This window comes from Ictalurus punctatus, chromosome 2, assembly GCF_001660625.3.
Source record: "Ictalurus punctatus breed USDA103 chromosome 2, Coco_2.0, whole genome shotgun sequence".
Classification (NCBI taxonomy): domain Eukaryota; kingdom Metazoa; phylum Chordata; class Actinopteri; order Siluriformes; family Ictaluridae; genus Ictalurus; species Ictalurus punctatus.
The window spans coordinates 4,374,722-4,441,621 of NC_030417.2; the positions used below are offsets into that span (position 1 = coordinate 4,374,722).

The following is a 66,900-nucleotide window of genomic DNA, read 5'->3' on the forward strand; positions in this document are numbered from 1 at the left end:
TCACTCCTTTGTGATCAAGACGTGTAATAGTCCACGAGGTCACGAAGGAACTCTAGGCCTCTCGCACATTGGCTAATGTTCATGAGTCCACTGAACAACACTGGTGTGCGTGGCAGGACTGCAAGGAGAAAAGCCACTGCCCTCTAAAAAGAACATTGCTGCACATCTGCAGTTTGCTAAAGATCACGTGGACAAGCCAGAACGCTATCGGAAAAAAATGTTTTGTGGATGGATGGGAAGCGTTATGTTTGGAGAAAGGAAATCACTGCATTCCAGTATAAGAACCTTATCCCATCTGTGAAACATGGTGGTGGTAGTATCATGGTTTCGGGCTGTGTTGCTGCATCTGGTCCAGGACGACTTGCAATCATTGCTGGAACAATGAATTCTGAATTATACCAGCGGATTCTACAGGAAAATGTCAGGACATCTCCATGAACTGAATCTCAAGAGAAAGTAAGACAACGATCCTAAACACACGAGTCCTTCTACCAAAGAACGGTTAAAGAAGAATAAAGTGAATGTTTTAGAACGGCCAAGTCAGAGTCCTGACCTTAATCCAATAGAAATGTTGTGGAAGGGCCTGAAGCGAGCAGTTCATGTGAGGAAACCCACCAACATCCCAGAGCTGAAGCTGTTCTGTACTGAGGAACGGGCTAAAATTCCTCCAAGCCGATGTGCAGGACTGATCAACAGTTACTGCAAACGTTTATCTGCAGTTATTGCTGCTCAAGGGGGTCACACCACATACTGAAAACAAAGGTTCACATCCTTTTTCCACTCACAGATATGTAATATTGGATCATTTTCATCAATAAATAAATGACCAAGCATAATAATTTTGTCTCATTTATTTAAACGGGTTCTCTTTAACTACTTTTAGAACTTCTGTGAAAATCTGATGATTTATGCAGAAATATAGAAAATTCTAAAGGGTTCACAAACTTTCAAGCAGCACTGTTTTTAATTCATATTTACTTTTTTTCCCCCCCTACTACTACACCTAGACTTTTAGAACGCATACTTATTTTTTTTTAAATTCAGTATGAAAAGGGATTAAATTTTTCCATCTGGCCGAAAAAACGTTTTCAGTCGATTTACGCTCAAATGCTAAAACACGCACAACGAAGAACTAAAGCGCAAAGAATTGACGGTGTTGTATTACCGTAGTGAACTCGTCGTAACGTTATTATTTCAGGAGATCAGGTTTTCACATGTTTTTCTTGAGACATGTTTAAGGTGACGTATAAAACGTGTGAATATTTGGTTTGATTTTTGCATTTTCTCGTGAACTACAACGCCTTTGACTGATCTTCACTGCCGTTTTAGTCCGAGTAAGATCGACTGAAATTAATAAATATGACATGACCAAATATTGACTGAATTTGATGGATATATATATATATAATATATATGTAACTTTTAAAAATGAAAAGTTTGTTGGTTTTTGAAAGGGTGTACTTGCATTATTACGTCATCATTATATCAGTGGCATAAAATGGTCTTTAAACGACAGTAGTATCGTTTGCCGCAATTATTTCTGGGACGATATATCGTCCAACAAAATCATGGTCATCATGACAGGCCTAGTTAACATTCTGTGCCGAATAAACGGATTTATTTATTTATTTTAAACGTCGAATTTCTGCCATTTTTTTCCTTTGGTGTTAACGTTAAAGACAGAAATAACAGACAGAGGGTCGTGTGTCGGTATTCATTTTTTTTTCCTTCGACAGCAAGCTGTAAGTGTCTTATTACTTATTTTAATTATTGGTCGTTCTTTGATGGAGATTTTGGTTTGAAATAAACGAATAATACGGATTAGTTAGTCTGCAAACCACCTGAATAAGCACTTTATCCGCAGGCGCTGTAATCCAAGCAAACATGCCTTTCTGAATCCTTCTGTGAAGCAAAATGAAAGCCATGCTGTCCCTCCTCGAACAGCTCTGAAACTACTCTCGCCCTCCGGCACGCAGAAGCCACAGCAATCGGCGAAGCCATCTCTAGCATGTATGTGATGCGCTGTGGGACTGTGATAACGCACCTTCTGCTCCTGCATCCATTACCACCCATCATGAAACCATTAGAAGCCCATTACACACCTGGTGCTCCTTGAACTCTAAACCTACTAATCAGGTCCCCAGGGAATAGAGCAGGGACTGTAACTCATAGACGTGGACATAGTATATCCAGAGAGATAAAGAGCATAGGCATATGGACACACAGACACACCCACATAATGGCTTATTGCCCGAGAAAGGCTACAGACGCGGTTTTTACTCGATTACGGGAACTTGAGCAGGATGGAAATCAAAGCACAAACTCCACAAATTAGCATTGATCTAATTCACATCTGTGTGACATCACCACTTAAAAGCCGAGGCCTGAAATAACCGAATCCGGTCACGCAGCTTAAGCGGCTCGGCCCCCGACGTTACTGACTACGGCCGGGTTATTTCCAACTCTGATACTATTCGTTCTAGATTTTCCTTCTTCAAAAAACATTAACGCATTATTAATATCTTGCGTGTCATTCTGTCAACAGCATCTTTTAATTCAAAATCCATGCTAGTGCTTGCTACACGTCTTAAATTCGAACGCACACCGTTTTTTTGCATTCGAACGTGCGTTTTTGTCTTAAATCCGACGAATTTTCGAATAAGTCCCGGAGCAGACGAGAGGACGGGAGCAGAGCGGACGGCTGAAAAACGCTGGCGAAATTGACTCTTATGTAAACAGACGGCAGAAACGATCGAAGTCACGTCTGTATATCGTACAGCCGATGACGTAATTATCGTAACAGGAATAATGTCGACGTTAACTGTTCGTGTAGAAAGCTTTCAGTGCCGCAAAACTTAGTGTCGTGATAGCATTTAACAAATGATATATTGTTCACCTTGACTCTACGGCTGGCTGAACAAGCCAACATTTCTGTCTGGAGTTTTCGTACTGTTAGAGAAAAGCCTGGTTGCCTAGCTGCACACAAGAGCCTGCTTGCTATTGTATGAAGCAGTGTTTAGGGGGACCAGAGAGGGACGACGTCTCCTCCTTAAGACTTACTCATTTTTCTTCCGGTCAGGAGAGGGTCTTTTCAGTCTGTTACCATGGTGCTTTTTTGGTCTGATATGAATGGTTCCTGAAAATGTGATAAAAGAGAACCTGTCTCCGAGCTTCTTTGAATTCCGGGGTGGTCTAGATGATCAAACCGACGGCTCAGTTTTGTTTTCGAGATTTTATCCCCGCTGCTATCCCAGAAACGAACATCCCTGCTAGTCTTTGTTTTGAACAGGACGTTGGTTTTAGGAATCTGAGAGTGTCTTGTGCAATCTTGCTTGGCACAGAGGAGAGCCCTCTTCTGGGATTTCACTCGAAGCCGGTCCAAAGTCCGAAACCGCTGAAAACGTTCTAGAAAGCTTCAACGCTACAGGTTTGGGAAAAAAAAAAAAGAAAAAAAAAGAAAAAGGATTCCGTAAGTGATCTAGTAAGCTATTCGGAATGAATCCGAATTGAATTCAAATTCAGTTTTGTTTCTCTAGTGCTTTTACTAACGCGTAGATATCGCCACTAAAGACAGCTGGATGTAAATTCCGACCCTTAATTCTACAGTAGTTAGTTTCCTTCTCAGAAAAAAAAAAAATAGGTTCCATGAATTGTGAACTACGTACTCTTTAAAGCTTGAGAACCATCCAGAGAAGCATTGAGGAGCGAGTGTACAGTTGCATGAAATCTCCAACTCATTGATCGGTTACTCAAAGAGACACCTAGGGCTTTCTCTCGCCTGAGCTTTTACCCAGACCGGAGGTTGTGTGCTTGTAAAAGCCGGAAATAAATCCCAGATCCATGAGGAAAAGCCAGGCATTTACATTTACAGCAATTGGCAGACTCCCTTATCCAGAGTGACTTACGGAAGTGTTTTGTAGTCGCTATCAAAACCATATCCTCATGCTAGTTCACTAGATCAGGGCCTAAGAATTCCATCCACCTAAAAATTTTTTAAAATGTGAACAGATTCAAGTGCTTGATGAAGCAGTCTTAGTTTAAAGACGGACAGCTTTCACACCTGGCTCGTTTCGAGCGTTTGTTTGGGAACCTGGTGCGTTTTCTCCCTTGGTTCAGTTCGTATCGATACGTACGAACACGGCGATCGCGCTCGAAACAAACGGCCCGATGGCAATCGAACTCTGGAGCGGTTCGCCTGCGGTGAGAAAGCGATCCGACCCGACGGTCCGACAACCCGACCTGTATAGCAATGCATCACGTGCGTGTGGACTGCGTTACGTAAAAAGCGCGTTTGTTCTGCTGATGGCTCTCAACGTGGACGGAGGTTTAACGTGGACCAAAGACGAGGTAAAAAAAAAATGCCTCACTGAAATTTGATCTGGCGAACAGATTACTGAACAACTTTCAAAAAGCGCATAAGGTGTTCAGCGCGTGTCCCAAGATGATATGGCTTCGATTGCTCGGTGGAACGTATAAATTAGATCGATTATAATAACTACGGCTAAAAAGAAAGCCACACTAAGCGCGCGGAGCTGCTGTCTGTCCATCTTGACGGATGAGCGCTATGAGCCTGGAATGTAAAGAGGTGACCAATGAGAGGACGGATTACTCACATGTGACTTGCATAAACACATTCTGCTACGCTTTGAAACGCCGCGTTGTGAAAGTGAACCGAGCCAAGGAGAAAATTCAACGTCGTAACAATTCAAGTCCCGGTTTCGGGGGGAAAAAAGCACAGATCTGCAGGTCTGAAAACGCCCTTACAGCTTATCTGCAGATCACGTCAGGTGAACTCAGGGTACCACATATGAAAGATATTCACTTTCAGGACTGGGTGTCAGATAACCTGACTCGTTCATCTTGTCACTGCAATCTGTGCACCTTCCTGGAAGAGTGTTCACACTGAGAGCATTAGATAAACACACACATTGTGAAATCCTACAAAAATTTCATGCAAGAACGGCCCGTGATTGGACACGTCCTGCACCGAGCACTCAGCACGTGACAACACGGACAACAACAATGCGATATTAATCCGATTAAGACGCTACCCTGATTAAGAAACTAGCATGTAAACGCGATTATTGATGACCTTAATCTGACTAAAGTCATACTCGAAGTAAACACGAATGGAATTAAGACGTGTGGAGTATTCCCGTTTTAGTCGCATTATCGACGTGCGTTACAGACACGTACACGCCTTAATCACACTATTAACGTCGTGTGAGAGTTTTCACCGCATTGTGCGACAGGACACGATCACACACGGCAGCGCTCGACCGTTTGACGGTAAACAAGACAGCACGGCTGCGCCCCAAACCGCGTACTTGCCTGCTATATAGTAGGCGAAATACATGTATATCAGCTTTGGGACGCAGCCCACGGCTTCAAGCGGTCGTCTGTTTGCACGTACAGCACGACAAATGATTAACCGCACTTGAAGCGTTCGTGAAATTAAAAATGAAACACCCAAAACTGTATACGGTCCCATGACGAAGACGGACTGTATGTCGATACGTGAAATTCTGAAGGGAACGTCGGACGACGTAGCATGGGGACGTGATGACGTGTGACGTTAATCGATCTATGTTCTGTAACACGTACAACAGGAACATGAAAGGAATATTCTAAAGGCGACTCACCTCAATCAGAATATTGTCTTATTCAGTATAAGGTCAATAACTAGATTATTGCTGTCCATGTAAACGTAGTCACTGATAGTAACAGGACCAAATGGACATCAGTTTTTTCAGTCGGCAAAAAGTGGGCTGAAACAGTATTTTGCAGGGAATTCTTTTGTGGGAAAACAAAGTGGCATCGATGATACCTGTCCGAACCGAACCTAGAATCTGTCCTGGGTGTGAACACAAGATTCAGGTCCAAGGTTCCATTTAATTTACTTTATAAAGCGCTTTAAAAAAAAAAAAAATCAGTTTTACAGAAATAATATATAGATTTTTCAAGTGTTGTTGTGAAACGTTAAATGGTCGTGAGTTACCATTTATGGCATTCATTGCTTACGTCTCTTGTACCTCTCTGTACAAACCTCCATTAAAATGGGGCCAGAATTTTGACATTCATTCTTCTGATTGTTTTGTCGTGAAAGCTTCGAATAACGATCCATTCACTAGTTAGCAACAGACTAACTAAAATCCTGAACTGTATCTCCTTGGTACTGCATGTTCCCCTTCTTCTCACACTTCAGATGGTTTAGCACAGAAAACACCCCCACCAAACTGTGAGGAAAATGCAGGACTTGAACAACATGGCCTCTGGGGTTAAAAGATAAACGGTGTAGGAGTGTCGTGGAATGGTTTTGCCAAGTCAAAGCTTAAATTATGTAAAGAATTCGCATCAGAGAGAGACGTTCAGGCTTCCTTAGAGCAAGCAATAGCAGTACATGTATGCCTGGAGATTAAGGAGGTATGCGAGGCTTTAAACACGTCGAAAGCCTTATCATCGTAGAGGTGATTTACTTCCATGCGTGACAGAAGGGCGACAAAATCAGATATGTAGGTGAGCCTCTAAAAACATGTCTCACTCGTAGCACTGCTGCCTCCTATTGGCATGGAAATCGATGTGAAACTGTGAGCCTTACGACGTCAAGGGCGGTATATTCAGGCTTAAGCTATATGCCGTAATTACAGCTCTTTACGTGCAGCCTTAGACTCCATAAACAGAAAATTAAGGGATTAAGCACACCGGGGTTTGGGAGGTGCCGGTTACGAATTGCACATGAAAGACACTAAACTCTGATGGCAATTTATTTGTAGCATGTAGCTGTGTAATACTAAGAACAGCTATGTTTATAAGTGGTATGACAGGGAAAATGGTGATTACAGTTATCTTGCTCGATTTTTTTTATTTTATCAGGGGTACGGAGTAGACTTGATGCACGTTACGCCACAGCGTTCTGTCAGTTGCTGTGGTAAAAGATGAATAAAACACATTGGGACAGCAGTTACAGGAAAATAATCAACCTTGGGGTGGTGACAGTAACTCCCCCTCGTGCTGTTATACACCGATCGGCCATAACGTTAAAACCAGGTAGGTCCCGCTTGTGCTGCCAAAACAGCTCGGACTTCACCTTCAGCAGCACCACGCGCTGACGCTCGATGGGATTGAGATCTAGGGGGAATTTTGCAGCCAAGTCAACACCTTGAACGCTTTGTCATGTTCCTCAAAACGTTCCTGAACGTTTAGGGGACAGCGTGGGAATTCTGACCGGTCTGCGGCTACGCTGTGCGTCCTGACACCCTCTCCGTCATATCCTGCATGAACCTCCACTATACTCCCTCACACACTCTTCATACATCCTTCCTGTTTTCCACCTCTTTTCACACACTCTCACATTTTCTCTCACATTGTGTTTCCTGTCCATCCGCAGGCCCCGGTTGAGGACATGGCTGCTTCCATTGCTCTAACATCTCTAGTGCGTCTCTGCTCTATCGTGACTCTTTGAAGATGAGTTAGATCGGTCACGGCTCACCTCTGCTTCATGAGCCAGCAGGATGCGGCATCGGTGCGTGCACTCTCCGAGCGTCTCCTGGTAGCGGCGCACAAGGGCCAGGCCGACAATGTGGTGCAGCTGATCAACAAGGGCGCCAAGGTTGCCGTCACCAAGGTGAGTCGAATTGACGGGCTCTGGTATGCTTCCACAAAGAGCTTTGCTCAGTGGGGACTTTGTTCTGAACGATGGGTTTTGTAACAGGCGTTGCTCAGTGTGTTCACTGAGTGGAAAGCCTGTTGGATTCGGCTATAGCTGAATTCTGGCCTTTATTCTAGATTTTTCTGCCTATGACATATCTGACACCTCGACTTTAAGAAGCGGTAAATATCTCTCACCAGCACGCTGTAGCTAACTGTGATTTGCTCACACGGTAAATGTCGCTCTTTAAGCAAGTTTTTGCATAGCTACCTTCCTTTTCTGAGAAGCTTACCGTGAGATCATCATCTGAGAAACGGTATTTAGCGGGTCAGGAGATTTCACAACTCTGACTGAAGGCAGGCCCGAAGCAGAATCCGAATCAGAGCCATACCCTTAACCAGCCTTCGTTTTAATGGGGTACGAGCAACGAGGCATAAAGCAAAGCAGTTCATCATAGAACCGCTGCTCATCTATTCAGCACCAGGCACGCCAGGTAAACATATTACACACCTGCTCCAAGCTCCAGGTGATACTGGAGCCAGGATATAAATCACACATACTATATAAAAAATGCACACTTGATTCATTTCTCTTAGCAGGTTAGTTATAAATCACCTAAATGAGCTTACTGTATGATTTTTTTTTTTTTTTATTTTAATGAATTTAGTTTGAAATGAAGTAAGAGGGAATGTGTGTAGAGGAAAAGAGAGGAAAAAGGTGTGTGTGGATGCAGGACGAGTACAGGACGGACTGGGATAATGTTCAGTGTCTCAGTGTTGGGGGTCACCCCGGGTCACATTGCTGTAGCTATGGTGCCTTTGTCCTTGGAACCCGCCAGGGGCCTCCACCTGAAATACGACAGGTGAAAATGGCAGCCCTCCAAAGCCAGGTCAAGGAAAACCAAACACAGGAGACCAAATTGCTCTTGCCACGCCTCGAAACCCCACACAGTACGGCCTATAACGTGAAAAAAAGAACCAGCTTTTCTGTTCGTACAAAGCTAGGATGGGAATTTCACCAGTGTTTCTAATAGGAAATCCTAGTTAATAGGTGTTGACTGGCAGAGGTGCCAAACGGTCTGAAGTTCTGAACGTAAAAGTGCGATTTAATATACTCGACAACAAAATAAATCAGTACTCCGGTAAAAGCTGAAGTACAGCTTTAAACTCTTCAATCGGTTTAAAGTAGGAAATTCTAAACTCAGTAAAAATCGACAGTAAAAGTACAAGGAAGTTTCACGAAAGGAAAAAAAAAACTGTTTGCCTCAATTCAAATCACATACGGATTTTAATGACTCATAAGTTTGTGCCCCTTTCGTGAAGAAATCAACACTCAGGCTAACTAACAATAGCTTTATTCTTATTGGCTAGAATGATATAACTGACGGTACTAATTTAGCTGAATGCAAATAGCTAGCTGTCTGTAGCATACATAGCGGCAGGTAGATTTTTCGCGATGGGCGTTTGACAGCATTCACATCGTCATCTGTTAAATCCGTTAGGAATTTGGACTCCTTGAAGATATCCGATGCTAAAAAGTGGCTTTATGAATACAAATCTACCATTATAGAGAAATGTAGTGATGTGGAGTTTGGAACTGTAACGAGTAGAAAGTAGAAATTCCTCTTTTGAAATGTGAAGTAGTATAAAAGAAGGTCAATCGTATAAGAACAGAATATCTGAAGTACAACCCCAGTTCTGAAAAAGTTGGGACAGTATGGAAAGTGTAAAAAACAAACAAACAAACACCCAAAAGGAGTCATTTGAAAAATCAGTTCAAACTGTACTATATTGAAAACACATTATTAAGACATTGTTTGATGTTTTACTTTGTGAATTTGATTTATTTTTGAAAAAATACATTCATTTCAAATCTGATGACTGCAACACACGCCAAAAAAAGTACCGCGGTGTAACATCAGCTTTTCTTTTAATAACACTTATTAAGAGTTTGGACGCTGAGTGAAGATACCGACTAGTTAAGTTTAGCAAGCGGAATTTTCCCCCATTCATCCATTAGGCATTTTTTAAGCTCGCACGACTGTACGGGGCCTTCGTCGCCTTATTTTGCGCTTCACAATGCGGCACACGTTCTCAATGGGAGACGGGTCAGGACTGCAGCAGGCCATGCTAGCACCCGCACTCCCTGCTTACGCAATCATGCGCTTGTAGTCCGGGCAAAATGTGGTTTGGCGTCGTCCTGCTCTGGATGAGAGCATATGTTGCTCCAAAATGTGTACATATCTTTCTGCATTAATGCTGCCCTCACAGATGTGCAAGCTACCCATGCCATGGGCACTGACACACCCCTGTACCATGACAGACGCTGGCTTTTGGAGAACACAACGGCTGTTTTGTCCAAAAATTATTTGAAATGTCGACTCGTCGGACCACAAAACACGTCTCCACTGTGCTACTGTACATCTCAGATGAGACCGAGCACAGAGAAGTGGGCGGAGCTTCTGGACAGTGTTGATGTACGGCTTCTGCTTTGCATAGTAAAGCCTTAACTTGCATCTGTGGATGCAGCGGTGAATGGTTTACTAAAGTATTCCCGAGCCCATGTCAGGATATCCATTACACACTCATGGCGGTTTTTAAGAAAGTGACGTCTGAGCGATCGGAGATCGAGGGGTTTTCGACCTCGCCCTTTACGCACCGAGATTTGAGCGGATTCCTTGAATCTTTTCATTATATCGTGCGCTGTAGAAGGTGAAACGCCCAAAATCCTACCGATTTATATCAGGGGAATGTTGTTCTCAAAGTGTTGGATTATTCGCTGACGCATCTGTCGGCAGATCGGCGAGCCTCGACCCATCCTTCCTCTCGAAGGACTAGGCCTTTTTTTGGAGTCTCCTTATATACTATGATTAGACGATTACCTCACCTGTTTCACATCACCTTCTTATTTCAACTCATCACATCGCTATTAGTCCTAAATTGCCCCGTCCCAACTTTTTTGGAACTTGTTGCATACATCAATTTCAAAATAAACATTTATCTTTAAAAAACAAACAAACAAAAAAAAACTATCCAGTTGATTAGGTAAAACATAAAATACCATGTATTTCTGTTTTTTTGTTGAGATACAAGTCAAAGTACATTTACAAAATCAATCCTCTTTGGTTTTTATTCGCATTTTCCAAACTGTCTCAACTTTTTCAGAATTGGGGTTGTAAGTACAGTAGCAAAAGTACTTCCTGTACTGACTAGCATTCTGTAAAGGACGCCATGCTAACCTGCCCCCGTTTAGCTTTCATTATAATCACAAGAAGGTTAGCATTTTAGAAAAGTGCAGTTTAACCAGCATAGAGAAATCTGAAAAACGTCATTTAGATGAGTAAGAAAGCGCAGTAATAATGAAGATTGTTTTTCCTAAATAGTAAAAAACAAACAAACAAACAAAGTGTCCAGTACATTCTGCTTATGCTAACATTTCCGACAGCAGTTAGCATGAGGGAAAATAGCTAAGAGCTCCTGAAACTGATCAGTGAATGCTAATGCTAAGTTGTTGCTTTTTTTAAACAACCTCAAAGTTATTACAGCACAAATCTGTTTGTGTGCTGTTAAATGTGTGTATATATATATATATATATATATATATATATATATATATATATAGACATTTTGTAAACAATCTCTTTCTCTGTTTGTTTTGACTGAAGCTTCATTAGCATAGCAGCTAATCCTGTGAAAGGTTCGATCTGTCTGTGGTAGGACCACTGGCAGGAATCTGTCCCTTACCGGCCGTGGAACTGATAAGATACTCAGTATTTCTGTCGTCCTCGGGTTAATCGGCGTTTGAAATCTACTACCATGAATCGTAATGTTACTTCACAGAACGTTTTGATTCGGTCATAAGATTGAGAACAACAGTAAAAGGCTTCACTCTTTCAGACTGCGTTGCTTGTTGGTTAGCGTAATCGCACACATTTCTGTCACGGTAGTTCAAGCAGGATCGTAGGCTAGCTAGCGGATTTAAAAAAATAAAAATAAAAAAATTAAATAAATAAAATAAACACTTAAACGTCGTTAAACTCAAACAGACCGTATATGGAACGTTAAATAAAGTTTAAAATCGCTAACTTAAGTAATCACTTGAGAGCTACAACAACGATAACAAGCTACCTTTGTAGACGGAAGTTGGCTGAGAGTTCGTCCGGCTTCCAAAAATATGATGTCGTTTCCAGTAAGGGGGACATAGTGTGCATCGATGCTCCCTGGTTTTCGCGATGTACTGTAAGACTTGTTTAGGAACGAATGTTCGAGTGCACTGGAAGGATTTCGCGATTGAGGCAGCCCTTAAAATGACCGACTCCCTGATCGATCGTTGCCCTGACTACTGAACTAGGGAGCTGATTGAGACGCACCCTTAGACATTTACGGTGTTTGGAAGCCCGTACGTTCCGAGATGGACAAGATATACATTTCTTAACTTGCTTTTGGTCTGATTTTTCCACCACTGATATTACAGTTTTAGTGTTAAGTTTAGACGTTTCGGGGGAAGCATCCCACAGATCTATTAATAAGACCGTGTGTGTGTGTCTGCAGTATGGCCGGACTCCGCTTCATTTGGCCGCTTATAAAAACCACATCGAGGTGGTGAGGATCCTGTTGAGGGCCGGCTGCGAGCTGGACATTCAGGATGACGTGAGTACTCAAACTGCTTGAAAAATCTCTCTGAGCAGTTATCACCACTGACTTAAAGTCTTACACAATTTTTCTTACACAACTTCTGGTGCGATTCATTACTGGGGATTTCACATGAATTTGTTTTATATTCCCTGTCCCGTGTAAGGATAAAACAGACCGATGACGTGAATGTTTCGTGAATGTCTCCTATTTTCTTAGCTTTATTAGCTTTTTTTTTTCTCTCCCCAATATTGTTGTATTGTTCATGATTCAGAAACTCACCTTGCCTCGTAGAGGCCGGATCGAACATTGCTTGTTTTCGCTGTATTCAAAGAGCATGACCTTGTTTTGCGTTTTGTGCTTTGCATGGCCCCTAGCAAGTGTGGCTGGCTGTGGTCTGTACACGTTATGTGGTGAAACCCTGTGCTAACAGTGATTAATGCCTGCAGGTAGGGGTTAACTTAGCGCTGGCTAGTTTATAGTTCATGGTTGGAAGCATGCCTAGCTCTGTATGAAGAACACCGCTGTAGGCAGCGAAAGAGCTAAAAAGCTAAAGCTAGAACCAGAACCTAAGGACTTAACCCCTGGATCGGGCATATCGTTTCCACCCGGTCCATGATCTCGGACGCCAAGTCTGATTCGGATGATCGTTGTAATGTAACACCAGCCTTTGCACATTTGGCTAAAGAACCGAACGTACATATCTAACAAGTTGCTCTATTGATGTAAATATTCAGCACGTTACGTTGAATTGATATAAACGTTGACCTGCTGTTGCCAGGGCGATCAGACAGCATTACACAGAGCAGCTGTGGTGGGAAACAGTGATGTCATCACAGCGCTCATTCAGGAAGGGTGTGCACTGGACAGGCAAGACAAGGTGAAACACACACATATACACACACACACACATTCCAGTTGAGTATGTTCTGCAGACTGATGAGGAAAAAAAACACTGTTGAATAGATCGTATAAAAAGGCTGTAAGATACGTGCCCGCATTGATCCACAACCATAATCGGCGACGAGTACACACATGCACACTGCACAATAAACAACATGATTTTTTTTTTTAACGACCGAAGTATAATAAGCAAGTTTGGAGACATTGATTTGTACTGATGTTTAAAAAAAAAAACACCACCACATCATTACACGGAATCCTTACAGCGTTTTCCTTCTGTTTGAACGGACAGGACGGGAACACGGCGCTGCACGAGGTCGCGTGGCACGGCTTCAGTCAGTCCGCCAAACTGCTGGTTAAAGCCGGGGCCAACATCCACGCTAAAAACAAGGTACTTTCATCTCCATCCAAATCTACTAAAACACTCGGGCCACGATTAAGGTCTTAAAACGTCCGCGGAAATAAAAAAAAAATTCCGAAATCTGAAGCTCATTAACTCACAGGTTTAATATCAAAACGTTATCGTTTCTTGACTGACAGCGCGTCCGTAGAGGCTCGTATGAACGGATCTTAAAACGACATGGTGTATACGAGTCTTCCGTAAGGCGCATGCCTTATTTGTTCATTTAATGAGAATCATTTAGCACACACACACACACACACACACACACACACACACTCATTAACGTAAGTTTCACTTGTATGACGCGCAGGTTTCACTAATATAATGCTTATCAATGCAGTGAATGCATGCTAGTTTTTCTTCAGTGGTGCACTGTTTGTGTCATTGACGTTGTGTATTATTATATTTAAAATAAAAAAATTTTAAAAAGCAGATATTATGCGAAGGCCAAATATACACTGATCAGCCATAACATTAAAACCACTGGCAGGCGAAATGAATAACGTTGATTATTCCAGTATAGTGGCACCTGTGAGGCGGTATGATATATTCATCAGGCAGCGAGTGAACAGTCAGTTCTCAAAGTCGATGTGTTGGAAGCAGGAAAAATGGGCAAGCGGAAGGAATCGAGCGACCTTTATAAGAACCAGATCCAAAACGGCAGGTCTTGTGGGGTGTTTCCAGTACGCGGGGGTTAGTACCTGTTAAAAGTGGTCCGAGGAAGGACAACGGTGAACCGACGACAGGGTCATGGGCGCACAAGGCGCGTTGATGTGCGTGGAGACTGAAGGCTAGCCAATCAGATCCATGGAGGCTCCACTTCACAACTTACAGGACTTAAAGGATCTGCTGCTAACGTCTTGGTGCCGGATACAATACAACAGGACACCGTCAGCGGTCGTGCGGAGTCCGTGCCTCGACGGGTCAGAGCCGATTTAGCACCACGAGCTAGTTAGGCAGGTGGTTTTAATGTTATGGCTGATTGATGTACTGTACATTTAACTCGCGCTACTGTTTGCATGGTCAAACTCAGAGAATCCTTAGCAATGTTTACACGCTATACACATAATTGAAACGTAGTGCTGGTGGATCCCCGACGCCGACTGGTCAGAAAGGCGTTCATTTAGCATCGTCCAGTGTCAGCACTTTGAAACACTCAGAGGTAGACCTGTCTTTTTTTTTTTTTTTTTTTTGGACGGAGGGCTTTTCGCGGTTCCTCAGAAACAAGACAAGCTGCATTTTCGTCTTATTCGTTTCCAGAGAGAGAAATGAAGAGAGGCTGGTGACTTTATAACTGCTAAAACATAAGCGACGTGATCGCAGGAACGAACTTTCTCAGACTTGAAAAGCATCAGAAACATGACCTTGCTCTTGTGAAGTGAATATGAATAAGGAGATTTGTCTGTCTCGATCCATTAATATTGTTTATATTGATGTTATTGAGGGCTCTTTTTGAATACCTCTCTCTCTCTCTCTCTCTCTCTCTCTCGTTCTCCATCTGTGTGTTTTTCAGGCAGGGAACACGGCTCTACACTTGGCGTGTCAGAACGGTCATGCTCAGAGCACTAAAGTCCTGCTGCTAGGAGGAGCTCGTCCCGACTGCAAAAACAATGTGAGTGCCTTCTCATTTTACCCGTCGCTCTCGCTTCCTCTCGCGCCTTTCACTGCCCTGAACACGTTCATGGAAAGTATAACAACCTAACAACATACTCGAGCACGATCGTGATGCGTTGCTTAGCATCACTGGAGTAGAAAATATCATAAAGTAAGTGTGTGTGTGTGTGTGTGTGTCAGGCACAATGAGTGGCCCAATAATAGGTTAGTGCTTGTGGTTGCACACATAGTTGTGTTGAGTGACACATAATGCATCAGTTCCTGTCTGTGCTGGTTGAAAGTTATGGTATGGTACTTACTTGTGTGTGTGTGTTTTGTTTTCCTCAGGTAGGTGACACATGCCTGCATGTCTCCGCCCGCTACAACCATGTGGCTGTTATCCGTGTTCTTCTAGGTGCTTTCTGTTCGGTGGCTGAAAAGAATCAGGTAAGCTTCGTAGCATCCTAGCGAGCGTCCTAGGAGTTCTAGCGTAGGATTCTACATAGTGCCCTTAAGGATTTCAGAGAGGGTTAACCCGGTGATCCTTTTGGGGTTTTTTAAAGACCATGGCTGAACGGAACGGGGGGAAGAAAATCCAATAATGAATTGTAATACAGTATACAACAACAACAACAAAAATCAAAACTGTATCACCTTTCAATAATTGCTCATTATTTCGAAGTTGTCAAATAGAGTATTTCCCCTTATGAAGACTATATCGAAAAGACAGGCCCCTGAGTAGAAAACTCGATGCAACGAAAGTCACACACGAGTTAGAAAACATGTCGTGATCGCTGAAAGTAAATAGAGTGTACCTGTGATTTCAAATTAGTCTAATTGCATGAACATGGTTGTAGAAATGACCCGTGAACACCAGAAACTTCTCGGTTCTGGACCCATGGGCCGTGTCTATCCGCGTCGTGGCTCCACGTGGAAAAGAATTGGCAGAGGAATTGAGAAATCCGATCGTGAGACTTCACAAAGACGGGAAAGGATACACTAGGTAGAAAAGCAATAGGAACACGGTTGCAGCGGTAATCAGGAGGTACGGGACGAGCCGCAGTAGCGGTAATCAGAGCCGCCGTGGCCGTCGTCCGAAAAATGAACCCGCGGATTTACGCGATCTAGCAATGAAAAACAGGCAAGTGCATCAGACTTGGCTCATCGGTGGAGGATAGCTCGAAGGACATTGCATGACGTCAGCCTCTGTGGACGGCGTCCAAGAAAAACACCCTTCGGCACAAAACTGCAAGATTAAACTTTGCTAAAGAACGTGAAAAGAAGGCTGTCGGGTGCGCGTTCTTTAGACGGGCGAGACCAACATGAATTTGTTCGGATCAGATGGGGTCCAGCATGTTCGGCGTGAACCTGGCCCGGACGACCACGGCGAACGCGTAGTCGTGACATCGGCGTGAAGCACGGTGGTGGGAGAGCGATGATACGGCGCTGCATGGCGTGCAAATGGTGTCAGGAAGATGATATGTACACGTCACTACCGAAAAACCGGCCGACGAGCTGACTCCCAGTCTCCAGGAGCTTGGCACAAGAGGAATATTCCAGCACGGTAACGTACGCAAAGATCCAACACACGTTTTCTAAAGAAAGAACGAACGGAACACTACGACCTGGCCAAGTATTCCCTAACTACCTCTGGACATTAATACGAGCTGACCGAGTACAGCATCCTCTGTGACTAAAGAATTGACCGTTTTGGGGGGGAAACTTAAAGGAATAGCTTTACTTCTGACTGTTACAGAATGCTGGCACTGGAGACTCCTTGCATGGATGTTTAAAAAAACCACGTGTGTGTTTGTAGGCAGGAGATACGGCCCTGCACGTGGCGGCCATGCTAAATCATAAGAAGACGGCGCGTGTGCTGCTGGAAGCTGGAGCCGATAGAAACGTCCAGAACAACGTGAGTTCTCTTCCAGCACAAATATACACACGCCCACTCCGTTACTCAGATCACCGCTTTGTGTGACTCGACTCAGCAGCTCATCAGGCATACGGTAGATTTATAACACTTAATCGTTTTCAGTAATACTGCTACAGTACTGTGGACCCACTGCACGTAAACAAACATCACACTATAAACGCTGGCGTATGATAAAGCTAAATACCAAACAACAGCTCTTTCACATAGATGTGTACATACAGTCCGCAAGACACGATAATAACCGAATCTACACAAACGATCCAGTTCAAAAGTTCACACGCGCTCGATTATTAACGCTGTGTGGCGTTACCCGGACGATCCACGACATGGTGTGTTTACGTTTTGGGAGAGTTCTTCACGAGTCCCTTGTTTGTCCTGAGCAGTTAAACTGCCCCACTGTTCTTCAGAAAAATCCTCCAGGTCCGGCACGTTCTTTACATTTCCAGCATCTTCTGCACGTTTGAGCCCTTTACACCAGCGACTATATGATTTTAATATCCATCTTCTCACACCGAGGACGACCGAGGGACTCGTACACGACTGTTACAGAAGGTGCGAACGTTCACTGATGCTCAAGAAGGCGACACGATACGTTAAGAGCCGGGGGGGGGGGGGTGTAAACTTTTGAACAGGATGATAAAATTGTAAATTGCCATTATTTTGTTTGGCATTATTAAGTGCCTTCGTGAGCATCGGTACACGTACGTTTACATGACGCGAATGATTTTAGCAAAGGGAGATGTGTACAGGCTTATCTTTCATACGTGTGTGTGTGTGTGTGTGATATAGGCAGGACAAACTGCACTGGACCAGGCCAGAGAGAACAACAACCCTGAAGTAGCACTGCTTCTGACTAAAGCACCACAGGTGACTAAACAACACACACACACACACACACACTGTTATTTCCTTCAGATATTTATATAGCCTATCTAACCGCTGGCATAATTAATACTATTTGAAATAATATTTACGATACTTTGCAGTTGCATCGGCTTGTACTGTTATCAGGTACGGCTGTTCATCACAACAGGCCAAAGATCACAGTGCAGACAGGAAACTGAAATTTAATACAAGTACAGACAGAGATGGAAGGCACGGTGTGCCAAAAACCACACACACACACACACACACACACAGAAATCACAGTGTGTTAAAAATCTGTCAACGAAAAAAAAAAAAAAAAAGCATGTTTGTGAGTCAGCTCGGTAAAACAGTGGTGTCACGTGATCCTTTGTCGAAATCTTGTGGAAACCGTGGTAATTAGCAGCTTCCCTCAAACTCGTCGTCTTCGGAAAGCTCCGACTTGTCAGGAAATGATGTCACGTTATAAACAGGATTCATTTGGGCATTCACACGCTCGTTCATTCACACCTAGGGGCACCCTTTCCTAAGTGTTACTCATGTAAACATGTGTGTGTGTGTGTGTGTTCAGATTCAGAGCTTCACCCGTGGCAGAAGCGTGAGGAAAAGGAGGGACAAGTTGAGGGCTGAAGGACGAGCGCAGTCGGTTCCACGCGATCAGATGCTGCCGAGTAAGGTAGATAAGACAGGCCACATTTGTGTGTACACACACACACACACACACACACACACACACACTCTTCAGCACTAATTCCGGGATCTATGGACGTTTATACTTGTGAATAATCCTGCAAACTTAGTGTAAATTTATGACCTGCAATCCCGATTGACTCCATTTCAGTCCGAGGTTGTAACGAGGTAATGTGAACACGATGCCTCTCGCGCGCTCGTGCATTTAGATCGGATCGCTATACATCAGTTCCTCCGGAAATGAACGCGAAATCAAAAGAAACTCCGCAGTATTCGGAGGAGCTCGCAGCTTTTCAAAAACGGCCGCCGATTCGGGCCAAGTTCAGACAAATCCGTCTTCCGTTAATGTCCCTCGAACGCGAGGCATGCAGCTAACGGGTCTTATTTACTAACCGACGTCACCGCGAAAGAGCGCGCAAAACAATCTCTCGCAAGTAGTTTTCCACCGGAAAAAAAAAAAAACCTCCACGAAATCCCGTACAGACTGATGTACTGTGCTTAATGTAAGTCATGTAAGCGCAGGCGATGAGTTACACAGGATCTCCAGACTCTATTTGACTTCCAGGAAAGCGTGTCTGCGGCGGAAGAAACTCCCAGCAGCGATCGCTCTGCGCAGAGGAACGAGTCACCGCGTGGCACTCGGCAAAGAAACGGCCGCAGCCGAGTCGGAGAAAAGGTGCAGATCACTCTGTCTGAAAGACGATCCGTTATAAACACTGTTTTTCACTTACAGATGGAAAAACCCTCACCTGCTCTTTTCCCCCCACTCCGTACCCGCAGATTCCTTTCCACCTCAGCGTTCGACTCGGGGGTGCGTTCCGAAACGCTTTTCTGCTCACCACGCCTGTAAAGAGTGCTTATACGAGTTAGCGCAGCCTTCCCGTTAGCTCGAACCTCTGGCACCTCAGCCCCCGAGATGTCGTTTTTCCCCCCCCGTGACTTTATGCGTTGTGGTACTGCCACATGATTGGCTGATCGCTTTACTGCAGCGGTAACACCCTCCCCCCCTCCCCCTGTATAACGGCTACATGATGTTTCTGAACACTATCACTACTTTGAACAAGAGGACTAGGCTGTAATAACGTGGACTATTTCACATGTAAAAACATGTCGCATTTAATTCATCTCGCGTTCTAAAAACATTCACGTACTAATTATGCGAATTGGGACGAAGGGGCGCGTCTCGTCATCTCGTTAGCCACGATGTTTGTCGCCAGGCGCTTTTTTTTGGCAAAAAAGTCGCTTAAGGGGTCTGAAAAGTCGCTAAGTTGGCAGCACTGACAGCTAGATACTGGCAGGCTAAGCTCCGCCTCTCCCCAGCAAATAGACAATACGGACTGAGAGAGAAACGAGGGGGTTTTTGTGCACATTCTGTTTGAAAAGCAATAAAATACACCGAGTCCCCAAAGGATGTTTTTTTCTTTTTTTCTTCTTGAAAACAATTTGCGCCCCCCCTTCCTATCTCTCCGCCCCCAAAGTGTTGAGAACCACTGGCTTCCTGCATTGATGAGCAGGTGTCCCTAATGAAGTTGCTGGTGAGCGTATAAACACTGGTAATAAAACAAACTGACAAAAACGTAAAGATTAAAAATTAAAAAAATAAACTAGGCATCTGTGATTTTGAAAGTATTTTGTTATGCTACATGAGACAAGCGGGTAAACATCGGCCATATTTAGTCATTCTTTAAGCACTGGTGTGTGTGTGTGTGTTGTTGCAGCCTTCTCTATCAGACCCTCTATCCAGTAAAGAGCAGAGAAAGAGGAGTAAAACGAGAGCTTCACCTCCGCGAGCAGTTCCTCCTCCACACAGCTACAAGGCTTATCAGCTGTACACACTGTACAGGGACAAAGACGGCAAGGTCATGCAGGTAAAAGCGCTCTCAAATCCGATTGGTTAGAGGGCGTTGATCCGACAGGTTAGTATTAGTGTGCACGTCCTAATAAGTTATCATTTCTACAGTTACGACTTCCTCGGGGACTTGACCTGATCATATAACCCAAGGAGTCTCCACTGGAGACGGAAGGAGTCTCCAGTGGTAGCGCTTGGTCCAAGTCGATTACGTTTTCCTTAACCTACGCGACGTTTCGAACTGTTCTCGGGCACGATCCGTTAAAAGCGTCATCTGACGTAACGCCATCGCGCCGTTTTCTAAAAGAGCGGCGTCCTGTCTGTCTACAGGCTCCTCTGAACGGCTGCAGGTGCGAACCGCTCATCAACAAACTGGAGAACCAGCTGGAGGCCACCAAAGAGGAGATGAAGTCCGAGATCCACACGGTCCAGGAGCTTATGAACAGCAAGATGGGTCAGCTGGACCGCAAGAGCAAACACCAGGTACACGCGCTATCATTTGTGACGCGTTGCTAGGTTTTCCGGTTTTTTCTTCCGAGCCGTTGTTAAATCGTGACGCGTCTGTAATACTGAGGAAATTCCCTGTGGTCGTCCCTGGTCTCAGATCCGAGCTCTGGACAAGATGACGTTAGAGAGAGTGTCTGCTGAAAGGATGGAGTGTTTACGTCGCGTCGATGAGAGGGCCAAAGAGGAGCGGCTGGAGGGTGAAAAGAGACAGGTAATATTCACGTTACGATGCAGCACTAAGCCATGCTTATATCGTTAAAGATATAAAACTATGAGCTCTTTACTCTCATTGGCTAGTGAGATTTGGATGGACAGCTCCCTGACCTGGAAGTAGCGGCGACTAAAGCGGTTCAGAGGTTTGGGCGGCCTCATACGACGATTTATTTCTCTCGAGATGAGCTCTCAGGAGCGTCTCTACTTCCTGGTCAGGGAGCCGTCAATCCAAATCTAACAGAGTAAATGGCTGTTAAGCCCCGCCCACACGTGAGGTTAAACACGAAACCTCAGGAAGCACGTTCGTAAAGCACGAGTAGTGAAAAGGATGCGAAGCAAACTGTTTATTTGTTGCATCTTTGGCACAGAGTTCATCGTTTTCAGCTTCAGAGTGTTTTTCTTCTCTCGTAGTGCTCGAAAAAAAGTTTCGTTCGGTTACTTTTGTACAAGTCGAATCCCATAGACGTCCACCAGACAATGTGAAAGGAGGAGCGATGCGAGGATTTCATGAATTGTAGCTCTTTCGGGAGCTTAAAAGCTAGCGCTTGGATGGATATAGCGCGTTTTGGGTTCTAGTAGTTGTTGTTTTATTTGCCTCGCACTCAGGCTTCGATGGTGAGCGAACTGAAGAATTGGTGCGTGTCTAAGCTCCAGAGGATGGAGGCGCGTCTGACGGCAGATGCACACGGTGCCCCTCTGCGCCGCTCCTCTTCTCTAGACGGGGGTGACACCCGCTGTCTGGTAACCAGCGACCCAACTGAGCGATGGGAGGGAGGAGCTACGGGAGAAGAGGACATGTTGGATAATCACTACTTTGTGGTTCAGATGGACAGCTCTTCGGGTAGGTTACACACACATTGTTCATCTTACTCACCGTGGTGGACTTACTATTGCCAGAATTCTGAATATTTTGAGCTGAACGGAATTGAAAAGGTTAACCGTATCGCTTCTTTTTAAGATGGCAAACAGAACATCCAAGAGACGTTCTTCCCGGTGGCTCGGGACAAATCGGCCCCGTCCTCTCCTCTTGTAGTACGGCCAAAAGCGCGCACGCTGTTCTCCGCTGACCCCCACAGGCCAGACGGGGAACTGCAAGAGGCCTCAAATTCGGGCCGATCCGACAGCCTGTCGCCGTCCGCACAGCGCCGGAGCGGTGGCCAGAAACAGGACCGGGACGACAAGCACAGCAAGAGTTATAAAAGTAAGCGCCATAAAAGGCATTCTGAAGGGAGGACTCAGAACCAAGATGGGACTAATACCCTAGAGGAGACATTTCCTCAGGAGCAGGCCGACGTACACGCTCTTGAGGTGACGCAGTGCTTCTTCGAGGCAGTGTCCACACAGATGGAGCGCTGGTACGAGCGCAAGGTCCAGGAGGCGAGCTGGCAGGCCGAGCAGCGAGCACGAGCCGATCGCGTCACTCTACTGGAGAGGATCAGCTGCCTGGAAGACGAACTGAGGCTCCTCAGAACCAGCAGACGAGAGGACAGCTAGTACGCTAGAGCACTGGCTTGGTTAGATGAAGATGGTGGAGATTTCAGGAGGACTGGACGACCGAGATCATAACCACCTGTTAAACACTTTTTTTGTCTATATGAAGGTTTTCAGTCATCCGGATCATACAGATAGAACCAGATCGTAGAAGTACTTCAAGGCGTCTGGACTTTTTAGATATTCACCCATTCATCCACTACTCACCGGGGCATTGTCTGAAATGATATTTTAAGTATTAAGTACTTAAGTGTTTTCAGTATAAAATGAAACTTTTGAATTCAGGGGTTTCCTTGTGCCTGTTTCTACCCTTCTTTCATTCCAGCCCATGGCAAACAAGATTTGGGACATTTTCCCGAGGCTTTTACAAAAACAACAACATTTTTTTTTGTTTGATCCAAATCATTCCCGACACGGTAAAGTAACAAATCCTGCGGATTTCTCAGACTAATCCTCCGGCGGTTCTTTGTTCTCACAGAAACGTCAATTCCTTCTGCTTGAGACTTGTGTCCTCCAGTCACTACTCGCCGTGTACCTTGCCGTAAAAACCTTTCAGCTTTAATTCACCGTGAAACATTTGTTTTTTTGCCGTAATCACTTCTAGAGCTGATTTATTCTGGAGTGTTTCTCTATCTCATAAACAAAGCGGCGTTCTCAAGATTTATTACGTTTCCTTTGAGGAAACCTGTGGATGTTCCCCAAGCAGCCATTTTGACCCGCATTTTTCACAATGTAGTTGTCGCCGTGGTTCTTTCCCGCGGACATCTTCTCTACTGCGCGACCAAAAAAAGCTAAATCGGACTCGTCGTCGGTTTGAAATGTTCTTCAGATCCGAACGCGGGTCCAGCCGGCTTTACTATCTATATATCTATCTATCTATCTATATACAGTGCCTTGCATAAGTATTCACTCCCCGTGAACTTTTCCCGCATTTTGTAGTGTTGGACCGGAGTCGATCTCATTGGGATTAAAATGGTGATAGAGTTGGTGTGAAACCTCTAAATCTGGTCCTCTGGTCTGATGAGAAGAAACATTTCCGGGCTACGTTTGGCAGAACTCCAGCCCGGAGAACACCATCCCCACGCTGAAGCATGGTTTGGAAGCGTACCGAGAGTTACCCCATGGTTTCTCGGTTGCGTCTCTGACTTTCCTTTAGATCTCCACTGCAAAATGTGCACACTTATGCAAAGGCAGTGTACGTGATCGACAGTTCTCCTACAGTTTGCGTGTTGCTGGGCGTCGGTTCGTTGCGGATTTTGCGGCACGCACACGTGACGTGACACTGGACGGGCACGGATGTGGTAAATGGCAAACTTATATAGCGCTTTTATCCAAAGCGTGTGTCTCATTCACACACACTCGCACACCAATGGTAGCAGAGCTGCCATGCAAGGCGCTAACTTGCCATCGGGAGCAACTCGGGGTTCAGTGTCTCGCCCAAGGACACTTCGGTATGTGGAGTCACGTGGGCCGGGAATCGATCCGCCAACCCTACGATTAGCGGACAACCCGCTCTACCACCTGATCCACAGCCGCCCCGGATGTGGTTAAAAGCACTGTTTACACTGTAAAAAAAATTCTGTCGATACACTGGCTGTCAATGAAACTTGTTTATCCTATGAGTTTAAAAGCTAATAAGTTGTATAAGCTGTTCGAGAAGTACTCATCACTAGTACAAGCGTCACTAGGAGTCTTCTTCTTCTTCTTCTTAAACATCTACACGGTTCACCGTGTGCTGCTGCCTGGGTCTTGAACTATTCGTCGTTGACTGATTATCGGTGCCAGTACGAGTTAAAATGATGTACGCTCCTGTTTAAACCCGTTTACGTTTCTCGGAGAGGATAGAGTAAGGGAAGAAAAACGTGCATAGAACATGAAACTGAAGGGCTTTGAATGTTTTGCGTCCGACGCGTTTCTCTGTACCGAGGCCACGCCGATTCCTGCTCCGTGTTTGTGTTTTTAATCGAGTTGACCGTTTTGTACAACGTCTCTCTTCTTTTTGTCTGCACTTCCCGGGCTAAATCTGAAATCATCCAAATGATCGAGGAGCTACCCTGACGAACGTCTTAACCCAACGAAACACGATATTTGATTGAGCTGGTATTCGGGTTCCTTTCGTAGCCGGATTAAACTTACCTCGAGAATCGTGTTGTGAGGCTGGTGTCACGAACTACGAAATCGCTCCATTCAAAATGGTCAGGAATCTTGAACCCACGGGCGATCCACATATTCACTCCGTTCTGTTGCGAACACTCCTGAGGGAGATGATCGGGAAGACCTTGATTACTGGGGCTGTGATCCAAAAGGCATACGACGGGGTGTCCGAAAAGTCTCCATACGCAGGGGAGTGTGTTGCCAGCACCACGTCGGTTGTGCCTTCGTCAGCAGACTGTTCGTACACGTCCAGTTCTTCTCGGTCGGTCCGCGACACTTCCGGTCTTTTTGAATTTGTTGATAAGTTTGGCAGCAGTGCCGTGTGTGTGATGTGCTCGCCATGTTATCTGTTAAAGTCCGTCGAACCTTGCGACAGCTTCCCGATCCAGCCGTGAGAACGATTCCAATATGTTCTTCTGTAAAAGGTGTTTTAAAACCCATGTGAAAAAATATCCATCTATAACGCTTTATCCTACACAGGGTCACTGGGAGCCTATCCCAGGGAACACGGGGGACACCCGGGATGGGGTGCCAACACATCGCGGTACACGGTCGCGTACTACAGACGATTTGCGAACGCTCAATCAAACCTGTGGACTGGGGGAGGATCCCGGAGTACCCGGGGTACCCGGGGGAAATGCACGCACACGGAGCGGAGGCGGGAATTGAACCCCGGAGATATTTTGCTTAAAAAAATAAATAAATGTCTTCATTTCCTCTACGTATGGAGACTTTTGTGACCCCCTGTACATCACACGGCATACTAATCATACCAAACCCTCCTCAGATTTCTCCTCAGTCGCTGATGTGGAATAATTAATATTAATGCGTTGAGTTTTTTTTTATGTTCAATAAATATATGATGATTAATTGTGTGTGCTTTTTTTGTTTTGTTTGTTTTTAATGTGCAAAAGTAGTTTACGATGCACTCTTGTCCCAAACGTAAGGCTAAAGTGGCTTACTGCTTTTATTTATTTATTTAGGCTGCATTAACAGCGTTCACTGTGCTTCGTGTGTTTATTTCTTTCTTTATTTTTTTAATCAGTCCGCACAGAGTTTATCGTCATCGTTGCGTCCAGAAATGTTTGAATTCACTGCGGCTTTTTTCCAGAATTTGAGATGCAATTTGCGGAGTTCTTCTTGTGCTTTGTCTGAGGGAGAACTACTTGAAGAGATCGCACTTTCGCGGTGATGTATGTTGGTAAACGAGGGCTTTTAGCTGTACTCGCGTTCGACGCAGATGAACCGAAGAGGGTTTTGACCGAACGCGCGTCGTAGTGATGTCACATGACGCGTCTTGGCCTGAATATGCGTTAATTTTTTTTAAAAAATTTGAATATTTCTTTCATTTCTATTACTTTCATTAACGATTACAGCGAAATGGAGCCAGAGAAAGTCCCCCATCGTCACTAGCCATGTGGGTCTGTCTGTTATCCGCTTACCTTCTATTTCACGTCTCTTTTGTAGCACATTATAGTACAAATTAGTGTCAAAAAGTGTCCCGTCAGTCAGTCATTCATCAGTTTCAGGGTTTATTCTTTAGTGCAAGACATCAACATACTCTCAAGAACGACACAGGAAAGGATGCAGTCGTCATCGTCATGAGAGTGAAATACAACCTACATTTATTGCGCTTGCTTGCTTGCGGTAAAAACCTCACAGCACACTCCGTGTGAGACCGGGAGCGCTCACGTAATTATCGCGAAAACTCGCGCGGCCCAATCGGATGATTTCTCTGCTCGAGCGAGCGATCGGGCGGACGGAGGCGAGGAAATTCGCGACGCTCCTGGCCACCATCGAGCGCTGAAGCCGAGATCGCTCGCACGGGAGCCTGCATCCGCATCCCGTCACCTTCCAGCCAGAGCGAGGGACCTCTTAAGCTCCTCGAGGTGATTGTTGGCCTGCGTGATCATCATCCGGATGGCGTCCTACAGGAAGGAGTAGTGACGCTGATGAACAATTATACTGGAACACTGATGTCTGAACGAGAACGGCGTCCCACAAGTTATATTGGAATAAAATCCAAAAATGTTGGTCTGGTGTTACAAAAACATGACTTCCTGGTTTGTCGCCATCTTGTAAAAATACAGCTAAACTGCACTCTTAGTGAAGTGCGTCAGTTAAAAACATTTTAAAAGATTACTAGATTTAAAAATAAAAGCAAACGAATATCTGATGGATACCGATATCGGCTGATACTCGAGGTTTCGGTATCGGAAGTGAGACGTGATGTATCGTACCATCTCTAAGCGATATTGTAGGGCATGTGCCTTCATGTGCACTCACTTTTCTCCATCTGACCCTCAGCGAGAGACTTTTGGGCACCTTTAATGCTGTATGTTGTTGTTGTTGATGATGATGATGATACATTAGAGATGTTTGCATGGTTCTTCACCTGATCTGTGGCCTCCTTGTTCCTCTTGAACTCCTCTCTTGCCCAGTCCTTCAGATATTTACGATCTGCTTCCTCTGGAACTTGGCGGATTGTCCTTAACATATTACGGTACAAACCTAAAACTTTTTGTCTCTGCAAAAACTAAAAAAAAAGTCCCATGAGGTCAAGTTAACAACAACAACAACAACACACACTGCCCTTTATACTACTCCAGTTCAACAACAACTGACCTCCAATATTTATGTACATCTCTCTGTAGCTAGCAAGTGAACATGAGCTGATTTTAATAATAAATCATTAAATATGAAATTCAAACACGTTACCTGTTTGAGGTTTAATGTAGCCGGTGGGAATCTTGACACGGACATTTCAATCACATTTTGTGAGCCACAGTCAGGGCTGACCAACCAAAGATATGGTGTATTACCGCCACCTACTGGACTGGAGTAACGTAAGTGGAGGCTCATGAATATTCATACAGAAAGCGCCATCTGATTGGCCGGTGAAACCTCCAACACTGAGTCGTCTCTTTCACACCACCACACACACAACGAAAGAAACTGAAAAACTTTTTTTTATTTTTTTATTTGCAGAAATTTAAAACTGATATTCTTGTTAGTTGTTCATTTTGAGATGTTTGTTTTAATTGCTCATTTTTATATATATAAAAAAAAAATTGGCATGGAATGTGTCTTTTTTTTTTTTTTTTTTTTTTTTTTTTTACAAAACATCGAAATAGCCATTTGTTTCCGTTTTGAAAATTAATTGTTCGGCTTCACCAATGTCCCAGCCAATATTATATTACAAATCTTCACAAAAGTCGACGTATTCACGCAGCAAAATGAAACGTCAGAGACCAAAATTTTCACCGGCCAATCAGATAGCGCTCTCGCGAATATTAATTACCTTTTTTGGAGTTCTTCTTCTTCTGCGTCCTTTACTTTGTCTTCTTCGTCTTCGGTTCGCCTCTATCTTAATGATGTATTATTACCGCCACCTACTGAACTGGAGTGTCGGTACACATTTGGGTTATTCTCCACGCCACTGTTTTTCTATATTAGGGGAATGCGCGCAGTGCTGCCATCTGTCGGTGCGGAGGAAAACACCGAGTGTACAGACCAGGGTCTTCTTAATCTTTTTTTTTTTCATTTTATAGACCGCCAACAATCCATATATTAACTCCTTATTTAAATGTGTGTCATATATATATATATATATATATATATATATATATATATATATATATATATATATATATATATATATATATATATATATATCATACATACACATTACTTATAGGCCACTTGTTTTTGAGCTTTAGATTAAACTCGTTTTATTTCCTCATTTTGCACGCACTTTTATCCACCTCTGAGCCGAGCAGATAAGGGTCATGCTCAAGGACCCAACAGTGGCAGCTCGTCAGTACTGGGTTTTGAACTCACAACTTTCAGGTCAGTATTCCAGAACCCTGGTCCCTGCCCCCTATCAAACCTCTTCAACTGACATGAGCAGGCAAACTAGTTAATAACTATAAGAACTCAGATAACAGGGGTTTATGATTTCCACCACAGTAACAACAAAGAAAAAAGATTTAAACAGACACTGTATCCAGTGTTTCTGGGAAGATCTCTTCATGCATCCTGACCTGGATGCGCAGTTCCAGACCATGAAGGACTATACTAACTCTCTTCTGGCAGTTCGTCCCCCACAGTTCTCCCATCACCACCATCCCGCAACTGCCTGTGTCAGCGTTAAACCTCCCCGATAACGCCAAGAACAACCTACCCCCTAAACGAAGCCACACTCGTCTCAGCACCGTGCCGTCTTCAAATTTGATGTGACCATTCACGGCTTGTGGAACAAACTTACCCTGGTTGTCTTCAAACAACGACTGAAGACCCACCACTTTACTAAGCACTTCAATAAAATAAAAAATAAATAAATATAAAAGAAAAAAGAAAGAAAAGTGAACTCGTCCAAACTCCTCTGCAACAGGGTTTGGGCTCGATAGGGTACTGATAGACCCTGCCCTATTTGTTCTAGCATGAGGATGTTTCTGATGGAGACTAGAGAGCACTTCAGTAAGTCCTTCTCCATAACAAATTCTACGCCTGAAAATGTAAAAGAACGACTGAAAGGATACTCATTTCACTCGTAGGTTCAAGATATTCACGATTCCTTCTCTCAGACTGGAGAAAGCACGTAAATGACCATTTAAATCACCGCCAGCTCAGAAGAACGACTGCACTGTTTCTGGCTGGAGTAAAAACGTCGATTTGTCTCTCTTCTCTCAACGCTGGGTTATGAAAAGCTGACACTGCATGTGTGAAGTGATTCGTGTCGCTCATAAATAAGCAATTCAGCTAAAATCACCTCTAGGAGATCGAACTGCTGCAATGTGTAAAATAATCCTCGTTGCTGCACTGACGCTAAACAAGAATTCCTTAAACGTTTAAGAGCGTGAAGTGTGACGTGAGAGGAGTGTCACTCGGTCTGGGTATGTAAAGGTGAAAAACAAAATGAAGTGAGTGAGAGGAAGGGAGATCGCCCCTTGGATTTATTTCCTACACCACAGTTGGGGAAAAAAAAAAAATGTACAAAAATGTACACTACGTAATTTATAAATACATTCGAGTGTATAAATTAGAAAAACACACAAAAGGCTAATAATACAATTCACACAATACTCTATGAAAATAATCTAGTCGTCAGGTCAGTTGACTGGCTTAAGATGCTACTTCCCCTCGTGGTTTTTTTTTTTGTGGTTTTTTTTTTTTTTGGTGAAAGAGAGTGTAAAATAAAAAGGCGCAACAGCGACAGAAAGAGTTAATGGTTCCACCAATCCCCTGGATAGCCCATGTGAGGCCAGATCAGCGAGAGAAAGAGATCTACTCAATCATAAATTAACACGACATTGGTGAAGGAGGCGTAATTGAGATAGTGTTTTGTTTTTTTTGTTGTTTTTTTTTACTACTCGAGTCCTCGTTTTACGAGGGGTTCAATAAATTAAGGCTTTAAACGGCGTCGGAAAAGACGCGTTTCATTTAAATCCTCGTTCGTTCAGACGGCACTGATCAAAGTGCGACGTGGAATAAATTATACACAACCGCAGCCTCGAAATCGTACCTCGACAAACAGGTGGGAGGCTCAACACACACACACACACACACACACACACACACCAACCATCTAAACGATATCCAGTCTGTATAGTCTGTTGAGAATTCTGTACACACACAAAAACACAGACACACACAGGTCCCGTCCCTGCTTTGACACATAGCAGTGTTGCTTATTATTCACGTAGTGTAAATGCTAAACGTAGACGAGGCCCCGCCCCTGTCCATGGGCTTGGCTCTGGAGCTCGTCCCCGTCTTCCTCTCCGTAGTCCTCGTATTCGATGGGTTTGGGGCAGCTGTACGGGTGGCCGTTGTCGTCGAAGAAGCGGCGGAAGGTGAACTCGTAGAAGGCGTGCTCCGGGTGCTTGCCGTTCCTGAACCAGGCGCTCAGCGTGTCGTTGTGGTTGCCGTCGTCGCTCCAGAGCTTGTCGGGGTCCACGGGGTCGAAGTTGGACGTGTCTGTACAGTGGGCGATCTTGGGTACGTGCGGCGGCGGATGCGGCTGCTGCCGCATGTCCACGCTGAAGTCCATGCTCCTGAAAAAGCCGTGCGCTTTGATCTCGTCTGCCCCGTTCTTGCCCAGACGGTCCTCGGGCCCGCGGCACAGCTTCACGATCAGATCGGACGCCTCGGCGCTCAGCTTGACCTGAGGGGGGACGTGCAACGCCGTCTGCCAGTTTATCACCTGAGAGAGGGCGAGACGCGCGAACAAACGTAAAATACATTCAGACACCGTTGTTAATCAGACACCGAGTCGGCGAGAGCCGTCCGTTCTCGAAAGCTTCAAAGTAACCATGGCAACAAGTCTGCAAGCGCAACTCAAACGTGCTCAGAAGCAGGTTCGGAAACCGAATGTACACGAGGACCACACTGGGCATTTAAGAAGCGATTTCAAAAGACAGGACACGGTGTGCGTGTTATATTACAGGGTGTATATCGAAATGAATAAATCGACATCATGTAACCGTTATCGAAAGAAAACGTCATGTTCTCGTCTGACTAACGCTCCCCTTACCCAGTCGGTGACGTCTGATGGACATCCTCTTCTAGGCAGAGCTGCGTTTGCACCACAGACTTTCTATTGATACTTTTCCATAACTTTGTCCTGGACTTGCTTTAATAGCTTTATTGTGTCTCTAACACACTCTGGGCTCTTCCAGGAACAGGAACATTTATAATAAGACCATGTGACACTTTAATTGCAACTATTTATATGCCTTGTTTTTGGCAATTTGAAAATAATTGTAAATAATTTCACATAACTATATTGATATCATGGGATATTTGTGTAGATTCGTGACATAATCTCACTCAGCTTGTAGCACTAAGAATACAAACTGTGGACGTTTAAAAGGGGGCGAATACTTACGCAAGCCTCTGTAGGTCTAAGGATAGACATTTAATGGCTGTTTAAAAGATACAATGTATCTCTTCAACTGTTAAATGAATCATGAAAAACTAATTGCCTAATAATAATAATAATAATAATAATATATGCTACAGTACTCCATTTTGTTTTTTTTTTAAATATCTCACCTTCATTTGAGTCTCCAGAGGAGTCGTAGCCAGGAAAGGAGGCTGGCCAACCAACATCTCGTACAGAATCACGCCCACGCTCCACCAGTCGCACAGCTGTGTGTAGCCTGCCATAGCGCGCGCACACACACACACACACACAAAATTCCACTTCACATGGTATAATGCAACTTGTACAACGATACAAAGTGCGTAAATGTTTATCTAATCAGGAAGAATTTATTGGAGCCCATTCTACACCCCAGACAAACTTGTGACCTGCGTGTACAAGAGTTTTGAGTGCTGTATATAGTGTTTTTACTGCAGTGTGTACGCCGAGATGGCGCTAGTACCTGTGCGCAGGAGCACCTCTGGGGCGATGTAGTTTGGTGTGCCGACTAAGGAGTGTGCCAGGCAGCGCTGGTGTTGTCTCGCTGCTCGCCTCTCCAGCGGTTTGAGCCGATCGCCACAACGGCAGTTCGACGGGTCCTCCCATTCCTTACTGAAATCCATACTGTCTTGCCTCACGTGATCACCTGGGAAGAGAAAGAGAGAGAGAGAGAGAGAGGACAGAGGAAGGCAGACAGACAGACACAGAGAAAGAAAGCGAGAGAGAGGCAGACAAGGAGGTGGGAGAGAGACAGACAGGGAGGTGGGACAGAGGGAGACAAAGGGAGGAGGCACAGAGGGAGAGAAAGAAAGAGAGAGAGAGAGACAGAGAAAGGGGAGACAGAGGCAGAGAGAGAGAAAGAGAGAGGGAAGTGGGAGACAGGGAGACAGAGGGAGGGGGAAGAAACAGACAGAGAGAGACAGAAAGAGACGGAGTGAGTGAGACAGAGAGAGAAAGAGAGACAGAGAGGGGATTATAACCCATAATAATCTGGGTCAGCTACACCTCTTGAACATAAGCATGAATTAAATGGTCTACAGGCCGCTGCATAATTTAAACTTATTGCTGCGTTTACATGGTTTTCGATTCGGTATCTAAATATTTAGAAAATATGAAAGCATGGTTATATAATTGTCCTCTATGTTCCAGTTGATATTAGAATACAGCTCTTCCCACAGGATCAATCTGCATGTAGATTTTCTCCTGTTCTCATGCCACATTTTGCTGTCGGCTCAGTGTGAACGTGGCTAAACACTCACAGTCGCAGCACAACTCCCTTTAATTCACCACTTCCTGTTCAATCACATGAGGAAAATATATTTCTGCTATTTTCCAGTGTCTACCTGCTTGTACACGTACACTCATCTGCCACTTTAATAGGAACACCTGTACGTTCATGCGATTATCTAATCAGCCAATCATGTGGCAACAACGTAACGTAGAAAATCATGTGGCTACGTCAAGAGCTTCGGTTAATGATCACATTTGACATCGGAATGGGGAAGAAATCTCTTTGACCGTGGCGTTATTGCCGGTGCCAGACTGGCTGCTTTGAGTATTTCAGAATCTGCTGATCTTCTGGGATTTTCACACACACACGACAGTCTCTAGAATTATTACAGAACGGTGCGAAAAACTAAAAACATCCTGTTGTGCAGGCAGAAACGCCGTGTTGATCAGAGAGGTCGGAGGAGAACAGACAGACTGATAGTTTGAGCTGACAGGAAGTCTACGGTATCTCAAAACGTCCACTGTTTACAACCGTGCTGAGCAGAAAAGCATCTCAGGACACGCGACACATCGAACCTAGAACAGGAATCTGACGTCACAGTGGGCACGGGCTTACTAAAACTGGACGGTTAAAGGCTTGAATAGATGAGAATGCTTTTCCAGTCTGATGTTTGAAGTAAACATTAACTCTCGACCTGGCGCTTGCATTATTTTATGCACCGTGCTGCCACAACATGATTGGCTGATGGGATAAAATGTATGAACGAGCAGACGTTCCTATTAAAGTGGCCGACGAACGCTTTAAAAATCGCTCGGTCGTTCTCGTCTTACCGCTCTGGTAGTACTTGGAGTCGTGGGTCCAGCGGAAACCCGTGCACAAGCCGAAATCCGTGAGCTTGATGTGGCCGTCCTGGTCGATCAGGATGTTGTCCGGCTTGATGTCGCGGTGGATGAAGCCCATCTTGTGCACGCTCTCGACGGCGCACGTCAACTCGGCGATGTAGAAGCGCGTCAGCTCCTCGCTGAACACGCCTAGCCGGATCAGCAGGCTCATCATATCGCCACCGGGGATGTAGTCCATGACAAAGTACAGGTTGTCCTTGTCCTGGAAGGAGTAATAAAGACGCACCACCCACTCGTTGTCTGCCTCGGCCAGGATGTCCCGCTCGGCCTTGACGTGCGCCACTTGGTTCCTGAGGAGCACGTCCTTCTTGCGCAGCGTCTTCATGGCGTAGAGTGCGCCCGTGTCCACTTTGCGCGCCAGGCACACCTCGCCGAACGCGCCGATGCCCAGCGTCTTGATCTTTTCGAACATGGATTTGTCCATTTTGGCACGCTTCAGTCTGATGTAGTTGGATTCTTTCTGGGACAACATCATGCGCATCTGCTCTTGGGCATCCTCGGACAAACCGACCTGCAGGTTCGATACAACGGATAAACGAATAAACATCTGCACGACCAAAGCACTGGAATATCACAACACACCCTGTTGAAAACAGCTCATATCATAAAAACATCCATCCCTAAGACAACTAACCCTATACTGCGATATATATATATATATAAACACACACACAGCCGGTCAAAAGTTTGTGGACACTCGACTGAAATGTTTCTCATGATCTTAAAAACCTTTTGATCTGAAGGTGTATGATTAAATGTTTAAAATCGATGTCGTGGACAAAAATATAATTGTGCCGACATATTCATTTCTTTCATTACAAAACAAACATTTTATGTACAAAAAGTATTTATCGAAACAGACGACTCGGAGCGAAATATTCAGAAAAGCAGCCGATAAGTGTCCAGCGTAGGTGTGAACTCCTTTAATACTGTTCAAAAATCATCTCAGGGAAATTCCTCAAGAAATCGGTCGAGAAAATGCCAAGAATACATTTCTGGAATTTCAGGAGTTTTTAAATCTATTCGCAAATAAATAAATAAATAAATCCATCCCAGGCATCGGCTACTCGCATTCCACTTACGCAAAGCATGCAGTCATGCGACACACGGTTTCCTGCAACAGTAGTGCGCAAAGATAAGTAAATAAATAAATAAATAAATCTCTTTTTTTTTTCCATGCTGCAAAAGACGTTCGCATGCTTTCAATCTACAGAGCCTTACTTCTTCGGTCGTCTGTGCAGACTATTTAGCTGGCAGGAGAAAGTGTTACGCCCTCAAAACCAGCTGCCATAGAGAGGAAAAGCAAGAGTGCTAAGAGGAAAGAACAAACACCAAGAGAGTGGAGTAGAGCCTCCTGTTTAGAGCATGACTGGAAAAGAGGGAAAAAAAATACTGGAAGATCATAGGGAAGTACATGAGGGTTCTAACCCGCTGCATCTCGCTCTCCAGTTGCTTCTTGCGACGCAGTCTTTGCTGGTGGTTCTTCAGAATGTTCTCCACGTGCTGCTCCATGTAGAACTTGAAGGCCTGCGGCGAGTAAAGCTGCACCCTCCCCTCCCCCCGCCGCTCCTCGTCCCGTTTGTTCTTACGCACAGGCACCGGAGACGTGGTAATCTGCTTGTTTTCTCGCTCTGCGCTGCCTGGGACGGTCTCAGAGACGTCTGCACGCTCGCTGGAGCAAGTGCTGGCGTTGTCCACGTCGTCTTCGGCGCCCTCGTCCTCCTTGGAGTACACCGGGCACGGAGCGGGTGTTTGCTGCTGCTGCAGGAGATGCTTGGGGTATGGTGGCGGGGGACCCTGGTAGCTGGGTACCTCGGAGACCGGCATCTGGGACACCGCCGGTGCAGGCACAGAAGGTTCCTGATACGGAGAGGGCGGCGGTGCTGGTTGCTGCTGCTGCTGAAGCCAAGGTGGGTGCGTCGGCGCCACAGCCGTGTGTAGCTCGGGCTTGGGAACGCGGGTGCTCTTGACCGGCTGTAGCACGGGCGCCTGCGTGATGGCCGTGACGGTGGTAGCGGAGGGCTGCGAGCTGGCTGCCGGCGAGCACTGACGTGTGCCTGGTGCAGCGTTAGCGAACGAGTTCGAGCGTGCTGGCATGTTGTGAGGCCAGGATGGCGGAGGAATATCTTGATTGTTGCCGTTTCCAGAGGAAGACTGAGGCTGCTGTGCTGGAGGTCTGGGCTGGGCCAGGACACCCAGGTTGTACATCTCCAGGTTGTGACTGTTGCGGTTGGACGCCTGCATCTGCTGCGCCGTGGGACTGTGCCCACTAGACTGAGCTAGAGGGTATGGAGGGGGAGGGGCGGGCTGCCTGCCGCTTCCCACCATGCCAATGCCGTAGTCTACCTGCGCAGAGCCGTTCTGGGGCCAGGAGGGCGGGTAGTTGAACTTATTTCCCCCGGATCCCTGCATTATAATGGGCTGGCGCCCCATGGGCACTGGGCTGATGCCCCGCTGCGCCTGGGCAGGAGGGTTCGAGTAGCTCTCGGCCCACGGCCCTTGAGGGATGGGTGAGATGCGGGGCGTGAGGTAGTCCATGTTCCCGGAGTAGCGTTTGGTGGCAGGATTCGAATCCCACGAAGAAGGTAGAGGGTTCACCCGCTGACCACCAACCCCAGCTGCATGACTCTGGTTAAAAGACGATGCTCGAGGCAGGTCAGGCTGAGGGCTGGGGCTGTTCGAGCGGTAAAGACCGCTGTGCCGCTGAGGGGCCAAAGACTCCTTGGAGCCCTTCCAGCTCGGCCGCCGCAGAACCGGCTGCTGAATGTGCGAGGGGCCTGTGTAAGCAACACACACTGTTAATGCCTGAAAATGCTGTTCAGTGTAATCACAGCAAGTCAATTAGCATATTTACACAAATATAAAACGAGCCGTTAGGTGCGTGTGTAAAGAAGGTAGTAAATGACTTTTAGGAGATTGAGAGTGGCTTTATCTCACACTACACTATGTTGTGCATATAGTCCGTGGGAGTCAATTTTTGTACTCCCAAATAATTTTGTACTGGAGATGCGAGTATCTATAAATGTAGCAAGTAACAAGTAACTGAAGCTCAGAGCTAACAGTTTCCATAATCACACACTAGACTAATCAGACGTTCGGTATCTCCGTATGTTCCGTATTTATAACGAGTGGAGTGAATTGGCTCGGCAGTGGACATGTGACCTGCACCCACCAGCTGCTTTGATGGCTGCATTAGTTGTGCGTGCAGCTGTAGCTCCCATCTGGTCCCTCGCCGGGTCCTGGTAGCTCATCTTACTGATGAACTCCACAGCTGCCCCCAAGCTGCGACTGTTGGTCTGCTTCAGAGCCCAGATCACCATCTCCTATACACACACACACACACACACACACACACACACATATACACAAGCTTATAAACAGGTATGCGTTTGGGAGGTCAGACCCTGTTCAGACCTGTCTGATACACAGGTTTATTTCTTCTCTCTCTCTCTCACTCATTTTATATATACCGTAAATTTAATTTTCAATCTACAAAATGTTGTAAAGTCCTCCAGTGACACACACTCTCAGACGGCTAAATGTAAACATTTTGGTCTAGTTTTGGAGTTGGGCTTGAGGGCAACTGACATTGTTGTAATTCACACAGGAACATCCATACTGCTCTGAGGAATTTCCAAAACCAGGGCGTGAACAGAACAACAAAGCTACTTCGTGCAAATATAAACATTTATTCACTGAATGAACCGAGAACACTGCGTGTAGCCTCCAGCGCCACCCGGGCGTTCGACGTGCCGTTAAAATACCATAGCTGTCGAATAGCGTGCGATACTTATTGTGTATTTCAAAACACGAGACGATCTTAAACCGGTTGGAAGATGAACACAAAGAATGAGGAAGGGGAGCAGGACGACGTGGTGGCTGAAAACAAACAATCAGAGATTCTCGAAGCCCTGTACTACAGCTAAAACCCGTCCGTCCGCATACCGATGCCATCATACCTAAAGCATGTCGAACGATCACCTGACGAGGGAACGTTCTTCTCCTGGCCAACATGTGTTTACACAAAATAATAATATTAATAAAAGTATACATGAACACCGTTCTACATCATACCTCTTCAAACCCTGCGGCCAACAGCTCCTGCAGCATCTGAAGGTTGACCTCGGGGGCTTGCCCGGCAGGACCGGGTTCGTTGGCGAAGGGCAAAAGCGACTCGCGTATCTCCTTCAGGGCTTTGTGATGGGGGTTCTTGTGGTTGGTGCTGCGACCTTGCTGCCCTTGGGTCTCCAGCTTGTGAACGGCGTCCGAGGGCCGGGACAGCGAGATGTTCCGCAGGCTCTCCCGGATCTCGTGCAACATCATCTGCTGACTGTTGCCGCTGTAGTTGCTCGCCGGGAACGTCTTGGGCCGCATTTGCCTGTATCCTTCGGGTCTCTCGCCTCTCTTCATGAAAAGCACATGTACTACGCCAGCCAAGGAGGTGAACAGAGAGAGAGGAGGGCTTCCAGATGTGCTGCTAGGGTGTTAGTTAACAACCTGATTCACCTGCGTAAGAAGGTGAAGAAAACAACATCAGACCAGATCAAGGTTTACAGCCTCAAACAGCCAGGTGATCGCAAACCCAGTCTCCAGCATGTCCATTACCTAATCTCAGTAATGACTGGGAAAGAGCCAGGTGAAAGATTTCCACCACATTCCTAAGCGCTGACTTGATCCAATTAACTAGTTAACCACTTCAATGGATAAAATAACAAAACACCAGTAACAACAAACTCCGTTTTAAGTTTTCGCGTCATCTATAACAAGCTGGTGTGGGAATTATTAAATGTCAGCTATGACTGACTTCTAACAGACATGGCCTTGTCTATTCACTCGGCTAATAAATAGGCTACAGCTGTAGCGACGTAGCTAGCTAGCTAGCCTAAATGAACGAAGTGGGTTTATTCCCCCACCCCCGAAAAATAAATACAAGCAAACTCGTTTTGACACGCAACCGCGTCCAAACGTTTGTTTTTAGTTTGTTAGCTACGTAAAGGTAAATAATATCGCTCATATAAACCCGTCGGGCCTAGCTAGCAAGCCACAAACACATTAGCTTAGCTTAGCTTTTAGCTTAGCTAAAACCTCGAAGCTTGTTGGGATAAAAAAAAAAGGAAAAAAAAAAGAATTGTAAGCCACTTACCCTCGACTAAAGAATATCCATTTTGTTTGGGACGAACATTTATAAAGCGGATATATCTTTTCCAGAAATAATAAAATTGTAGAAATATTACCCGGTTAAATTTTTTTTAAGTTAATTAGCGCGTGAGGTGTTTTTTTTTTTTTTTTTAATCGCTTTTGTATTGACACTGTCGCCTTGGTGCTCCGCCGGTGTCTGTCAGTGTGGAGAGGATGAGAATACCCGGATGTACGCGCACTTTACTCTAATTCCCAGAATGCTTTGCTTCATCTGAACCGTCCTGAACACCTCCACAACTGCTTTCAAATCTTGTCTTTTAAAAACAAACCAAGTCTATCTAATCTCAAAGTCTTTATGCTCTGCGGTGCACTAGACATTATTTCACTCATCAGTGCACGTGCACAAAAACTACCAACAACATAGTGTTATTTATTTACTTTTTAATCCAAGAGCATTACACAGTCAGTAAAAACAACAACAACAACAACAACAACAACAAAAAGTTGTTCATTATGATCAAACTCGAACAGTTTAATCCGAACGTCACACAGGGACCCGTCTGTGGATGTAGACTGCCTCGCCGTCTGTCCCGCACACTAAACACTGCCCGAGCACGTCCAGGCTGTTGACGGAGAGCGTCTGGCTGGGGAGCATGTGTGTGGTCTCCAGTCTGCCTTTGCTGGAGTCTCCGTTGAGCCAGGCGCTGATGAGGGACTGGTTTCCTCCAGCCAGAGCCGTAGCGCTGCGTGACATCATGCTGCTGTTGCGTCCTGACCGACAGAAAGAGCAAATCAACCTCACAGAAAAAATAAATATATAATAATTATTTTTTTTAAAAAGGCAGTTGGTGACGATGTGAACTTCTGATCTCAAAAAGGTCACGCTTTTTAAAGTCACAACAGTAATGGAAAACAGTGGAAAGAGACACAGAAGACTCTACACTTACTCCCAAATTCGAGCCTGCGAATGTGTAATATGTACAGCGAGGGGAAGTAAGTTTCGATTTTGTTACTTAATACTACTTCCAGTGCATATATCCATTTACACACAACGTCTTTTCCGTCCTCGAAGAGTTGCAAAACGACCCGAAAGCAGCAGAAACAGCCACAGAGAGAACGATAAGCGAGGAACATTGCGATCATCTCCATTCTTACACCTCATGCAGAAAGATAAATAAATACATGAAACAGAGAACTGCATCTAAAAGCAATTCGAGAAATCAGAATTCTTCTGAAACACTATCCTCTGGTCAGACAAATCAAAAATAGACCTCTCTGGCGGTAATTGAGCTTGTCACGTTTGGAGAAAGAAAGGGTTGTGTGTATGATCCTAAGAACACCGTTATCCACAGTGAAGCACGGTGGTGGGAGCATCATGATATGCCTCAGTTTCTCTGCAAATGGTACTGGACATGGAAGGAAACATGAATGGAGCGATGTACTGGGAAATATTAGAGGAGAAGTTCATCTCATCAGCCAAGAAACTGAATCTAGGCAGAAGATGGACGTTTCAGCAAGACAGCATGTGTGACGTGTGCATATAAATGTGTACCCTGGAGGCATATCAAATAAAAACAGAAGTGTCTGAAAGCTTCTTTCCCCTCAATCACTGTAATTTGGAAGCCCAGGAAAACATTACAGACAGATTCCTCTCACCCTGCAGGAACAAGGGGGCGTCAGACCCCGAGGAGGTCTCCCAGTGCAGCAGAGAGCCGTCTTCCGAGCAGGTGAACAAGTGGTCTGGGTTTGTCGGGTGAAAACGCACCTCCCACACTATAGAGAAAAAGAACGCAATATCATTGTCGAGTTCCAGCGTTACTGCCTGGAAATATATAAATATACACATCTCTGACACTTAAGACACTGGGACTGTGATATCTGGGTGTATTGAATTCACGGGTAAGCAAACGAATTACGAGCACGGCTCACGGACGCACTTTCCGCAGAGTGAGCCTCCATGAGAGAGAAGGGCATGTTGCCCTGCCTCACGTCCCAAATACACAGCATGCCGTCCTGGCCTCCGGTGGCCACGATGTGCTGCTGGTTTGGGTGTCGGTCCACACAGTGCAAGGGAACCCTGTCGCCGGTACTGCGGAGACAAACAGCGGTTACCGTCAACATTTTCGCAGCATGATACGAGTGTAAAAATACCGCAATTTGAAAAACAAGACAGTGGGGACAATAATTTATTACAAAATCAAATCCAAACGGTTGTTTCCATGGAATAAGATTTCCACACGTCTATTAAGTAAGGTTTCCTGAGCGCGTGTGTAGAAATTATTGGTGCAGAACCAGCCATTTCTGCTTATGATATTTTCAGGTGTAAAATCTGGCTGAGCCAGTGTTGTGTCCGTAGAATCTTCTAATCGTTGCCTGTTGTGTTGCTTGGCAACTGTTTATAGATTTCATCACACGCACCCCTCGTGGCTTACTGCTTTAATAAAATCACAGAGATGGGAGTGTCTTCAAGATGTGCACGTGGATGTCGGATACACGTACATCTCACCAAAAGATGATGGAAAAGAGCACTTTTGGAGTGTATCTGGTAATATTATACTGCAATACTTAATATACACATGAACAAACTGAATTTTCACACTATGCCTTATTTTTAAGTGTAATTCTAGGGTAGAAAGAATTTTCCTATCGTCATTGCAAGGACTTTTAATGAAAATTGTATGCTTTTACCTCAAACATGTTTCTAATGCTAGGTGCTGTCGTTCTCTCAACACTAAGTGCCCGTGTGTGTGTGTGTGTGTCGTAGTCTTACAGCGCAAGGATCTGAGCAGGGTCGCTGCCCTGCTGCCTGAAGTCCCAGAGTTTCAGCTGTCCGATGGAGTTCACCGTCAGTACCTCGGTCGTGCGCAGAAACGTCACACCATGGATTGTGCTGCTGTCTGCGTTTTCTGTGCAAAGATTTTGGAAAATATATGGCAAATCATATACAGTATGTGTGTATACACAATCAAGTCCATAAGTATTTGGACAGCAACACACTTTTCATAACAGTCTCTCTGGATGTGAAATGACGCAATCAGCGGGTCATTGGAGTGCAGACTTTCAGCTTTAATTAATAATGACCCAAAACTAAGCACGACCGAAGAACATCTTAAAGCAAAGAAATTTGTAGAAACATTTCCCGACTTTCTTTTGAGCCCATCTTTACTTCTGAAAGGCTCTGCCTCTCTACCAGACTCTTTTTATACGCGATCATGATACTGACCTGTTGCCAATTAACCTCCAGCTGTTTATTTTTAGTAACACTAACTTTTCAAGCCTTCTGTTGCCCCCGTCTGAACTTTGAGACGTGTTGCGGCCATGAAATTAAAAATTACCTCTTTTTTTTTTTTTTTTTTAAACAGTACATTTCCTCAGTTTAAACATTTGATATGTTTTCTATGTTCTATTGTGAATAACATATGGGTTTATGAGATTTGCAAAGCATTGCAATCTGGGTTTTTTTTTTTTGCATTTATTTACATTTAACACAACGTCCCAACTTTTTTGGAATTAGGGTTGTAGTTTCAGAGTAGTTTCCAGGAAATTGGGGGCGGGGAATGTTGTGAAGATTGAATATACCGACCGATGACGCGCACGATGCCCCTCTGATCGGCTTTGTAGAGGACGACTCTCCCGTCCTCGCCCACTGAAACCAGCTCCGGACTGTTACACGCCACTCCAGTGCATGGAGCGTTAGCACTCTGATAATGATGTGCCCGATCCCACACGTGAGCCACAGATAGAGTCTGGATTGCACAGAAAGCACACAAGGAATTATTTTACCTACAGCACGCAGATATTAAGTAAGGAATAAAACACTCGACGAAGTGCTGTTGTAGGAAAATAATCAAAGACGGGGTGGTGTAATGTGGCCTGACGCAAAGAAGAGATACTGTTACTACCCCGAAGTTGACAATTTTCCTCTAACAGGAAGTCCTGAACTGTTTTATTCCTCTTACAGCACAAAGACTCGCCAATGATTACAACTCACCATACAAGTCTCTAATTAAGAAATAGAAATCTATAGAAACCTGCAGCCTATACAGAATATAAGCTTTAATCAACATAAAAATTTTAAAGAATTCTAAGCACTATGTGGTTGTAATATGTAATTAAATAGTTAAAAAAGGAAGAGGTTTTAATACCTGGCTGTCAGGATGGAGTTTGTAGATGGTCACTGCTCCGGTCGACGATGCTGTAATTAGTCTGTCTTGATCTAAGAACTGAAATGGAAACAAAACGCTGGTGTAAGCGCTCAATGGTAAATTAAAAATGAGAAACAATTGACCCAATCTGGCAACCCTGAGTCTCGTGCTCAGAAACTGAAAGAGACATGGAACATTATTTTCATCTCTCTTTTAGTTAAATTAGATGCATAGGGTTGATTATGTTTGAATGAGATCATTGGGAGGTAAACAGTTCAACCAGTCAAAGGTTTCTCAAAGAAATTGGGCATTTTTTGCAAACCAGGCTCATTTTCAGGTAAAAACGGTCAAAGAAGAACAATCACTGATCAAATTATCAAACTTTTTCAAGTAATAAAAAAAAAAAGCGAGCTGAAAGAATATACTCGTACTATTGAGCTGATTCACTCAAATGAGCAAAAATCATTGTTGCAAACTTAGTGACTTTTTGAGCAGACTGTCCTGCACTTCATACAGTCGCATAACAGCGGCTGGTTACGAGAGTTGAGAAAACGGGTTCGGTTGAGTCACCACCAGTGTGCAAAACATGACTGAGCTGCTCTTGCATAAGCATATGTTCCCAACAACCAATCACTGACCATCATTGTTTCCTAACAACCAATTATTATTCTCAGCGACCAATCCCAATCAACATCGATCCCCACGATCTCCAATCACCATTGTTCCCAGCAAGCAACCACTGGCCATCGTTATTCCCAGCAAGCAACCACTGGCCATCGTTATTCCCAGCAAGCAACCACTGGCCATCGTTATTCCCAGCAAGCAACCACTGGCCATCGTTATTCCCAGCAAGCAACCACTGGCCATCGTTATTCCCAGCAAGCAACCACTGGCCATCGTTATTCCCAGCAAGCAACCACTGGCCATCGTTATTCCCAGCAAGCAACCACTGGCCATCGTTATTCCCAGCAAGCAACCACTGGCCATCGTTATTCCCAGCAACCAATCACAGATCGCCATTGTGCCCAGTGAACAACAATGTTGGGCAAGTCACTCAAAATAGTAATTCACGACAGATGACTGATTACTACTTTAAAATTATAATCTGATTACGTTACTGATTACTGCATGTAAAAAGTTATCAGATTACTAATTACTTTACTTTCAAAAATCTATTAAACCTACAAAAATATACACTACAAAGTGAAACTCAGTTCTTTCAGTAATTTTACGTTTTCAATGTATGATGATAAATTCGACTTTTTCTGATAACACTTGCCTCGGGTGTTGTCACTGTTTGTAGGACTACCAGACTTTCCTAACTAGGCTAGTTTGGTGTCGCTAGCGAAGAAAGGGCACAACTAAGCTATTATTGTATGGGTTTAGCTGCTACAGTGCCATGCAAAGTACATTATCTTTCCTTCTGCTCTGCTCAGATCATGTTCACGTAAACTGGAACTCATATGGACATTTACACACCTTGTTTTCCTTCTCAGAGGATGTTACAGAGGATCAGAGAATGTTACTGTTTCAGTTTCAACCCCTTTACTGGTTTAAAAAGAAAATTGGCATCTATCCATTTTTTATTGGGTTTATTGACCAATCAGATGGCAACCCTGCGTGAGCTCCAAACCCACCTGGAGGTCCAGCACATCCCCGCCGTGTTCACATTCACACAGCAGCTGCGGCTCTCCCTCCTGTTCGTCCTCCATGGTGTAGCCTTCATTCTCTCCCACACGCCAGAGACAGAGTTTATTATCCTGAAACACACAGAAGTCATTTTAACCACATGCTGTCTCTCTGGTTTAAACCGGAAGTCGTGTCCATCACCTGCTAGCTAAGTTAGCTCGCGTGTCTAGACGCTATTCACCTCATTGTCCCACGAGCCTGTGGCGAACACTTCGGGCTGCTGTAACGCAGCTGCTAAAACGGGTCTCCACCGCGTTTTACTTATCTTCTGTGACACGTACTTCGCGTTAATGCAGTCCATTTCCACCCTGCTGACTCCTACTTTAATTTGGTTTCTGCTAGTCGATATTTTTCCCGCCCATGTTTCCTCCTGCGCTGAGATTGGCTAGGATTTTGTGCTCTAACCAATCAGAGCAAGAGGGCGTTACAATAACGGCCAATCCTGGATTACGGAAGCGTGACCTTGTATAATTTTATTTATTTTTTTTCTTCCCCTCTAGCGCTTGGATATTTTATGTGTGTTGTTTTCGTGATATAAGTCTTGTTTTTTATTGTTCTTGTTGTTATGATGAAATTAATAAAATAAAATAAAAAATACGGAGGCGTGGTTTTGTCCGAACGTCCTTTTGGTTTCCGCTTACTACGGTGGCTCTACGTGGACAAAAATATGCGGTAATAAAAACAAACAAACACAAAAATACAGTCCCTGCTAACACGCCTTGATAAGGTGTGAATATGTTTATGAATGATGTTTAACAGATCTTCACCATGCATCGCTGAGTGAAATCTAACCACGAACATACGCTAAAAAATGTAAACAAAAAAATTATATTATATTAAATAAGTAAAATTCAAGCATTACAAATAAGTCATATATCAAAATTTAATCAAAAGTTACTACTAAAAATATAAATATTACCTTCAGAACGAACTGGGATTTAAAAAACTGATAAATTATTGAGGAAATTACTTAAACAGGTTTACGCAAGATGTATAATCATTGCTATGGTGACGTTTGTTTATGTGTTTATGTTTATTCTGGAAGGAGTCTCCAGTGTCAGTGCTTTGTAACAGTCAGAAATAATGCTGTACTGTTAAGTTTTCAGATTCTCTGTTACATGACAGCTTCAAGAGAGGCTGATGAAGGAATGACTGTTTATACTGTAACTTTTAAGTGACATCAGGATATAACTTGTCTTGTGGATTATATTGTACGTCATTTTCCGTTCCAATGCATACAAGCTATACTGTATAGCCAAAAGTTTCTGGACACCGGACCATCGCACCCCTGTGTGGTTCTTACTCAAACTGTTGCCATAAAGTTGGAAGCACAGAGCTGTCTACAATGTTTTTTGTATACTGTAGTACTACAAATTTCCCTTCACTGTAACTAAGAGACCCAAACCAGCATGAAAGTTTCATCATGCAAATGCCCATGGGTACAAAGTGACCACCACGAAGACGTGGTTTCCCAAGGTTGGACTGTAAGGACTCAAAGAGCCCTGACCCCAGTGAAAACATCTGGGATGAACTGGAACGTCCACAGCACCCCAGGCCTCCTCACCTGACCTCACTAATGCTCCTGTGGCTGAATGAGCACAAAAATCCTCACAGCCAACCTCACTCCAAAATCTAGTGGAAAGCATTCCCAGAAGAATGGGAGGGGGTTATTATAAGCAAACAGCATAAGGGGGACTAAATCTGGAATTGTTCAAAATGCACATGTGATGATGGTGAAGTGTCCACAAACTTTTCACCATTCCTCGTGGAGAACTCCACTGCCCACGATGCCACCGTGAGTGACGTCATCCCGCTCACTGTCTCCTCCTGTCGGTAGCGCGCGGCTGTGACACTCTCCCGCTCCAGCCTGTCCTCCATGATTTCTGCAAAATGAGCAATAAATCTCGGGAAAAACAGACGCGCTTGTTGTTTTAATCGCCGTCATGAACAGACACAACAGCATACTGACACAGCGGCTTAGAGATCTCCAAAGGCACCGGTGAGCGCGCGGGTGAGCATGCCCGGTGACGTAGCGGCCCCGTCCGTGTGGGAAGTGGTGAGCGTGCTGGGCAGAGTGTTGTGCGCAGGCGCGGCTCTTACAGCCGCTCTCTACCTGATCCGCAGAGTGTGTTTAATAATGGCCTGGAAATCAGGAGGAGCCAACCAAGCGGAGCTTGTCAACAACCTCCGCAGTGAGTCTTTTAAACCTCTCAGATAACATTTTTTTTCCTGCACTTGTCTCGTACATAAATTCGTTAATAACTCCATGACGTTTCCGTGGTCGTGTTGACAATTAGCTATAGCAACGGTGCACGCGCGCATAAAATAAAAAAAAAAACTGGGCTGCTTTCTGTCACAGTTAGCCACTTCATGCTAGCTAGTTTTATTGTCGTTGTTCGACGTTTAAATATTTTTCTTTTCTTTTTTAAAAAAAAAAAATAATTGCAAGTACTTTTAAAAAATGTATATTTTTTAAATGTGCGTCACTAACTTTTCTGTAGCAGCTAGGTCAGTGTATAACATAACACCAGACATGTCATGTCATGCTAACCGAGCTACATATAATAATAACAATAATAATAATAATAATATAACAATATAACACGACGACGTATTTAAACATATTTAAAATGTATTCAAGTGTGGACGTTTATCAGCCACCAAACATATTTTCGATATGGTTGTTTATCTGCCGAACTGCACGAGCTCACATTGACCTCAAATACACCCCCGACTCGTGTAATATATTATTTATATTATATTAATACCAAGATATTCGAGCTATCCTGATAAAAACTGCTTTACAGTAATATTTTACTAATATAAATCCTGAGCCCTCGTGTGTTAGCTAGGTGGGCGTGGCGGTGCGGAGGGTCATGTGACTTGCGATTTGGTGCCTGTACTCGATATATGGACTGATACGATATTACCGTTTGTGTTGAGATTGTACGATAGCTAGCAGTTTATTTTCGGTTTACATAGTGTCTTAAAAAAATAATAAAAAGTGTAGGTATTACTTAGTAAGGCATTACACTGCAGCGGTTTTGCTGTCACAGGCGAAAATCCCACATGGTTGGTTGCGAGTTCAGCCGTCTGAGAGTGCGTAAAATGATGACAAAGTTCTGGCAGTGTCCCAAAAAATCCACCCATCCATCCATTTTCCATACCATTTATCCTGCATAGGGTCGTGGGGGAGCCTGGAGCCTATCCCAGGGGTCTCGGGGGTACGAGGCGGGGAACACCCTGCCTGGACGGGGTGCCAACCCATTGCAGGGCACGATCACGCACACACGCGCGCACACACACGCGCACACACACATGCACACGGACATGCGCTATGGACAATTTGGAAATGGCAAGCAGCCCAAGAGCTTGTGTCTTTAGGCTGGGGGAGGAAACCGGAGGAAACCTCCGAAGCAGGCAGGGCAGAGGCGGGATTCAAACTCCCAACCCCAGTGGTGTGAGGCAAACCTGCTAACCGCTTAACCACCGCACCCCAAATCTATTAATATCTCAGAGCGTGCGACAGCTGCAACGACGCTCATCTAAAAGCAATGGATTAAGAGGACGGCACCAAACCCGAAACGTTTTCCTTTCATCGCCTGGAAATCCGGGGGGTGCAAACTTTTGCACTCAATGATGTGCCTTGAGTATTGTTTAAGTCTGAATGCCTTTTGTAACATGGTAATGTTTCCCGTGCATTAAAGGAAGAAAGGGTGTCAGTAAAAGTCTGATTAGAGGACCTCCAGAAGTATTTATTTTAGCAGAGCAGATGTACACCTTATACATGGAAACGTTTCGATGCCAGAACCCACTTCCAACTCTCCAGAGTATGAAGATGTTTCCTACAGCATTCGAACGCAATGTTACTTGATTTCCCTGTTGCTTTTCCCTACGACATTTTTTTCTGCAGTATGTAAACGCAATTTGATTCGACCTTTAGTCTGTGTTTGATCAAATACGTCTAATCAATGTTTAGTCTGCGCGGGCAGCGCGACACTTCCCGACGCGGTCGTTTCGATTAAAAGAAGGCATTTTATCTATAGCGCCTGCGCCTTTCGAGTATACGTCGGCTTACGAGCGCGTACATCACTTTTCTAACTCGGAATACAGTTCGGCGTTGTTTTAAACAGAGCTTAAAATGACGTCGGGAAAGCAAAAAACGAAAAAGTCTTAACGAACGCAATTCACGTACACAAAACGTCGTAGCCGTTTGAAAATGACATGTTTTCTTCGAACACAGCGTGAAATCGATTTGATCTGTGATTATTGCTGTTTGTGTGAACGGTAATAAAATATCCCGGTAATTAAAACGCGATTCCGTCTTGGCTACGGTTCACGTTACGATGTTCCCATTTGCGTTAGCGGGTGTGTGTACCGTAGCCTCGGTCTTGCCTTCAGTGCGTTTGTGGTCTCCGGTCTTGCAATTTGACACTCGTGTTTAGCGTCCTGGCTCTCGCCTCGGCTCTGCCACATACCTGCTGGAAATAGCCGGGCCTGCACACACTGCTCGCTTTTTGCGGTGCGATTAATCATCACAGTAGAATGTCAATTACATAACTACGTGCTTGTGTATGAGTATATACGAGTTTTATTCTTTTTGTTTGTTTGTTTGTTTGTTTAATTGAAAGACTCAAATCTCTCAGAGCCACTCTGTCTGTGTAAAATGGGAAGAATGGTGTGTGTGTGTGTGTGTGTGTGTGTATGTGTTTGACCGCACAAACTGAACTCCTTGTTGGTGTGCGTCTCTCTTCCTTCAGAGAATGGCATCATCAAGTCGGACCGTGTGTACGAAGTCATGCTAAGCACAGACCGAGCCCATTTCTCCAGATGTAACCCTTATATGGACTCTCCACAGTCTATAGGTACGTACGACGTCGTTCGTCACACGGACATGTGACTGACCGTTATACCGTTTTTTTGCTGTATCATCGTTGCACCATGGGTATAAGCTCTAACTAAAGTGCCGTCTCTCGTCATGTTCGAGATCGTAGATAAGGCTTGTGTTCGTGTTTTGATGAATCATGATGATCAGTAATTTGATTAAATAACGCAGAGCGAGCTTTAACTCTGCCAGATCCCGGGTCTACCGACAGAGGCGGAAACAACTTGGCGTTGCCGTTATAGTAAAATGTCATTTTAGATGAACAGAAAATCGTATTTTATTCCTCGTATACCACAGTAAATCATCAACGGTTAACATTTTTGTAATTTTTTTTACAGATTTTTAGTTACATTTAATCTCGCGATCATTCGCAAAACCAAGTTAGTTCTTGTTTTCAGACACACACACTATGGCCAAAAGTTTGTGGACACCTGACCACCACACCTGCCCGTGTATGTCGAACATCCCTTTCTGGATTTAGACCGCCTTTGCTGTTCTAATACGTTCTGCTCTTCTGGGAAGGCTTTCCGCTAGATTTCACCGCGTGGTTGCGTGCGGCGGTTCGTGCTCGTTCAATCATCATGCTGGAGGAACATGTTTGGGCCTCTTCGCTCTGGTGGAGGGAAAATCTTAAATTCAATACAGTTGTGTAGTTCCAACTTTGTGTTTAGGGAAGCTCTACGTACAGGTGTGACGGTCAGGTGTCCACAAACTTTTGGCTATATAGTGTTATGTAGTTACAGCAGCTATAGCCAGCCTCTCTTTTTAATTTCTTTTGACTTATAAGAGCAAAAAAACAAACAAACCCCAAAACAAAACATATCTGGTCTGTTAGCAAAAATTCATAAAGCACAAAATTCTCAGTCCTAAACACAGAAAAGCTGTTGTTTGTTGTTATTATTATTATTATTATTACTACTACTACTATTCTTATCGGGCGTGGATTGTGCGGAGCATCCGCCGTATGAGTCCCTGCGAATGAGCTGTTACTATAGAAACGATAACAGAACGAACGCGTTAATACCGCGTACATACCCGTGATTTGAATCACAAGATGGGCACCACTGTCCGAGCCGCCGTGCTAGAAAATGAATCGACACCAGTCAGGTTTGTTTTCAGATGTATCGCGAGACGATGCAGCGTGCAGCAGTATAATAAGGTTGCTGTGTTTTAGCTGTTTTGTGTTACAGAGTAATGAATCTGTGTACGTCTTTTGAATTTCCACAGGATACCAGGCAACCATCAGTGCGCCACATATGGTATGTCCCAAGTCTTTTTTTTTCCGAGGTATTAGAAACCCTTCATTGACAAATAAATCAGAATTCTGACAGAATAATAATATCTTAAATGTACTTGTATATATGTGTATGTATGTATATGAGTGTGTGTGTGTGTGTATATATATAATATATATATCTTCATAAATATGATCTAAAACGTCATCAGACTTTCACACAAGTCCTAAAAGTAGACAAAGAGAACCCAATTAAACAAACTTACACTGTCATTTATTTATTTATTTATTTATTTATTTATTTATTGAGGAATATGACCCATTATTATATATCTGTGCATGGCGAAGGTATGTCGAGCTCCAGGATGAGCATTTCATTTGAAGGTGAAATTTGATTGTTTTTTAATTTATTTTTTAGGTCATATTTATGCTGCTCTACAGAAAATTCTAAAGGGTTCGCAAACTTTCAAGCACCACTCTGTAGAACAAAGCTGTAAAGTCTTTCGAAAGACATTCGATATCTAGTCTCGCAGAACGCCGTAAAGCCACGGCTCGAGCGGAAGCGTGGCGGTGGGACGTAAGCAGACGTCACGGGCGAGAATTTTAAATTTGCAGAATTTTTCAGTCGTGCTCCTTTCCATCTCCTTTACCTTCTGTAAAGCGCGCGACACTGTTCGTTTTCCCTAACATTAGGTAGCTAGATGAACGTAAACCGAAACACCGAAGCTTGTAGCTAAACGTTAGTCCGCTAAGAGGATAATACGAAGCATGTGTTATGTAATTATGACCTGAATGCAAACGTCATCTCATTAATCATTTGAAAATATCTGTATGTACTGTATGTGTTTTCAGACTTCGTTCATTCCTCAAGGTCGACTCTTGAACTTTCTTGCACCCCGTAGTGAGACTCTGCTCAAGACGCCCGCAGTTAGATAGAATCCAGCTGAAGAACAGTTGCTTGTTTTTTCCCCAGTAATTTTTTTAAAGGAAACAGCTGCTGGCAATATCGCCTCTAAAATGCTGCCAGTGCATAACCGGCACCAGACTTTGAACCCAAGCCGATCATTTGAATCCAAATAGCATACAGTTGGACTATTGCCATAAGAACTGTTGTTGATATCTCTGTGTTTTGTGTGTGTGTGTGTGTGTGTGTAGCATGCATATGCACTGGAGTTGTTACATGATCAGCTACATGAAGGTGCCAAAGCTCTGGATGTGGGATCAGGCAGCGGCATCCTGTCCGTCTGTTTCGCCAGAATGGTGAGTCACAAATCGGCTTCTTGCTGAAGTCAGTTCTTTAATGAGCTCTTAGGGGTGATGAGAACTTTGTCACATGTTTTGATGATTTAAGCATTAAGTTGTTCGTGCAACAATAGAGCCATCGGTATTAAGAAAAACAAACCAAAAAACAAAACGTGATGTATCAGCCAGGAACCTTGGGGTGATTCTCGATGACAGCTTGACCTTTACAGACCACATTTCATCAACTGCATGGTCCTGTAGGTTCATTCTGTATAATATCAAGAAAATCAGACCGTATCTCACCGAACAGGCTACACAGATACTAGTCCAGACTCTTGTTATCTCAAAACTGGACTCCTGCAACGCACTACTCTTGCGCCTCCCAGCCAGCTCCATCAAACCCCTTCAGATGATTCAGAATGCAGCAGCACGCATCTTCAACCAGATCAAGCATCAAATTCAAAGCCTTGATACTCGCATACAAGACCTTGTCTGGAACAGCACCCTCCTACTTCAACTCTTTCCTGAAGGCTTACGTTCCCTCATGCAATCTGCCACCGGTTAACAACCGACGCTTCCAGAACCTTCAAACTAACTGTCCCTCAGTGGTGGAATGAACTTCCAACCTCAATCCGGACCGCAGAATCTGTCACTATTTTAAAAAACAAAACAAAAAAAAAACAGCTATTGACCTAGTTCTTCCATGAGCACTTAACTAACCCCTGAAACGCCAACCTCCACATTATTTAAAATTTTTATTTATTTTTTTTAACTCACACTGGCTTTTGCACCTCTTCTCTGCACACTTTGCTTCTCTAGACCTCAATTATACATCTTGTACGGTAGCACTACTTGTATTGTTCTCCGCTTGATATATCGCTTTGCTTGTATTTCCTCATTCTAAGGTCGATTTGGATAAAAGCGTCTGCTACATGAATAGATGTAATTGTATTTGCCTCAAGTGTTGAGTTTTGCTTTATATGTTCTGAGTCGCAGGTGGGGCCAAAAGGAAAAGTCATCGGGATCGACCACATAAAGGAGCTGGTGGACGACTCGATCAACAACGTTAAGAAGGATGATCCCACTCTGATATCATCAGGTCGCATCAAACTTCTCGGTAAGGTAAAGTTCCACGATTGCAGATTCTTAAAAGTGTCCTAGATACTTTCCCTGAAGCTTTCATCCACACATAGATACTGGATTTTTGATTTCCACGAGCTGTAAACCCTAATCCTCAAGTTTAAAAAAAAAAAAAAAAGGCTTCATATGTAATAAATCTAAAATATATGAAAGTTCTACTTTTTGAATTAAATTACGGGGGAAAAAACAAACTTTTCCACAATATTCTCATTTTTTGAGATGCACCTGTATGTTTTGATTGGGCCTGAGAGCTTGAGGTGAATCAAAAATGATTGTGATCATTACACTTCAGTACATTTAGTAGTAAGGCAGAATCTACTGACTTATTTTCCTTAGGATTTACTTTCTTTCTTTATTTACTTCTTCTCAGCTCCGGCCTTGGTCATTAAAGTGCTTAGATGACACATTGTCCACGTGCATTGTTGTGCTTTTTGAATCACTCTGCACAGCAACATCTTTGGCTTGCCCAATTGGGATGAATTCGCACATTTAAAATCTGTATGCCGTGTTTATAGGTTCCTGTAAAGCTGCTTTGAGACAATGTCTGTTGTAAAAAGCGCTGTACAAATAAAATTGAATTGAACATCTGGAAAATGGCAACGTTTACGCCAGCCCTGAGATTTGAACTCTAATCCAACAGACCGCCACGATAACGACTTTTGTTGGACGATATATTGTCCCAGAAATAATTGCGATAAGCGATATTATTGTCGTTTTAAGAGCATTTTATGCCACCGATATAACGATAATATAATACCATAATAATGCAAGTACACCCTTTCAAAGAGCAACAAACTTTCCATAATTGAGAACATTCAGACATTGGGGTTGGAATGATCAGAAAGAATTTAATATCCTAAATAAATGTAACATAACTAAAATAAAACCACACAACCAAAACAATAAATAAAATGGACTCTTAATACAAGATTGTTTTTCCTTTAGTTCTTCATCGTGCGTGTTTTAGTGCGTCGTTCACACCGTGACCCGTTCTACCTAGCGCCTTACTTAAGTTCGAGTTCACTTGTGCATTCGTGTCATTTTGTGCAGAAGCAGGTTGTAACATTGTGTTTACGTTGTGTAAATGTCTGATTAATCTCATGTGAGTTCATTAACCCATTAGTAAAGCGCTTCAGTTTACCGCCGTCCATTCGCTGTCCATCTTAAGCGGCTCAATCCCCGAAATTACTGACTACGACTGGATTATTTCCAACACTAGAACTATTCTTTCTAGAGTTTTCTACTTCAAAAAACATTAACATCTTACATGTCGTTTTTTTTTTCAACAGTACGTTTTAATTCAAACCAATGCTAGTGTTTGCTACACGTCTTCGATTCGAATGCATTAGAACGTGCATTTTTATCTTAAATTCGACGGATATTCGAAGTTGACGAAAGGACAGGAGCAGCGTGAAGGTCTAAAATGTTGTAGACATTCATTCTTATGTAAACAAACATGCGTGTGAACACAACGTGCGATATCGAGGTCGGCAGAAACGATCGAGGTCACGTCCGTATATCGTACGATACGTCTAACACTTCCTTATTTCATTTCTCACAAATTTGTCTAAATGGATTCGTTTCTGTAGAGTTGCATCTGTCGAATGCTTAATGAATGTCTCTCTTGGGTTACATTCTTAGCTCCAGTTTGTCGATACGCTAAGAGCCCATAGAGGTTCTGTTGTAAATGCGAAGGCACAGATGCTAAATTATTCAGCGGTGCGTGTCTGAATCCTTGTCTTGACTCTATCGCACTCAAATAGCATCACAGCAAGGTTGGCATCGCTACGGCAACCTGCCCATCTGTTCAGAGAAGAACTGGGCACTGAGGCTGCTTAGGTCATGGAACCTGATTGTGTGTGTGTATGTGTGTGTTTGTGTGTGTTTGCAGTTGGAGATGGCAGGTTGGGCTATCCGGAGGAGGCTCCCTATGATGCGATACACGTAGGAGCCGCAGCTCCCTCTGTTCCACAGGCTGTAAGTTCCACCCTGAAGCTCAAGCGCAGCTCCAACGGCCATACGTTTACACACTCATGCACTGACACGTGCCCAAAAAGTTAATGCAATTGTTAACACGGACACCTGAAAATACGGTCACTCCTTCACGGTTCTACGTTCAAAGCAACTTGAGGAGGACGGCTGCATCCTAAATTGTCGCGGTCGAGTAAACTAAAAACGTGACTGGGGTTGTATTTTAGCAGTGCGGTACGTACGTAGACCGTCGATGTCCGAATCTCCCGCACCTTGGTATCATTGAAGCAGAAAAGAATGCAATATAGACTTATACAGAGGTGACGGCGGACATGTTAAGTAGATTAGATTATAATCTGTAAATGCAGCGGCGCCTTTTAGTGGAACTGTATTGAGACGTTTAAATGCAGTTTTCGAACTATTTCATCTTTTTTTGGCGGTTAGCAGAACTTTTACTTACGATGGAGATCTGTCCATGCAAAAGCGTTGCTTAGCAATAAAAATTACAATCGATCTGCTAGTTTAGGACTTTATAACTTGGATAAAACGATATTTTTTTAGAATCAAGACAGGATTTCCTTCTGTAATATGAATTTGTGTACTGTCTTGTATGGAGCTCAACCGATCGATCGGTTTTGCGTATTAATCAGCACCGATAACTGATTGCTGCAACTGTCGGTTATCTGCAAAAATCCACCCCGATAGTTGTTCCCGGTTGCGTAAGGTGCGGGAGCGGCTGAGGAGGGTCCGCAGTCATTCTACAGTACGAAAGCGGCCTCTAGAGGCGAAATAAAAACTATCGCTGACAACTTTTGTTGTGTTATTCGAAGTGTTTTTTTTTAAATTCATTTCGGATGTCTCTATTTTTATGTTATTTGGAGTGTTACTGTTGTAGTTGTAGTGTGTTGTAAGGTTGTCGCGTGTCTCCCGTAGTTACTGGACCAGCTGAAGCCTGGTGGGCGTCTCATCCTGCCAGTCGGACCAGCTGGAGGGAACCAGATGCTGGAGCAGCATGACAAGCTGGAGGACGGCAGCACCAAAATGAAGCCCCTCATGGGGGTGATTTACGTGCCTTTAACAGACAAAGACAAGCAGTGGTCCAGGTGGAAGTGACTTCCTGTTCCTCTCTTCCCCCTCCCTCCTTTCCCCAGGGAACAGGTGAAAATGGTGTGGAGCAAGACAAGGCTGCCTTTGCTGCAAGTCGCCTGGTTTTTGTTTTTGTTTTGTTTTTTGCGTGCCTTCTCCATACCATGACAAGTGTCTGCACATTTTTATTCCTTAACCTCTGCCTCTCATTTCACTCTAAATGATAGAGGAAAAGAAATTTTGGATATATATATTTTTTTTAAATAACTTTTTTTATTTTTATTTATTTAATTTTTTTTACATTTGACTGCATAACAAGTTCCTTCATTGCATTTTGCGATGGCTTGACTTTAACTTGACTCACTCAATGCTTTAGAAGAGCAGCATGTCTCCCATAAGCAGAGTACTGGCTATGTTATACAGTTGCAATCGAAATGATTCAACCTCCATTGCAAATCAGGTTTATTGTCAAATTTTAGCCTTTCAGCTGTTTGCAATGAACAAATCAGACAAAAGCAATTGAAATAGTTCAACACAACGAATGCTTCAAGTGGTGAAAATGCAACTTACAATGATTCCTCCAGTGTCAAAATTATCTCAAGCATCTTTAATACTTAATAGAACACCCTTTTGCTGTTATGACCTGCTGAAAACGAGATACATAGCTTCTGGCAGCGTTGCTGAGGAATCTTAGCCTGTTCGTCATGGGCAATAGCCTCCAGTTCAGTAATATTCTTGGGCTTGTGTGCTGCAACACTTTCTTCAAATTCCACCAGAGATTTTCTATGGGGTTCAAGTCAGGTGACTGTGATGGGCCTGTAGAATCTTCCAGGACTTCGTCTACAACCAAGTCTTGGTGGAATTTGAGGTATGTTTGGGATCATTGTGCTGTTGGAAGGTCCAGTGACACCCAAGCTTCAGCTTCCTCACAGACGGCATGACGTTTTCTCCTAGGATTTCCTGATACTTCAGTGAATCCATCTTGCCTCTGCAGGTTTCCAGTGCCAGAGGATGCAAAGCAGCCCCAGAGCATCACCGAGCCTCCACCATGCTTGACTGTGGACAGAGTGTTCTTTCTTCATTCTTCTTCCTCCAGACATAGCGCTGATCCATCGTGCAGAAAAGTTCCAGACATGTTTCATCGCTCCACAGAACAGATTCCCAAAACTTCCGTGGCTTGTTTGTGATTTTGAGCCGAGTTTTCTTGTGCTTTTGGGTCAGTAGTGGTGTACAGCTTGGACTTCTGGCATGGAAACCTTCTGCATTTAGTACACGCCTTACTCTGCTCACTGAAACCTCAGTGCTTGTTATATCGAGTCTCGCTGCAGGTCTTTTGCAGTCACTCGAGGGTTTTCACAACCTGCCTTCCCAGAAATCTGCTTGCAGCCGTTGATGGCTTCCTTTTTCTGCCCCTAGCCAGTTCAGGTATTTCATGTGTTCCAGCTCAAGCACACCTGGTGCAACTAATGAAGCGCTTGATTAGAATATGCATAAGGTGTGCTTGAGACAACACCTGTTTTGCATATTTGTGCTGTTGTGAGGGATTCTATTCAGGGGGTTGAATAATTTTGAAACTGGAGAAGTCATTATAAGTTGCATTTTCAGCTGAATTTGGGGAAACCACTTGAAGCATTGGTTGTGTTGAACTATTTCAGTTGCTTTTGTTTGATTTGTTCACTTCAAACAGCTGAAAGTCTGTACGGTTTGACAACAAAGCCTGATTTGCACTGGGGGTTGCAACTGTTTATTCTCTACACATGGCAGTCTTTGAAAAACCTTCACATGCATGTTAGATGCAATCTGAACCCACATTCAGGTGGGGCTTTTTTGTGTGTGTGTGTGTTAACAAGTATTATACCACATCGCTGTTGAATTCTTAATTCTGATTGGTCAGAAGAAGGTGTTGATACATTTTCTAGAACAGCAGCACTGACGGTAGTTCCAACTCTAAGTCAAAAGAAGGGCTTACGTGGGCTTACGTTGTTACGGCGTCCCGTCATTGTTCTAGGTTATCGTTTCTATAGTAACAGCTCAGTCACAGGGTGCTCCACAGACTCTCAGCCTAAATAACGCATTAAGTCAAAAACAATTCTTTGTTCGAAATGTAATATAGGGACGTTTTCTGTAAGGAGACGTTTATCTGAGTTGAAGTTTCGTGACCTCTTCTAGGACGGAGGATTTCGCCGTTTCCCAGTCACGTGACTGCCTTGTCTCTTTCAATTCGAGAGAAAGTGAGCAAACAGCTGCTAAGTAATAATGGGAAAGCATTTGTTTCGCAGATGTTCCACACCATAAAAAAAAAAAGTATTATATTCGTTGCCAACCCTCTAAAAATCCTTATTAAACGGAACGTGGGAGTATTTCCTGTCACTCTGCTTTGAGGTATTAGTTAATTATGTCCCAAAAGTCTTCATACATAGGGGACTGTGTTTGCCAGCACCATGTCGGTTGTTCCTTCGTCAGTGGACGTTCGTGGACGTCCAGTTCTTCTCGGTCGGTCCACAACACTTCCAGTCTTTTTGAATCTGTTAATAAGTTTTCCGACAGTATGTTTCAGTGTTCATTTTGGACCGACAGCGGAGTTTGGGAACGGCTAATATTGCGCGTGCGCGAGTGTATTAAACGAAGGTGAAGATCTAAATGCAAGCATTCTCCGTACTGACGTTACACACGTACTGACTGGGATGGTCAATTTTTTTTAATGTCGCCGTGTGTGTGTGTGCGTGCGTGTGTGTGTTTGCGAGAGAGATATTATTAACTCTTTTCTCTTTGTCTTTCGTAGGGATGAGCTCTAAAACAACAATCTGGCAATATTCACGATCATACATACATACACACACACACACACACACACACATACACACACATACAGCATCCATCTGGACTTAACAACTAACGTCAGGATGGTAAACGGACGACGAAGAAAAGCCACGCTCTCTGCACTCTCGCTCTCGGGACAGTCTGATCGCCGTGTGGCCAAAGAGCCATCAGGATGGATAAAACAGACGGCTTTAAAAAAAAAAAAAAACAACAACAACAAAGGAAAATAAAAACTAAATGAGGGGCTTTGTCTTGACATTTTCATGCCTGCAGTTTGCTTTGGATTTATTTGTGAGTTGTTCTCTTTGTTGATTTGCAGGTGCACTTTTTTATGAGAACTACAGTATTGCAGCTGATTCTTTTTTTTTCCTTTTTTTTTTCTCCTTTTTTTTTGTTTTTGTTTACATGCGTTTCAGCTTGTTTGGAGCTGGTGCTGTTTCTCATTTGGACTAAAGGAATGGGAGTGGTATTAAAGGAGAAGTGCACACTCTGTTCTTTGCTCATGTTAAAGGGGTGCTCCTGAAACCATGCTGAATGGTTTTGGGCTTTTTTTTTTCTTTCTTTTTTTTTGGGGGGGGGGGGGGGGGGGACATGTCGAGATTGTAAAACGTAACGTTCTGGGAATTTTTAGAGCGTAGATTTCAATTTAAAAGCTTGGGGCTGCGACTGAGATTAGATCAATGAAGCGTTCTTTATCAAGGCTTTTCAGACTTTTCATTACCCCCTTTCAACGTCAGAATGATTTCCCATCTACTAATTAGCTAGAAAAATGACCCAGTATTACGTTATCAGAATCTGGAGAAGAAGAAAAAAAACCCTGCTAATATAATAAATCTAAATCTAAAGATGATCTTAAAAGCAGTACTCTGAAAAGTATTCCATTTTCTTTGTGCATCGTTTCAGATTCATTTCTTAGGAACAGTTCTTACGTGTGAAGCTGCGTGTACAGTTCCCGAGCCTCCGCTCTAAATCCCCATTCGAACCCCCACGGCTGCTGCGGCAACAGTTTAGCGTAGATTTGCTCAGGCTGCTATGACACTATTTTAACCCTAGCTGATTAACAAACAGCTCCTTGCTAATGCCATCCTGGACCGACTGCTTACATTCGCGCTGTCCGACACGCTCCAGAGGTTCACGCCGTGTAAAAACAAGCACACGCGTGCTAACACTCCTATCTCTCTCACACAGATGCACACACATGCAGTGCTGAGCTTGTGTCCCCTTCCACTGTGGACATGCTGGCTGTCACCTTGCTGATTGTGACACACGCGTGGCGTTGTACAAATAAAACCCAACACCGTGCAAACCGTTCCGTCTCCTGCTTTTTTCTTTTCTTTTCACCGTTACAGCCATCACGCATCACGTGACGGACGTGTTAATACAGTTCACCCGTTATAGCGTTATAGAGCCTAGAACTTTTCACTCGGGGACTTTCCACGAGTCTGATATTATGTATAGCGCTTTTGAGGTTTGGAGCAATCTGAGTGACCAGTTAAATATGCTAATAAATATACACCGATCAGCCATTATATTAAAACCACCTGCCTGATATTGTCCCTGTTGTGGCGTCAAAACAGCTCTGAGCCGTCGAGGCATGGACTCCACAATACCTCCAAAGGTGTGCTGTGGTATCTGGCACCGAGTCAGCAGCAGATCCTTTAAATCCTGTAAGTTGTGAGGTGGGGCCTCCATGGATTGGACGTGTGTGTCCAAAACATCCCACAAATGCTCGATCGGATTGAGATCTGGGGAATTTGCGAACACCCCACAAGTTTTGGAGATGCTCTGACCCAGTCGTCTAGCCATCACAATTTGGCCCTTGTCAAAGCCAGTGGTTTTAATGTTATGGCTGATCGGTGTAAAAACTCTAATAACAATAGAGGCTTGTGATTTCCACCACTATAACTAAATATAAAATATTACAGTGTCAGACTCTTTGTATGTTCAAGGGTTATACCTCTTATCACACTTGGAGGTGTGCTGTTCTAGGAAAATAGTCACAATCGGGTGTGCGATACAGCCGGACGTTAAACTGATGTTACCGTTACCACCACGAAGCCGATTATTTTCCAATAACAGCAAACACAACGTGTTTTATTTATCTTGTACCACAGTAATTTACCAGCTCTAACACTGTTGTTTTTATTTAAAGAAAGATACAACACTTTTTTTTTTTTAATCCATTTAGAGTTACATTTAATGTTGCGGAACATCCATGATACAAGTTCCTGTTATCGCTTACTCTTTGTAAGTTTGAAACGTCAGTCACGTTCATTACCAGTTCAATGATTGACAGTTGGTTGGCAGGAAGCCTCTTCGAGAGATCTTCCAGTCGTCATACGGAGAAGCCGTGCAAAACTACGCAAAACCCTAAAGGTGCATGTACATACAGTATGATTTCCTCTCATTGCCCCCATAATAAAAGTGAAACTGCTCATGGGGGAGGAAGAAAAAAATTCATATATATATATAAAAATCATAAATTTCAACAGATAGTCGTACATAGTGTACGTAAAGCATTACATTTACAGTACAGAGTAACTAGAGATGACACGGAAACAACTCGCAACTCGGCTTTGACTTTCATAAAGTAAGATCAGACTTGATCAGAGGATTGTGGTTTTCATTCCAGAGACCAATTTCATGTTCTCACACGTTTCACTTGCTTCATGACAGTTGGTGAATAAGCAGGAAAAACGCTTTAGCTAGACAAAATAGCTAGTTTGTTTCAAATGAGATGACAAGGTGGGCTTCCTTTTAGCCTTTCTTAGTCAAATTGTATACAGTATTTGGAAACCCTGGAGGGTGAGATGAAAAACATGCCTCAAGTGGTTGAAGTTTTCCGTCTTGTCCAGCCGAGATACGCTAGGGTTTCTGTAATCAAATTCTGTTTTCTTGTTATTTTCTTAATACGATTCTGAAGACGAGCAATGTGATGTAATGGACGTCGGCTTGTCGCTCCTCTTTCTCACAATACACAATGAATTATCTGGCGTTTTCTCTTCAGAACCTTCCAGAAACTAAACGTTTGGATGAAGACTTTGGAGAGAATGCGTCTGATAGCGACCTAATTGAATCATAAATCAGCAGAAGTCGGTTCGAAGGAAAACTACTATTTAAATCGTCATCCTTTCCAGCTGTGTTGTGCGTTACAAGCTCATGAGTCAACATCCTAGTTGGCAGAAAGGATTGTGTCGAGTCGCTGTGATGTCACAAGACCAATCCATGCGATTCAGCGGCGATCGTATGTACACGAATGGTTCGATGATGTTAGTTCTGATGATATTTTTCGAGCTTGCAATGATCTTGTATATGATGCAGCGTTCTCCTTTATCAGATCTCCAAGGTTTTAGTTTCTGATATCTCAGCACTGCAGATGAAACCAGTTTGAGCCAGTTTTAGAGTTCTCCTGCAGTCCACTAACCTCATTTTACCCAGTCTTTACAACCCTTTTGTCAGAAGATGAAGTATATAACGTTTGATTCAGTCTGCTACTTGAATTGCTCTTGTATCCGAATCACTGAGAGTATAGTCTCGCTCTTTCTTAAGGCATAATAAGGAACAGTTTTGATGGCGCATCTGGAGGCAGAATGATTCTCTCTACTTTCCTTCTGGGGAATTTTTTCCTCACCGACAGATAATATTTACATCGAGGGTTCATTTTTATTATTCAATATACTTCCAGTGCATACCGTATATTCGCTTCAAATTTACACACATGACGTCTTCATAAGCATTCAATCCCGTCTGTGAGTATCGGAACAGCAAGGCCGATTCGGTTGTTTCCGCTATACGTCGAAGACATTTAGGTTTGAGATCAAAAGACGAATATGAGACGACAGATCAGAATTCCAGCTTTTATTTCCTCATATTTACATCTAGATGTTAATCGTTTAAAGAATTAATAGCATTGAATGTCTACTCTTGGTTTAAGCCCTAGGTTTCGCCTGAGAATACTGCATTTGTTGTTGAAAAGGATAAACCAACATGAAGACCAGAGAGCTGTCTATGGGAGAAAAGCGAGCCAAACGATAGAATTGGCGTCGCTGTTCTAATACTCTCAGACGGGACTGTATGTATTCATAAGCATAAACAAAGATAAGTTTAAAAATGAAAAATTAGATAGAGGAGCGTGCAAAAGTTCTCAGGGGACAACATTATTAAACAACACTCGGATGGAAAAAGTTACAGAACCATAGCAACAACCGATCGTGTGTGTACAGTATGTATACACTAGACGTATACTAAATAACAAAAACAAGTGTCTGAGTACCTATTTACCCCTCACTGTAGATCCATGAAAGGTTACTGAAAGTTATAAATGTAGGCTAAAATAGCATGTCAAAATAGGAAAAGGCAAGATTTTAAAATAATAACATTAAAAACCCAGAACACACACGATTACACAAGTAAAACGTTTAGGTCATGAGAAAAATTATGATGAAATGTTATAGATAAATATCTTCAAAATACAATCTTTTGCTGGTAGTGTGGAAATTTTTACTTTATTCACTTAAAAAAAACTTAAATTTTTGAGGATGAACTGAAACTGCAATGTCTGATCTTTTATGGCAAAAAATTCCAAAAATAGACACTTTCGGTATTTTTTGGAAAGACAAATTTGACCAAAAATGTCCAGTTTAAAAAAAAAAAAAAAAAAAGACGCTAGGTGTTATTGTAAGTCTCACAGATAAATGAACAGTCTGTAAATCGTTTTAAACTTATTGTATTTCTAATTTTTGTGGAGTCTTATTAAAAGGAATAACTTTAACAGTAATATAGTGTTGATTGTTTACCTTGTAATTATTTAACTAGTATAACTAGTATGCAACAGCACTAATAGTAATATTAATAATAATAATAATAATAATAATAATAATAACAGTAAATATAGCTGCAAGCAGCGATTAAAGGGGCCAAGCACCAAAGGCGCCGCAAGCGCAATGCGGAGCCTGAAGACCACGAAGAGGAGAAACAGAATGTATATGAATGAATAAAAGAGGTTCAGAAGCACAGCTGAGAATAAGATTGAACAGGAAATTAACAGAACAGGGGCATTTATGTGCATGCCAAGAGGTTGAAAGTTTAGTGCAAAGCTGAGCCACAAAAGTCAGGAACCAAATGACACAAGATTACAGATACTTTAAAGAACTGGCACCAGACTGGAATTGAAACCAGACCCGTTAGAATTGAAGCTTGTTGTTTATCACAGTGCGCCACACAGAGAGTGCAGGTTTTTTGGGGATCCTAAGGAGGGCTTCCAAGGTGAGAATGAGCACAGAAACGCATTAGTTACAATATTAACAGATACTGGATCACGACTTTTGAACAAATATGAATATCAAAATTCTGTTCAGTCAGTTTTGTCTGATGATCTGCCCAATGATCATCTGAGCCAATATTGGTAAGAATTGGACAAAATCTGAATGAGGAGTAACAAAACCATTTAAAATGGTGACTACTGTAATGGGTGGAGTCTTAATGTAAGATATGGATTGTGATCACCATGAGGAGCGTAATCTGATGAACTAAATTATTTTCTCTGGGACAAAGTGTTCAACAATTATAACCATTTGAAAAGTGAATATTTGAACTAGTGGTGGCGCTACAGAGTTGGTCATAGTGGGCCCATAATTGGTACAGATACTACTCATGGTCATATGTATGAATGTACCAAATTTCATAATTTTCCTACTTATGGTACATAGACTCCCAGTGGGGAAGAAGAAGACGCAGAATAATAACAATAAGCAGAAGAAAACTAATGGATACAATAAGTGCCTACGGACCATTGGTGCTTGGAGCCAATAATAATAATATGGGACTTGTTTTTCTGTTTCGGCTATAGTTTTCAGTCCAATGTGTCCTGAATTTCCATTTCGGTCATGAATTTTCATTTTGATTGAAATTGCTTCAATTTGGAAACACAGGCCTCTGTTTCTCCTGCTTTTATCTCGTTGAAATATACCAGGAAAGGATATCGGCCACTTGAACAGGATCTGCTGATAATCTTATGCGATTTCCACACACCACGGTTTCCAGAGATTGGCACCACGGTTACACGGAATGGCGCGGAAAACAAAAAACATCCAGTAAGCGTCAGTTCTGCAGGTGGAAACACCTGGCTGATGGGAGAGGTCAGGCCTGAATGGCCAGAGTGGTTCGAGCTGACATGAAGGCTAACTGAAAGGCAGATGCTGTTGAGGCAGATGGCCTACAACAGCAGAAAAACCACATCAGGTTCCGCTCCAGTCAGCCAAGAACACGAATCTGAGACTACAGTGGGCACAGGCTCACCCAAACTAGCTAGCTGAACAGGACAAATATCACCTGATCTTCGACTGTCCCGCTTCAGACTCCTGTTCTTGACTCCTGTGTTTCTAGTATATATATATATATATATATATACATTTTTTTTTCAATTATTGAATTAAATGACATTCCATTCCAGCTATGACTCTTTTGACACAAGTCTCATCCAGTGAAATTAAGACATCGAATATCAAAAACAAGTTGCCTCATATCAGAAGGGTTCGATGATGTATTCTCAATTCTCAGACTCAATGTAGCAGCTGATATTCTACATTATATAATATTTTTTAGTTATATTCATGGTTCTCCCCTCCAAATATACACATAAGTACACTCTGCTCTTTGTATATATGTGTGTGTGTGAGTATGATACACAGATGTTGCACTACAGGTACATGCCGTTGATGAGGTAATCGGATTCCTCGGTGGTGAGCGGCAGAGCTTTCTTCCTCCTGTGACGTCGCACACGCAGCCTGCAGCCCACCATCAGCAAGAGCAGAGCGCTAACAATCACCCCGAGAACCAGGGCGAGGATCGCGCCTACACACACACACACGTCATTATTATTATTATTATTACTCATATACATATATACATTTTTTATTGAACTAGCTAATGTTTCGGCTCAGTGTGAAGCTAGCGCCAAGCTGGATTTGTTTATAAAAAACAAACAAACCATGGAGCATTATAAACACGGCACACACACGAACCTGACTCTGGTGGCGAGTGTCCGCTGAGTTCTGTATGAGCTTTAGTTACTGGCTGAGCATTCTGGGATAATGATGCAGAATTCTTGGATTTGGATTCGGTACTGGAAGACCTGGCAGCTACACAAACACACACATAATAATGTTTGAATTCTCGATTCTGATTGGTCAGAAGGTGTTTCTATAACAGCGGCTCTGACACGTATACATGAATGTGTAATTATTGTCAGGGTGATGATTTCTGTAAGGCTACATTTATTTACTGAAATAATCATAAAATAAGCTGGATCAACTAACTCAAGGCAAGTAACAAACATTACACAGTGTCCTGATGTATTTTAAAGCATCTCAGGGTTTAACACACCTACTGCATCACAACTACTAGACAGGCCTCCAAGTAGAACCCCTTTAGTAAGGTTTAACTGTCCAAGAGTGTAGTAAAAGGACTATAAAATATCGAATCGAACATTTAACCCTTTCTCTGTGTAACGCACACTGGCGTTTCATTCCGAAATCGACTTATTGGACTTTTTTAACCAGTGTAAATGAATTATCTTGTCACCGCATGTCTGGTATAAGATGAGTCAGGACAC

General features: G+C 43.6%; 6 protein-coding genes across 14 annotated transcripts in view; 2 read left to right on the plus strand and 4 right to left on the minus strand.

The window, feature by feature from the left end:
- Window positions 1-23,012, plus strand: part of ankrd6b (ankyrin repeat domain 6b) — a 31,388-nt gene extending 8,376 nt beyond the window's left edge. For 2 of the 5 annotated variants that reach the window (XM_017453947.2, XM_017453951.3), the window contains 15 exons: window positions 7,388-7,624; window positions 12,199-12,297; window positions 13,061-13,159; window positions 13,475-13,573; window positions 15,099-15,197; window positions 15,527-15,625; window positions 16,995-17,093; window positions 17,904-17,981; window positions 18,550-18,654; window positions 19,234-19,344; window positions 20,387-20,536; window positions 20,848-21,000; window positions 21,122-21,235; window positions 21,844-22,078; window positions 22,196-23,012. In XM_017453947.2, the coding sequence (XP_017309436.1) occupies window positions 7,499-7,624; window positions 12,199-12,297; window positions 13,061-13,159; window positions 13,475-13,573; window positions 15,099-15,197; window positions 15,527-15,625; window positions 16,995-17,093; window positions 17,904-17,981; window positions 18,550-18,654; window positions 19,234-19,344; window positions 20,387-20,536; window positions 20,848-21,000; window positions 21,122-21,235; window positions 21,844-22,078; window positions 22,196-22,731 (2,202 nt within the window). In that variant the 5' untranslated portion in view covers window positions 7,388-7,498 and the 3' untranslated portion in view covers window positions 22,732-23,012. The remainder of the gene's footprint in view (window positions 1-7,387; window positions 7,625-12,198; window positions 12,298-13,060; window positions 13,160-13,474; window positions 13,574-15,098; window positions 15,198-15,526; window positions 15,626-16,994; window positions 17,094-17,903; window positions 17,982-18,549; window positions 18,655-19,233; window positions 19,345-20,386; window positions 20,537-20,847; window positions 21,001-21,121; window positions 21,236-21,843; window positions 22,079-22,195) is intronic. The other 3 variants (XM_017453959.2, XM_017453955.2, XM_017453967.2) reach the window with 3 other exon arrangements.
- A 3,478-nt stretch (window positions 23,013-26,490) lies between these two features.
- lyrm2 (LYR motif containing 2) lies at window positions 26,491-27,730 on the minus strand. Of its 2 annotated transcripts, none has more exons than XM_017454342.3 (3): window positions 27,601-27,730; window positions 27,278-27,418; window positions 26,491-26,810 (listed from the first exon to the last, which is right to left on the minus strand). In XM_017454342.3, the coding sequence occupies exons 1-3, from the start codon at window positions 27,643-27,645 to the stop codon at window positions 26,730-26,732; spliced, it is 267 nt and encodes an 88-aa protein (XP_017309831.1). In that variant the 5' UTR covers window positions 27,646-27,730; the 3' UTR covers window positions 26,491-26,729. The 2 variants fall into 2 exon arrangements, with proteins under 2 accessions (XP_017309831.1, XP_047016760.1); XM_047160804.2 differs by having other exon boundaries at window positions 27,169-27,418.
- Window positions 27,731-29,805: 2,075 nt separating this feature from the next.
- On the minus strand, window positions 29,806-39,369 carry lats1 (large tumor suppressor kinase 1). The gene is made up of 8 exons (XM_017453868.3): window positions 39,081-39,369; window positions 38,012-38,443; window positions 37,110-37,260; window positions 35,366-36,714; window positions 33,866-34,448; window positions 32,268-32,450; window positions 31,936-32,042; window positions 29,806-31,084 (listed from the first exon to the last, which is right to left on the minus strand). Exons 2-8 carry the CDS (start codon window positions 38,345-38,347, stop codon window positions 30,596-30,598), a joined length of 3,198 nt encoding a protein of 1,065 aa, XP_017309357.1. The 5' UTR covers window positions 38,348-38,443; window positions 39,081-39,369; the 3' UTR covers window positions 29,806-30,595.
- Window positions 39,370-39,486: 117 nt separating this feature from the next.
- On the minus strand, window positions 39,487-45,306 carry nup43 (nucleoporin 43). Its single transcript, XM_017454167.3, has 8 exons — window positions 45,092-45,306; window positions 44,859-44,981; window positions 43,222-43,299; window positions 42,660-42,822; window positions 41,847-41,982; window positions 41,014-41,165; window positions 40,733-40,849; window positions 39,487-39,847 (listed from the first exon to the last, which is right to left on the minus strand). The coding sequence occupies exons 1-8, from the start codon at window positions 45,209-45,211 to the stop codon at window positions 39,621-39,623; spliced, it is 1,116 nt and encodes a 371-aa protein (XP_017309656.1). The 5' UTR covers window positions 45,212-45,306; the 3' UTR covers window positions 39,487-39,620.
- An 880-nt stretch (window positions 45,307-46,186) lies between these two features.
- On the plus strand, window positions 46,187-60,594 carry pcmt (protein-L-isoaspartate (D-aspartate) O-methyltransferase). 4 transcript variants are annotated; one of them, XR_006983851.2, is made up of 8 exons: window positions 46,187-47,102; window positions 49,671-49,775; window positions 51,023-51,054; window positions 52,185-52,289; window positions 53,268-53,388; window positions 55,303-55,388; window positions 56,316-56,578; window positions 59,251-60,594. XR_006983851.2 is itself a non-coding variant. In XM_017454250.3 (8 exons), exons 1-7 carry the CDS (start codon window positions 46,928-46,930, stop codon window positions 56,493-56,495), a joined length of 804 nt encoding a protein of 267 aa, XP_017309739.1. In that variant the 5' UTR covers window positions 46,187-46,927; the 3' UTR covers window positions 56,496-56,540; window positions 59,251-60,594. The 4 variants fall into 4 exon arrangements, 2 of the variants coding, with proteins under 2 accessions (XP_017309739.1, XP_017309729.1); XR_001810369.3 differs by having other exon boundaries at window positions 56,316-56,549; XM_017454250.3 differs by having other exon boundaries at window positions 56,316-56,540.
- A 3,180-nt stretch (window positions 60,595-63,774) lies between these two features.
- The window catches only part of lrp11 (low density lipoprotein receptor-related protein 11), a 16,095-nt gene continuing 12,969 nt past the window's right edge, over window positions 63,775-66,900 (minus strand). The window contains exons 9-10 of the mRNA XM_017454048.3: window positions 66,311-66,427; window positions 63,775-66,140 (exon numbers count right to left, since the gene is read on the minus strand). Of these exons, the coding sequence (XP_017309537.1) occupies window positions 65,986-66,140; window positions 66,311-66,427 (272 nt within the window). The 3' untranslated portion in view covers window positions 63,775-65,985. The remainder of the gene's footprint in view (window positions 66,141-66,310; window positions 66,428-66,900) is intronic.

Bases quoted from the DNA above. Each gene is read 5' to 3' on its own strand.
- lyrm2 (XM_047160804.2), bottom strand. From the start codon at position 27,645: ATGTCCGTGTCAAGATTCCCACCGGCTACATTAAACCTCAAACAG. The intron at 27,419-27,600 runs GTAACGTGTTTG...CTTTTTTTTTAG, and splicing joins CTACATTAAACCTCAAACAG to TTTTTGCAGAGACAAAAAGT. The intron at 26,811-27,168 runs GTGAGTGCACAT...TCCTTCCTGTAG, and splicing joins TGAGGGTCAGATGGAGAAAA to GACGCCATCCGGATGATGAT.
- lats1 (XM_017453868.3), bottom strand. From the start codon at position 38,347: ATGAAGAGAGGCGAGAGACCCGAAGGATACAGGCAAATGCGGCCCAAG. The intron at 37,261-38,011 runs GTATGATGTAGA...GTGTGTGTATAG, and splicing joins TGGCCGCAGGGTTTGAAGAG to GAGATGGTGATCTGGGCTCT. The intron at 34,449-35,365 runs GTTAGAACCCTC...TCGAACCTGCAG, and splicing joins TGGAGAGCGAGATGCAGCGG to GTCGGTTTGTCCGAGGATGC.
- nup43 (XM_017454167.3), bottom strand. From the start codon at position 45,211: ATGGACTGCATTAACGCGAAGTACGTGTCACAGAAGATAAGTAAAACG. The intron at 41,166-41,846 runs GTAAGACTACGA...TTGTCTCCGCAG, and splicing joins CCTGCTCAGATCCTTGCGCT to TACCGGCGACAGGGTTCCCT. The intron at 40,850-41,013 runs GTGCGTCCGTGA...TTTTCTCTATAG, and splicing joins GGAGGCTCACTCTGCGGAAA to TGTGGGAGGTGCGTTTTCAC.
- pcmt (XM_017454240.3), top strand. From the start codon at position 46,928: ATGCCCGGTGACGTAGCGGCCCCGTCCGTGTGGGAAGTGGTGAGCGTG. The intron at 53,389-55,302 runs GTAAGGTAAAGT...GTGTGTTTGCAG, and splicing joins AGGTCGCATCAAACTTCTCG to TTGGAGATGGCAGGTTGGGC. The intron at 55,389-56,315 runs GTAAGTTCCACC...TGTCTCCCGTAG, and splicing joins CTCCCTCTGTTCCACAGGCT to TTACTGGACCAGCTGAAGCC.